The sequence below is a fragment of the Loxodonta africana genome, chromosome 13 (genome assembly GCF_030014295.1).
Source record: "Loxodonta africana isolate mLoxAfr1 chromosome 13, mLoxAfr1.hap2, whole genome shotgun sequence".
NCBI classification, from domain to species: Eukaryota; Metazoa; Chordata; class Mammalia; order Proboscidea; family Elephantidae; genus Loxodonta; species Loxodonta africana.
Window position 1 is genome coordinate 50,589,691 of NC_087354.1, and position 56,986 is coordinate 50,646,676.

The following is a 56,986-nucleotide window of genomic DNA, read 5'->3' on the forward strand; positions in this document are numbered from 1 at the left end:
AGAAAAAAAAAAAAATCCAACCCATTACTGTGGAGTCAATTCCGACTCATAGTGACCCTGTAGGACAGGGTAGAACTGCCCCATAGGGTTTCCAAAGCTGTAATCTTTACGGAAGCAGACTGCCACGTCTTTCTCCCCTTGAGCAGCTTCCTGGTGGGTTCAAACCACCGGCCTTTCAGTTAGCAGCGGAGGGCTTCCACCAGGAGGCGCCACCGGGGCTCCTTTATTAGATACACTCCTAATACAGTTTTTGTGGCTAGCATAGATTTCTTAAATGACAGTTTAGAATTGCTGGTGTCTATTTTTTTTTTTTTTTAGTAAGGCAGTTGAGTTTTGTTTGTTGCTCTTCGATTCAGCATTCTTAAACTCTTTACTTCTAATAGGTAGACAAACATACCAGCAGATAGCGACAACGTTGTTTCTTCCTTTCCAACTCTTGTACTTTTTTTTAAATTTCTTTTTCTTGTTTTACTTTGTTGGCTGGGAACTCTGGTAGAGAGACTCAGAACTGAAGCAGTGATAGTGGGTATCTTTGTTCTGGTTCTGATAAAAAAAAAAAAATTTTTTTTATAGCTTTCATTAAATGTGAAGTTCCCTGTATACTTGGGGCCAGCTTCCTCGCCACATGGCCTGTGCGCTCACAAGGCTTTGGGGCCAGAGGCCTGGCTCTTGGTTTAGTGCTCTGCTCTTGTCTTCTTGAAATTCCTAATCATTTTTGGACAAGAGGCCCTGCAGTTTCATTTTCACTGGGCCTTGAAAGGCTTCTGGTAGAAATTCTGATTAAGCCAGTTCTGCTCTATTCCTGGTTTGCTGAATAGTATGTATGGGTGTTGAGATTAATCCATTAATGTTGAAAATTGCATTAAGAGATCTTCTGTGATCAATTATCCCTGCATTTATCACCTAAACCCAATTTGGTAATGATGTATTATTTTTAAAAATAAACTTTTATTTTTTTAAGAATAGTTTTAAATGTACAGAAAAATTGAGAAGATATAGAGAGTCCCCACATCTTCCACCAGTTACCCTTGTTATTAACAGGTTACATTAAACCCGTTGCCAAACCTGTTGCTGTCCAGTTGATTCCAACTGATAGCGACCCTATAGGACAGAGTAGAACTGCCCCAAAGGGTTTCCAAGGAACAGCTGGTAGATTCGAACTGCCCACCTCTCGGTTAGCAGCCGAGCTTTTAACCTCTGCACCACCAGGGCTCCAACATGTTATATTAGCATGGTATATTTGTCACAATTCATGAACCAACATTGACTGATACAGTATTATTAACTAAAGTCCATGGCTTATTCAGATTTCCTTAGTTGTTTTCCGATTCTAGGATCCTATCTAGGAAATCATGTTATATTTAATCGTCTTGTCTCCTTAGGCTCCTCTGGGCTAATAGTAAAATTGACTTTTTGGTGCATCCTTCTATGATTTCCAACACGTGTACAGGTAGATTTGCATAACCACCACCAGGGTTTGTAATCAGGGCACAGAACAGCCCCGTCATCCCCAAACCCCTCCTCATGCCTCCCCTTTGTAGTCCCACCGTCTGTTCTCCATCACTGTGATTCTGCCTTTTTCAGACTGTCATAAAAATGGTTACAGTATGTACACGTTTGAATGTGGTTCCTTTCACTCAACATTAACGCCTTTGAGATTTGTCCTGTCGTTGCAGGTATCAGTATTTCATTCCTTTGGAGTTCTGAATAGCTTTTCACTGTGTGGATGGATGTACCACAGTTTGTTTATCCATTCACTTATTTACTGTTTTTAGTGATTGTTACTAATAGAGTGGATATAAGCACATTCATATATACGATTTTGTATAAATGTAAGTTCTCATTTTCCTAAGGTAGATACCTAGAAGTGGGATTGTTGGGCCATATGGTAAGTGGATGTTTAGCTTTATAAGAAACTGCCGAAGTGTTTTCCAAAGTACCTGTACCAGTTTGCATTCCCACCAAGCAACAGATGAAAATCCCAGTTGCTTGTCGTCTCTCCAGCATATGGTGTTGTCAGGTTGTTTTTTTTTTTCATTTAAGCCATCCTGACGGATGCGTAGTGGTATCTCATTGTGGTTTTAATTTGCATTTTCCTAATAACTAATGATGTTGAATATCTTTTCAAGTGCTTATTTATAAACCATATATTTTCTTTGGGGAAGTATCTATTCAAGTCTTTTGCCCTTTGTAAAAAAATTTTTTTTCTTGCTGTTGAGTTTTAAGAGTTCTTTATATATTCTGGTTATTAAAAGTCTTTTATTGCACATTATATCATATGCTCTATGATAAAAAGTATATACCTAGATCAAAATTAAATTTGTTTTTTATTTCCTATTGCCACAAGTCTCTATATATTAAAAATATTTCTTTTAGACTGAGTTGTTATTCTTAGTAGTAGTACATACTTGATAAATACATATATTTTTCAAACTTTGATTATTATTAAGCATAAAAAGTAAACTTTTACTGGAAGTGAAACTCTTAATGACATGCCTGCATCCATGAACAAATATGCTTATTGTCATGATGAGACAGGATTCAGCATCTCTTCCATTTCTGTTTTTCGTTTTTATAGATGTTAAGTGCTAAGAATTCTTGTTCCTATAAATGAGTAGATGGGAATGGAAGAAGTTATGGCAATAACATTGCAATTCATTACTGAGTTGTATGCCATATAATATTCAACTGAATTAGATTCCAAAGCATTTCACTTGCAAAAGGATTTACTTCCCAGTTAGTAGAGCCTTGTACTTCAACACCAATATTTTGCATTGTCTCTCTGGAGCCCTGGGAGTTTTATACCCTGGGCCAGTGCTCCACAGTGTGATTTGTGGCTGTTCTTTTGAGAAGTGGAAGAAGGGCCATTGTGTGAAAGGGTAAGTGGGACAGAATTCCCCCAAGGATCCATTTTAACAATTAGTCCATGAGGAGGTCAAAGAACTGGATTCCTTAAAATGACTGTCTGCTTACCTCTTGGGCAATCTTTGCACACCCCACTTGAAGTCCTTGGTGTTAAAATAAGACTTCACTAAATTCTTGAAGGTATTAAAAGGAAATAAACACAGGGAGGGGGACTTCTGGCATGACAGCTTGAGAAGTTCCACCAACCCACTCCCCAGAGAAACTGGTGAAAATTATTTGAAAAACAATCATTCAGTGTTTCTAGAAATGGCCTAAGGACATACAGCAAATGAAGAAATGTTTATTTAAGAAAATTTACTAAAATTTGGTAAGAACAATGAGTCTATACTATTTTAACTGAGATACACCCACTTCCTCTTCTTTCCCAGCTCAATGAGATAGAAACTTTACTCCAGACTGGAGCAGCCAAGAACACAGGGCCTCCTCTCCCCTCAACTCACAGTCAGAGGACTATTTTTTCAGGAAGAACAGGGCATCAGCATTTCTCATCTTGCCCTCAGGTACCTGTTGCTAAGGCTAGGTTCCCAATGAGTGTAGCTGAGAGGTGGGGGCACCCTTCTTCTACCCAGCTCCCACTCATGGGATGGAGGCGCTACCCTGGGCCCTTGAGCTACTGAGAGTACTAGGGCCTCCATTGCCCTTGTCCCAGCCAGGAAAGGCAAGTCAGGAACATCTGAGGCTACCACTTCCCCTCTACTCAGCTCCTAAAGTGGGAGTGTCACTCAGAGAGAAGCTGGCATTTGTCCCCACCACAGCTCCAGAGCCAAGGCTCAGAGATTTTTCCTGGGGGGAGAAGCAGACCATAAAATAGACAACATCTGATCTCTTACCAAAAGAACTGATATCATTTACAACAGAGCATAGAGAAATTCAAGTCTACAGGTCCTCACACAAACAGTGTGGAGGATGTGGGAAGGGCAATTAGAAGAATGGTAGATTCACTGGTTATATAAGCTAAACTACAGGTTGGCTAGAGAATAAGGGAGGCAGCTGGGGGAGCCAACCTAGGGTCACAACAAATCTCAAACACAGACCTTGGGAACTATCCCGTCAAAGGAGCCTAAATTTGGTTGGTTTGATCTGTGGAGCAATTAATGCTCCAGGGCACTTATAAATGATAGAGTAATTAGCCCATAGTTAGCAGGTGAACAGCTAAATGTGGTCAGGGAAAGAGACAGTCAAAGAGAGCCCTGTGAAAACCACTATCATCCCAGGGTGACTGTGGGAATATCCACAGTTGTAGCTCCTCCTTGAAAACCCTATAGGATAGTTCTGCTCTGTCCTATAGGGTCGCTATGAGTCTGAATCGACTTGATGGCAATGGGTTTGTTTCTGTTTTTTGTACCCCATTAAGAACATCAGACACTTAACACTGCGGGGTGGGGAGGGGCAGGGTGGGTAGACTCCACTAAAATAATAAAGCCAGTCACTAAACAAATAAGCGAACAAATAACAAAAGACCTGGAGTGGGAGAACAGTATCAAGATTTGCTACAATATATTATATAAAATGTCCAGTTTCCAACAACAAAAAATGAGATATGCAAAGAAATACGAAAGTATGATCCATACACCACAAAGAAAGCAGGCAACAGAAACTATCTGTGATGATGGCCAGATGTCAGATTTAACAAACAAAATCTTCAAAGTAACCACTCTAAATATGTTTGAGAAACCATGGTTAAAGAAGTAAAGGAAGGTATGATGACAATGTCACATCAAATAGAGAATGTCAATAAAGAGATAGAAAATATGAAAAAGAACCAAATGGGATAGCTAAAGTTGACAAGTACAACAACTAAAATGAAAAATTCACTAGAGGGACTCAGCAGTACATTTGAACTGGTTGAAGAAATAATCAGTGAACTTGAAGACAGATCAATAGAGATACAATCTGAAGAAAAGAGAGAAAAAAGGAGGAAGAGAAATGAACAGAGCCTGAGACATGTGGGACACCATTAAACACACCAATGTATGTGAAATGGATAAACCAGAAGGACAGGAGAGAAAGAAAGGAGCAGAAAAAATACACAACATATCAAAATTTATGGAATGCAGCTAAAGCAGTGCTTAGAGGGAAATTTATAGCTATAAATGCCTAATGTTAATAAAGAAGAAAGATATCAAAATAATAACCTAAGTTTCCACTTTAAGACACTGGGATAAGAAGTGCAAACTAACCTAAAGTAACCAAAGGAAGGGAATAATAATACAGACAGGAGCAGAAATTAATGAAATAGAAGTAGCAAAACAATACAGAAAATGAAATCAAAAGCTGTTTCTTTGAAAAGAGCAACAGAATTGATAAACTTTTAGCTAGACTGACCAAGAAAAAAGGAAGATCAAATAACTAGAATCAGAAATAAAAGGGGGGATATTATTACCAACATTAAAAAAAAAAGTACTATAAATGAATACTATGAACAATTGTATGCCAATAAATTAGATTACTTAGGTGAAATAGACAAGTTTCTAGAAAGACACAAACTGCTGAAACTGACTCAAAAAGAAGTAGACAATCTAAATAGACCTATAACAAGTGAAGAGATTGAATTAGTAGTAATAACAATAATAATAAAAAGCTACTCACAAAGAAAAAACCCAGGCTCAGATAGCTCCACCAGTGAATTCCACCAAACATACAAAGAAGAATTAATACCAATTCTTCATAAACTTTTCAAAAACATAGAAGAGGAATGAACACTTTCCAGTTCATTCTGTGAGGCCACTATTACTTTGATATCAAGACCAGTTAAAGAAACCACAAGAAAACTACAGACCGATATCTCTTATAAATAGGGATGCAAAAGTCCCCAACAACATACTTGGAAAACAAATCCAGCAACATGTAAAAAGAATTACATACCTTGACAAAGTGAGATTTATTCCAGGATTTCAAATATCTGAAGATCAGTTAATATAATACATTGTATCAACAGAATAAAAAACAAAAAAAGCATGATCATCTCAACATTTGACAAAACCCAACACCGTTTCATGGCAAAAACACTCAACAAGCTAGAATAGAAGGGAACTTCCTCAACCTGGTAAAGGGCACCTATGAAAAGTCCACAGCCAACATCATACTTTAATATGAAAGACTGAATATTTTATCCCTAAGATCAGAAACAAGACAAGGATGTCCACTTCCACCACTTAGATTCAACATTGTAGTGGAGGTTCCAGCCAGGGCAATTAGGCAAAAAATAAATATAAATAAACAAATAAAAGGCATCCAAGGAAGAAGTAAAACTATTCACAGATGACATGATTACATATATAGAAAAATCCTGAAGAATATGCTAAAAAATTATTAGAACTAATGAACGAGTTCAGCAAGCTGCAAAATACAAGACCAATGTATAAAACTCAATTTTATTTCTGTATACTTGCAATGAACAATCTGAAAATGAAATTAAGGAAAATAATTCCATTTACAATAACATCAAAAAGAATAATTTAGGAATAAACCAAAACCAAAAACCAAACCCAGTGCCGTCGAGTAGCGACCCTAGAGGACAGGGTAGACCGCCCCATAGAGTTTCCAAGGAGCACCTGGCAGATTCGAACTGCCGAGCCTTTGGTTAGCAGCCCGTAGCACTTAACCACTACGCCACCAGGGTTTCCAATTTAGGAAGAAACTTTAAAAAAGTGAAAAACTTACTCTCAGAAAACTATAGAATGTTGTTGAAAGAAATAAAAGATAATCTAAATAATGGAAAAAATCCCATGTTCACGGATTGGAGGAAACCCTGGTGGCCCAGTGGTTAAGTGCTACGGCTGCTAACCAAACGGTCAGCAGTTTGAATCTGCCAGGCACTCCTTGGAAACTCTATGGGGCAGTTCTACTCTGTCCTATAGGGTCACTATGAATCGGAATCGACTCAACGGCCCTGGGTTTGGTTTTGTTTTGGTCGTGGATTGGAGGACTTAAAATTGTTAAGATGGCAATACTCTCCAGTTGATCTTCGGATTCAATATAATCCTATCGGAATCCCAGCTAAGTCTTTGTAGAAATTGACAGGCTGATTCTAAAATTTATATGGAATTACAAGGGACCCAGAATAGCCAAAACAATCCCGCAAAAGAACAAAGTAGGAGGACTTACATGTTCCAATTTCAAAGCTTACTACAAAGCTACACTAATCAAGACAGTGTGGTACTAGTGTAAGATAGACATATAGATCAATGGATTAGGATTGAGAATCCAGAAATAAAACCATGTGTCTAAGGTCAACTGATTTTTGACAAGAGTGGCAAGTCCATTCAACAGAGAAAATACAGTCTTTTCAACAAATGGTGCTGAGGAGACAAGTGGATAGCCAAACGCAAAAGAATAAAGATGGACCCGGCTCATGTTGTTAGGTACCAGCCAGTCGATTCCGATCCAAAGGGACCCCATATGACAGAGCGGAGCTGCCCCATAGGGTTTTCTTGGCTGTAGTGTTCACAGAAGCAGGTCACCAGGTGTTCTGAGTATGGGGAGGGTTTGGGAGTGTAGTCCTTTCCTTCCTGGAGCCTTAGGTCAGAGCTCCTCTTCCTCCTTCCCCATTGCCCCATCCCCAGGTTCCCTGTCAGAGGGAGCCCCAAAGGAGGATCTTGGGAAATCTGCAAGGCCAGCGACTTTGGCAAGTCAGAGGATTCTGATGGCTGAAAAGCAGAAGAAAGGCCTTTTGGCTTTCGGAAGACCTAGGTGGGAGCTCCAGTTTCACCCTCCTGGCTGTGGGGCCTTAGGCAAGCATTGCACCATTCTGAGCCTCAGTTTTCCCATGTGTTAAATGGTAAGATCAAAGACCACATCCTTCAGTATGGATTACACCTCGACATAAAGAAAACAAAAATCCTCACAACTGGACCAATGTGCAACATCATGATAAATGGAGAAAAGATTGAAGTTGTCAAGGATTTCATTTTACTTGGATCCACAATCAACAGCCATGGAAGCAGCAGTCAAGAAATCAAAAGACGCATTGCATTGGGCAAATCTGCCGCAAAGGACCTCTTCAAAGTGTTGAAGAGCAAAGATGTCACCCTGAAGACTAAGGTGCACCTGACCCAAGCCATGGTATTTTCAATCGCATCATATGCATGTGAAAGCTGGACAATGAATAAGGAAGACCAAAGAAGAGCTGACGCCTTCAAATTGTGGTGTTGGCCAAGAATATTGAATATACCATGGACTGACAAAAGAACAAACAAATCTGTCTTAGAAGAAGTACAACCAGAATGCTCCTTAGAAGTAAGGATGGTGAGACTGCGTCTTACATACTTTGGACATGTTGTCAGGAGGGATCAGTCCCTGGAGAAGGACATCAGGCTTGGCAGAGTACAGAGAGTCAGCGGAAAAGATGAAGACCCTCAACGAGGTGGATTGACACAGTGGCTGCAACAATGAGCCCAAGCATAACAGCAATTGTAAGGATGGCGCAGGACCGGGCAATGTTTCGTCCTGTTGTGCATAGGGTCGCTATGAGTCGGAACCGACTCGACGGCACCTAACAACAACAACAACAACAAATGGGTCAGAAGCTGCCGGAGTCTTGGATGGAAACGACTCGAGGGAGACAGCAGGTAGTAGCAATTTCCCAAGGCGAGAGAAGCAGGTTCAGTCCGCGCAGCTGGGACAAAGGTAAGTCCAGGGGCGGGTAAAGAGGGTGCCCAGAACAGTTCGTGCTCCCGGCCGTGGCGAGGAAGACTTCACCTGGCAAACGCTGGTGGCCTCACGCATCACAGCTGGGAAGATCCTGGTCGGGAAGGGCGGGCTCATCCTGCGCTGGGCGGGGACGGGGGCGGGGTCTGGTACGGGAAGGGGCGGACCCTCGGCAGGCTGGGCGGGGCGCGGGCAGCTTGGGGAGCCGGCGGCCGGGTGGGGAGGTAGGCCCGGGCGCGCGCGGCAGGGCGCGGGGGGCCACCTGGTGGGCCGGGCAAGACGAGCGGACTGGCTGCACAGGCGGCGCCGAGGACAGCCGGGCGGGCACTGGGGCTTCGGTGGCGCCGGCCGGGGGCGGGACAGGAAGGCACGGGTGGCACCGCAGCCTGGCCCGGCGCGGGGAGAGGGCTCTGCCTGCCGTCTCCTCTGGGGAGCCCCGCACCCCAGAGCCCTGCAAGGGACACGTGTCAGCACGTTCCCGCCGTTGTCATCTCATCCCATGTCATAGCCCCTCCCCCAGGCCTGGGACCTCGGCCCCATTATGCTTGGGCCCACCCCCACGCGCTGACCCACAGTCCGGCCCAGACCCTCTCCTGTCACCATTGGCAGCGAGCGCCCAGGCTCGGACCCCCGCAGGAAGACACTCGTCAGCACGTTCTCACCGCTGTCATCCCCCTGCCTAGCTCCACCCTAGGCCTGGGAATTCCGGGCCCTCTGGCCCTTTGTCCCTGGGCCCGGCCCCGCGCTGTCCACAAGCTCGGTCTTCGCCCCTGACCGGCGCGTCTCCCCAGCGACACGCCCCAGCCTGAGATGCAGCCTTCTGGCTGGGCGGCAGCCAGGGAGGCGGCCGGCCGCGACGTGCTGGCCGCCGACCTCCGGTGCAGCCTCTTCGCCTCAGCCCTACAGAGCTACAAGCGCGACTCGGTGCTGCGGCCCTTCCCCGCCTCCTATGCCCGCCACGACTGCAAGGACTTTGAGGCTCTGGTGAGTGTGCTTTCCCCAGCGCTGCCCCCCGCGTCCCTGGCCACGTGGCCGGTGGAACCACAGGCAGAGGTGGCTCCACCCGTGTTAGTAAACATGCCGGCCACTAGACTTTCCATCGCCAGCCTGGCCTTGGAGAAGGTTTCTATGAGCTAAGTACACTCCTGACCCCTGATGCAGGCACTCCCGAGGCACTTCGTGGCTGCTTGCTCTTGTTAATGACAGGAGTTTCAACGTGAGTAATCTAATACATGTATAGCCCTCCACAAAAATTTCTTGCGTGGCCAGCAATAGGATGTTGATCTGATTCAGCTGGTCTGCTAAATAGGTATTTACCCATTCCTTTGCAAATAATTGGAGCCCTGGTGGCGCAGAGATTAAGAGCTTGGCTGCTAACCGAAAGGTGGGCAGTTCAAACTCACCAGCCGCCTCAGGGGAGAAAGATGTGGCAGTCTGCTTCTGTAAAGATTTACAGCCTTGGGAAACCCTGTGGGACAGTTCTACTCTGTCCTGCAGGGTCGCTATGAGTCGGAATTGACTCCATGGCGGTGGGTCGCATATAATAAGACATCAAAGCCACCCAGACTGTGGTCTTCAGGTGGGGGCCTGTTTGAGCTGCACATGTGGTGCCTTGGTCGGGAATTGAACCTGGGTCTCCCACATGGAAGATGACCATTCTGCCACTGAACCCCCACTGCCCCATTACCTCCTCAATAGGGGCAGACTGCCCCTAGTGTGGGGCTCATTGCTCTAGCTCCAGACAAGGCATCCTTTATCTCAAGGGCCACTGGAGAAACATGGACACCCAGAACGTTCTTACCATCCAGTTCTGTGGACACATTCCTCATTGGGCATTATTGTTAAAGGAAGTGGCCCAGGCTGCACGGATTTTGGCTGTCTGTGTGCAGTTTCCCAGGAGAAGACCACTCACCAGGATCTCTGTGTGACGTGCATATGTTTTTAAACACACTTTAGATTTCATTTTGCCACATTACATGAGTTTCTGAAGTGAAACAGGTAATTTGGTCTCTGGACCTGTATCTGACTCAAAGGCTGCGTTTCAAAAGAAAGGGAATCAGCCTGGGCTTGACCTGTGAAAAGAAGGTATGGAGTGGTTAAAAAGTCTTTCGCTTCTACTTGTTTAGCTAAAAGCACTTGAAGTAATGTTTAAACAAGTGTCTTTTTCAGCCATTTTAAATTAATTTTCCCCACACTGTGAGGTGTCATTACAAACTATCACACATGTGTGGCAGCTTCCAAAATTATAGCTATGGCTGAATTACTTTATTGTTTCTTTCCTGAGAATGCCCTCTTGGGAAACCAAACTCTTGGCTAAGGTACAGCGTTGGGTGGATCCTTCCACAGTCCCCAGAATTCCAAGTCATCTCTTCAGGGCCTTGTTCTGGGAACATTTCTATGCGGAGTTCTTGCTTCAATCCTACACTGGGAACTCTTTGTATCCCGGGCCTGGGAGATGCTTACTGAAGGTTTGAGGAATCAAAATCAGAGAACCTGTGGCATTCTTGGGATAGCCTGTAGCTCTTGACCTTTGAACCTTAAACTTTAGAGTTGCACTTTCCAGTACATGGTTCACACTCCTGAGTCACTTGATATGGTATCGTGCCAGTGGTGTCAACAGCTGTAAAGTTGTTTTTTTTTCCCCTGGAAAATAACATACCCTGGGAGTCCCTGGCTGGTGCAGATGGTTAAGTGCTTGGCTGTTAACCAAAAGGTTCAGGTCCACTCAGAGGGGGCTCAGAAGAAAGGTGCCTCCAAAAATCAGCTGCTGAAGACCCTGTGGAGCACAGCTCTACTCGGACACACATGGGGTTGCCATGAGTCAGAATCAACTCAATGGCAATTTTTTTTTCTAAATAATACTGTATTTTTGGTAAAAGTTTGCACAGCAAATTAGGTTCCCATTTAACAGTTTTACTGGTTTGGTTTTTTGGTTTTAGTTCTCCATCAGCTTGCAGGTTCTTTCTGGTGGGTGGAAATGGATACTTCGCGTTAACTCCTGTCCCTCACTGCTCAGAGCCTGGGCAGTGGCCAGCAGTGCCATATCACCCGGGAGCTTACTAGAGAGGCGGGATCTTGAGGGTGAGAATGATTGTACAGCTCAAAGAATGTAGTCATTATCACTGAATTGTACATGTAGGAATGGTTGAATTGGTGTATGTTTTGCTGTGTTTAGTCTCCTTAACAACAGCAAAATTAACAAAAACTCAGAATCTCAGGCCCACCCTAGACCTCTGGAATCAGGGTTTTATCGCGATCCTGGGTGATTTCCTGCACGCAGTGTTACTTGGGAGGCACTTATCTAACTTACCCTGTTCTCATCTAGGGTTTAGGGGCCTGAACTGCTCTCGAGGAATCTCCTGGTACTGGAGGAATAAGGATCCACCCTGTTTTCTCTTCTTTCTGGTCTCTGGCTTACACTGTCTAGACAAGATGACCCCTGTCCCACTCCATCCCATTGCCATCAAGTCGATTCCAACATGAGTAGAACTGCCCCATAGGGTTTCCAAGGCTATAAATCTTTATGGAAGCAGACTGCCCCATCTTTCTCCCGTGGAGCACCTGGTGGGTTCAACCACTGACCTTTCAGTTCACAGCCCAGTGCTTAACCACTGTGCCACTCCTCCCCACCCAATGTCTGCGTTAAAACATGGAATAATCTCCTCTCCGTCCTGATGGTAGTGTGTGCCTGCCTTCCTGGTGCCTCCCCTCCTTTGTTTCAGCAAAAACCCCTCCTGTCACTCCCCCAGCAGTTAGGACTTTGTCTTCTGGGTTCCTTCATGCATTTTCTTTGCTATTATAAATAATGCTATGCTAAACATGTTTGTATATTAATCATTATTCGTATCCCTGGTTATGTGCTTGAAGTGAATTCTCAGAGGTGAAATTGCTGGCTCAAAGGCTAACCTTTCTTAGGAACATTTTCGATACTTATTTCCAGATTGGAGATTGAATGTTGACATTTGGGGGAGATAGAGCACTCTTCACAAGGTTCTCAGTCTTGGCGACATTGGAATCATCTGGAAGCTTTAATAAACTACTGATGCCTGAGCTCCACCCCCAGAGATTCTGATTTAATTGGTCTGGGCTACAGCCTGGGCATAGAAATTTTCTGTGTCTTTGCAGAGAATATGTGCTGGTGGCCTGTCACCCACTTTCTCTCAGGCACTGGGGTCTTTCAAAGCTCCCAGGTGAGGCTAAGGCACAGCCAGGGCTGAGAGCCACTGTTCTACAGGGTCCTCATGATGACTCCTTTGTGAAGAGTGCTCTTGTAAAGTAGCCCCTCACCCCCAATCTGTTGTAGTAAAACATTTTCGTACCTTAGGTCTGTGCAAAGCAAGGTGTGACTGTGGTGTCCACCCTCCATCCTTCATCACTGTTCTCTCAAACCCCATATCTCAGTGTCGGGTTGGTGACCTTGGCTGTGCCTTTGATTCATTTCCTTCTGAGCACGTCCACCTACATACAGTCATCATGACCTCTGGCGTCTTCCTAGACAAGTGTTCTTTCAGATGTTCTTTCTTTCCTATTGCCGTACACCCTTCTAGGAGAACATTGCCTGACATTTAAACCTGAGTGTCTCTGACTTTCCGGATGATAAGCCTCACTTGTGACAACTTCTGCACAAATAGATTCCTGGGCCCCTTCACCAGGAGATTTCGATCTAGGTGGTTGCGCAGTGTCTGCTGGGCTGCCCTGCCACCTCCTGACTCCGACAAGGAGGTTGCGTTGTCTCCTTCCAGTGCTACTGGGCCTCTCCCGCCTCTGCTTGCACCTGCTGGCTCCCTGCCCTTGTCACTGTCTTCTTTTCCCAAGAGACTGTCCTTTTCAAATCCCTGCGATGGCCCAACTCTGCCCACCCTTCAGGCCTCCCCCGGGCCCTCTAGCCACCTCTCTAGCTGCCTCCTTCCTGATTCTCCAAAGCAGTGGTTGCGTGTGTGTGGTCTGCGGGCTGACAGAGTTCTTGTGTCCTCTAGCCTTTTAGAAATTGGAAAACTAAAAAAAAAAAAAAATGCAGCTTGCTGACTTCTTCTGAAAAAACAGAGAGAACCCGAGGCTCTGCAGACTGGGTGGGTGTTGCCCTGCGAGTTGGTGGCTGGGCCCTTGGTCAGGCCAGTGGTTTCCAGTTCACAGCCCTCGCCACTCTTTCCCAGAGGGCCCCTTACTCATTTCCATCACCTCTCTGGCCCTTGAGGGCATTGAGGGCAGGGGCCCTTGTTTTGGGACAGGTGCTAGTTACTCCTCTCTGCCTTATTCTTTCCCACTGAGCATCCTCTCCACTCTGCCTCTCAAGTCCTCCCCCTCTCTGCAGGTTCCACTTCCATCCTACTGGCTTCCTCTGCCTTCAGCCCCAGCCCCCAGAAATGCCTTCCTTCCTCCCGAAAGCTTACTCTCCTGGACCCAACCCAACCCAATGCCGTCGAGTCGTCGATTCTGACTCATAGCGACCCTGTAGGACAGAGTAGAACTGTCTGGACCCAGCAGTTGGTAAATGCTGTCCTCTGTCCTGGACTCCTGCCCAGATCCATCAGCTCTCCTGGTTGCTCTGTTCCCCCATCAGGCAGCTGGCTCCTGGTTCTTTGCACAACGACGGGGTTGGCTGATGGCGTGCACAGTTACCATCAGTTCCTGGCCCTTGCACACGTACCATTTGCTGGCTGTCATCTTCTTTGCACTCCAGGGCAGGCTTGTTTTCAAGAGTTTTCTGTCACCCTTCCCCCCCACCAATAATATACATCAATACAGCTTTCTCCCAACCTTAGAGCTTAGGCAGCTAATAGTGGTCTTAGTTATATTATTTGGGAGGTGGGGGGAGCTCCAAACAGGTTAGCTTCCTGAGCAGCCTCTTAAAATTCTGCTGGAATTGCTCCTTAGGGCTAAACTATTCAGTCCATCACTAAATTCCTCCATTCTTTTGGTAGGAGAGCATCTTGGCTAAGACAGTGGCGTCAGGGTGCCTGGCTTCATATCCCTGCCACTGAATAGCAGCGAAACCCTAGGCAAGGTGCTTGACTTGTCAAGTCTCAGTTTCTTCCCCTATAAAATTGGTAGTTGTGGAATAAAATGCAACATTGCATATACAACATTTAGCCCAGCACCTAAACAAACAAACAAAAAAACCAAACCTGTTGCCTTCAAATCCATTCCGACTCATAGTGATCCTACAGGACAGACGAGAACCGCCCTTTAGGGTTTCTAAGGAGAGGCTGTTAGATTCAAACTGCTGACCTTTTGGTTAGCAGCCAAGCTCTTAACCACTGGCCCACCAGGGCTCCAGCACATGGTGAAGGCTCAATAGATAGCAGCTGTTACTGTCATTGCTCTGAACTCCATGCCAGGTTCCACGCTGGCACTGAGGCTTCAGGACAAGTAAGATGTGGCTTTCAGGGAGTGCTCAACCCAGTCAGATATGAGGTTCCCCCAGAGTGTCAAGTCACAAGATGGGGCTCTGTGGAGCACTGGGGGAGCTCAGAGATGGTGGGCGGCGTTGAAGGTTAAATGGAGCCCCTGGGTGGCACAAATGTTTAATCGCTCAGATACTAGCGTAAAGGTTGGTGATTCAAGTCCACCCAGAGGTGCTTTGGAAGAAAGGGCTGGCAATCTAGCTCCAAAAGATCCCAGCCATTGAAAACCCTATGGAACGCAGCTGTCCTCTGACACATTTGGGGTCAGCATGAGTCATAATTGACTTGACAGTAGCTGGTTTGGCTTGGTTTTGAAGGCTGAGTGGAATGTCTGCTAGGCAGCGAAGGAGGGAGTGCAGAGGCCTGGAGGAGGACAGACATAGGGCAGCTTGAGGAATAGCATGGGGGTGGAGGCTGAACTGGAATTGACTAGATGGCCACTGGTGGTGGTGGTGGTGGTGGGTGTGCTGGTGGCAGAAGGCACAATTGGGGAGGGAGGCCAGACCAGGTTCCCAGGGCCTCGTTAAGTGTAGGGTTGCCAGATTTAGCAAATAAAAATACAGGCCATCCAGCTAAATTTGAATTTCAGATAAGCAACAAACAATTTTTTAGCGTAAGTATGCCTCAAATATTGTGTGGGACATACTTATACTAGAAATTTATTTGTTGTTTATCTGAGATTCAAGTTTAACTGGGTAGCCTGTGTTTTATTTGGCAATCCTACCTGTGTGCCTGATCAGATGCAGGCAGGTTTCGGTCTTGAGAGAAGAATCCCATTAACTGGTTGGAGGAGATTTATTTTCAGAGTAGTTTGAAAAGTGATATGGACCATAACGGAGGTTATTTGAGGGGTTAAAGAGTGTGAGCAGAATGAGGGAGGGCAAGGAAGCCAGTCCGTCGGGACACAGCAGGGGCTCTATCTGGGCAGGTGGCTGCTGTGAGAGGCCTGAGCCCTGCAGGAGGCTCAGGGGAGGCCTGGCTTCAGCTCACCTGGGAGGGATCTCTCTCAGTTCCCCAGACAGAGCCCATGAAGGGGGCCTGGCGTAGTTGACCGTCCTTTTGTGGGCTCCCTGCACCCAGGTCTGGACTGTTGGCAAGAGCTGTGGCTCACAAGTGGGCTTTGAGAACAGGAGTGGCGGGGACAGTAATTGTGGGAGAGAAGGCAACTGGGCTCTGGGGTAACAAGTTGGACCAGGAGTAGAAAAGAAAGAAGGGGAGGCTGAGATGATGCAAGGGCTGCTGGGTGTCCTCTGGACTGTGCAGGCAGCAGGCCAGCTGGGCGACCACTGAGGGCATGTCATTTAGGTCACATCCTCAGGAACTCTCAAACAAACAAAAAACACCAAAACAGCTGCCATCAAGTCAATTCTGACTTGTGGCAACCCATGTGTTTTAGAGTAGAACTGCACTCCATAGGGTTTTCAATGGATTTGATCTTTCAGAAGTAGATTGCCAGGCCTTCCAGGCACCTCGAGGTGCATTTGAACCACCAATCTTACAGTTAGTAGCTGAGTGCTTAACCATTTGTACCTCCCAGGGACTCCTTAGGTACCCTCAGTGGCTCCCTATTGCTTACCAAACAAACCCAGAGTCCCCAAGTGGGGTACAAGGCCCTTCGTAGGCTGGTCTCAAGTCACCTTGCCACTCCTGTTCCTCATGGTGACCACCTCCAGCCACACAGAGCCACCTGCAGTTCATGATGATGACCTTCATGGAAATCACAGCTATGTCAAAGTACTTAGTACCATCCTTGAGTACTTAATACCGTCCTCATTGCTCTAAGCACATTACTTGCTTTAACTTGATTAACCTTCACAGAGATCCATGAAGTAGGTACTAATATCCCAATTATGTAGTTTAGGAAACCGAGGCACAGAGTGGCAAGCAGCCTACCCAAGGTCACACAGCTAGGAGGTTTGGCCCCAGCGGACTGGTGGGAGAGCCTGCACAATTAACCACGTCACCATCTACTTCTCTGACAACAATCTGCACTTTCACACTTCTGTGCCTAGGCACATCAAACCCAGGTCGCAGGGTACCTCCTCTGCCGAGCCTCTCCTGGGCACCCCCTTCCACCCAGCCCTAACCCAGCAAAAGTTGCCCCTTGTCCCTTTAGCAGTTTGTATCCACCTTCGTTATAATGAGGACTCCTGAGTCATAGTTATTTCCCTTTCCTTCTCCCCGCCGGACTGAGAGCCCCTTTTTCCGTCTCTAGCCCTGGTTCCCCTCCTCTCCCCCCAGCACAGGGTCTGGCTGAGTCAAAGGCTCAGTAAATGTTCCCTGAGTAAGTGCAAGGATCTGAGGCTGGGGTGCAGCTGGGGGCGGGGCGGGGGGTGAGCAGTAAACTAGACAAAGAGATGACACCAATGCTTATAGAACATTTTCACTTCCTCTCTCCTCACTGATGTCCTGTGAGGCATGTAACCTGTTGAAACCCGTTGTCGTCGAGTTGATTCCTACTCATAGCGGCCCTATAGAACAGAGGAGAAAACAGAGGAGAACTGCCCCCACAGCGCTTTCAAGGAGTTAATGGTGGATTCGAACCACTGACCTTTTGGTAGCAGCCGAGCTCTTAACCACTGTGCCACCAGGACTCCATGAGGCGTGTAGAGATAGTTTAATTAAAGTCTGAGGCTACTGAATTGAGTCTTTGGAAATAGAGACAGAGATAAATCAGCCCTGAAATCTTTCTTATTTCCAACTTCAGACCTAAGAAATAAAGCCCCTAAAAGTCAGCAACAGCCAGCTTTCTAGAAAAATGGAAAGGAACCACAGGTTTGTATTTATGAAGTGCCAGCTACGTCCCTAGCAAAGCTGCGGGAAAAGTGTGGGGGGAGACGTGTGCAGGAGAAATATAGATGAGAAGTAAAAGAACAAGAGAGGTATAGACCAGGCCCTGAGAGTACATTCCCTTCTTTAATCTTCTTGACAACCCCATGTGGGAGGAATTAGCTGTGGTTGAGTTGGCCCTGACTCTTGGCGACCCCATGTGTTACAGAGTAGAACTGCTCCATAGGGTTTCCTTGGCTGTAATCTTTCCAGAAGCAAGTCACCAGGCCTTTCTTCCATGGAGCCACCAGTCGGGTTCAAATCGCCAATCTTTCAACTAGCAGCCAGTAGGAAACCACTTGCGCCACCAGGCTTCCGACAACCCCATGTGGAGGTAGTGGGGTTGCCACATTAGAGATGAGGAAAGAGAGGCTCAACCAGGTTCAGCCTTGCATAAGGAGCAGAGACTCAAGCTGACTCCAGAGTTCGTGCTCTTTCTTCTACGTTCAGGAAAGGGAAGAATTAGAGAAACACAGGGCAATCCTGGCCTCCAGGAGTTGGGCCAAACTGGGGAGAGAGTACTGGGGCTGAGTGCCTTAGGGGTTTAGAGGAATGGGGTGTCTTGGGTCAGGGGCCCCCTTGTTGGTAGGGGTGGGAGAAGGGGCGTTCCAGTTGTGGGGAGCTGATTGAGCAAAGGCTTGGAGGTCGTACAACCCAGGGTGTTCAGGGAGAGCCGCAGTCTGCTGGGGAGCAGAGTGGGAGAGGTGAGTGGTGTCTTACTTAGGTGCTGTGCTGGTGAGGTGCTGCCTCTAACCAGCCTAAATTTCTAAGCAGAAGTTAAGATACCTTGCCGCTGTCAGTCCAGGTCCCCAAGTTCTTATCAGAGATTCTGGTGCCAGATGCAGTCTGGAATTCAGATTTGTCCTGATTTTAGAAAGGGGGTAACGTGCAGTTAAGCTTGCAGACCTAGAAGCCTGTCACCGGCCACACTGGGGACCAGCATCATCAGAAGGCTCCAGGACAGGGCTGCATCGGGCCATCCTTTTTTTGCGGGAGTCCTTGCAAGCAGCTCATGCAGTGGCCCAAGAGCTAGTCACCCCACCCCCTCTCTCCCCGACAACTCAGATATGAGAAGACGAGACTCATCTGATGAGAATAGGTACTGCTGTGGCTTAAGCGAAGCCCCATGTCCCACAGAGGCTGGATATAGCTACCAGGTCCCTCCACAAAACCACCACACTCAGGAAAACCCAAAGCCATGGCTACCCTATTTTCAATTCCTCCCAGTCCAGATGCAGCTTACCACTCAGGGTCGTTTTTTTCCTGTAAACAGGGTTGCCATAATGTAGTTGCTGCGCTGTCTTTAGCAGGTCGCCAGGAGAACAGGTTAACGGGACTGAAGGTCATGTTCTCCTGCTAAAGGGAAAATGGTTTCTTACACTTTTACCCAAAATGCCACTAGTTGTCATAGAGTTGATTCCGACTCATGGTGACCCCCACATGTGTCAGAATAAAACTGCTCCATAGTATTTTCAGTGGCTGATTTTTCGGAAGTAAATCACCAGGCCTTTCTTCTGAGGCCCCTGTGGGTGGACTTGAACCTCCAACCTTTCAGTTAGCAGCCAAGTGTGTTAACCGCACCACCCAGGGACAACAACCCTATACCCTCACTTGCGTATACAAATGTATTCAGTAACACCTCCAATGGGGTAGCATCCCGTAATCAGACACATCGGAATTCCTGTAGCAAAATGCTACAGAAATGAACCTTTCATCGGTTCAGATCAGGTTTTGAATCAGATGAGTTACAAAAACACTTTGCATGCTCGGAGCTTTAGGGTTTGGGTATTATTTGGAAACGGGATTGCAGAACTATGCGTTTTCCCCCTCTAAGGAAATCCCTTAGGAGCTGTGGTGGCACAGAGGTAAAGCACTTGGCTGCTAACTGAAAGTTCGGTGGTTCAAACCCACCAGCCACCCCACAGGAGAAAGATGTGGCAACCTGCTCCGGTAAAGATTTACAGCCTTGGCCTGACAGGGAACACAACAGAGAGTCCCGGACAGAGCAGGAGAAAAATGTAGAACAGAACTCAAATTCACATAAAAAAACCAGACTTAATGGTCTGACAGAGACTGGAGCAACCTCCGAAACTATGGCCTCCCAGACGCACTGTTAACTCAGAACTAAAACCATTCCCGAAGCCCACTTTTCAGACAAAGATTAGACAGGACTATAAAACAAAAAGTAATACACGTGAAGAATGTGCTTCTTAGTTCAATCAGATATACAAGACCAAATGGGCAGCTCCTGTCCAAAAGGAGGATGAGAAGGCAGGAAGGGACAAGAACCGGTTGAATGGACACATGGAACCTGGGGAGGAAAGGGGGAGCGTGTTGTCACATTGCAGAAACTGCAACTAATGTCACAAAACAATATGGGTATACATTTTTGTACGAGAAATTAACTTGAGCTGTAAACTTTCACCTAAAGCACAGGCACAAAAAAAAGATTACAGCCTTGGAAACCCTGTGGGGCAGTTCTACTCTGTCCTATAGGGTTGCTAGGAAGTGGAATCGACTCCATGGCAACGGGTTTGGTTTAAAAATCCCTTGAAACAAGAAAGAAGTGAAAGTCACCAGCATCAACACTAGAGGGCCCTTGGTTATCATTTTGTCGGGATCCTTGCTCATAGAGGTTTTACCCCAACCACTTCAGCTTGCAGATGCCAGCACGTTACCTAACCTGAAGGAACTTCTCCAGTCATCCGGAGACAAAGACAAACGGGCCCAGGACCTGGTGAGCTGGATCTTATCTTCAAAGGTCCTGACGATCCACAGCGCAGGGAAGGCAGAGGTGAGACTTTGGTCTATAGCATCACAGATTCCTAGGGCCCAGGAGCTCCGGAACGGTGCCGGGTCCAGGGCCTCTGAGACCTCCTCGTGCACCGGAGTGACCTGGGCAGCTTGTTGAAAACGCAGGTTCCTGGGCTTTTCCTCTAGAGACTCTCGTTCTGGGTCTGGAGTGAGTGAGGCCCAGCATGCACACCAACCCTGCAAAGCTGGACTCTGCCTCTTAAACTAGCTGTGTGACCTTGAGTAGGTTACTGGATACCTTTTAGCACCTCAGTTTCCTCCTCTGTAAAATGGAGATTGTAGTACTATACTCCCATCAAGGAACTGGTTATGAGAATTCAATGAATTTTCGCACTTAGAACGATGCCTGACGTGTACTAAAAAAAAAAAAGGCGGGGGGGTCAGTAAATGCCAGGTATCACTTTATTTAACAAGCACCCCAGGTAATTCTGATGAGGGTGGGCCCTGAAAACACACCTTAAGAAACATTGCTTAATCCAGGTGTCAAGAACATAACCAAAAAACCTGTTGCTGTTGAGCTGGTTCCGACTCATAGTGACCCTGTAGGACAGAGCAGAACTGCCCCATAGGGCTTCCAGGGAGCAGCTGGTGGATTTGAACTGCCAACCTTTTGCTTTTAGTAGCCGAGCTCCTAACCATGGTGCCACCATTTCTCTATTAGGAAATGAGCAGAGCTCAAAAGAGTGGAATACCTCAGGCCCAGGGTTTAAATCCCGCTTCCATCCATTTTTGAGACTCTTTTTCCCCATTTCTAAATTGAGAATATTGATGGTTACCTCAGAGAAGGGGTCTGACAGAATATGTGTCACCCCTTGGCACAGTTTCTGACACAGGTCAGACACTCCATAATGGTGGTTCCCCCAGCTCAGTGTGACCTCCCAGGGGCAGGCTAGGATCTGACCCCTGACCTGGTGCACTTCCCTCTGACCGACAGCAGTGGCTTATCTGTACCGCTCTTCATCTAATTCATCAATTTTAAGAGCATCCAATTTTATAAGCTCCTGCTGAAGACAAAAATCTCCCTTAAGAATTTGGTATCTTGGAATTTAGTGTCTAAGGGACATCCTTCTGTGCTGGATGGTAAAGTAACATGAAGAGCCCAGAGTAGGAGTCAGGAGACCTGTATTCACATTCGGTCTGGGCTGTTAACTCTGGTATGATCTCTGGGTTTCGTTTTACTCATCTGCTCATTTGTAGTTCATTTATTTATTCCTCATATGGCCACCAAGCACCTAGTAGATGTCAGGCGCGGTAACTGAAGTGGATAAGGCAATGGCACCTTGGCTTTTTTGTTTTTGTTCCTTGGCTTTTGATTAAAGACCAGTTAAATTTCCACTAAAACATTGGGTGTTGGGACCCATGGTTGCCAGCTTTTTATTTTGCCCCAAGTCAAACCATTGGCCTACCATCTATCATAATTTTGTAAAAGGATATTTTAACATCAAAAAAGGATGATGGTCCTAATCTTAGAATAAAGGACATGTCTTCCAAAGAAAGGATCATGGCAACCTTACATCAACATAAATACATGCTATGTTCCTTTTATTTTTCTCATTTAATCATAGCCCAAAGACAGCTTGGCCACAGATTGCCTTTGGTCTGTGACTTCCTGTCTTGCATACCACTGAAATGATATAGTCTCCGCCCTGAAGAGATTTAGGAGGGAGGTTACCGTCCTGTATCAGTTAGTTTTTGCTGTGTAACAAACCATTCCCAGAACTTGCCTTCAAGCAACAAACATTGCTTGCTTCTCATGATTCTGTGTGTTGGTGATTCTTTTGGTCTGAGCTGGCTCAGCTGGGGCTGGTTGATCTAGGGTAGCCTCACTTCCTTTGGGATGGCTGTGAAGGTTGGGTCCTTCCTCTCTGAGGCTCTCATCCTCTAGGAGGCTAGTCTGGGGTTGTTCACATGGCAGTGAAAGGTGAAGGGTTCCCAGCAGCAAACGAGAAAACGGCAAGCCCTTTTCAAGTCTCTGCTTGCCATATGTATGCTAGGGTCCCATTGGCCAAAGCCATGGCCAAGTCTGGATTCAAAGGGTAGGGAACTAGATCCCACCTCTTGATGGAATCTTGGTGGAATTCCACCTACAAAGGCACCTTGCAGAAGGGTGCACAGATGGAGGGGAGGAAAAATATGTGGCTATTTTTGCAGTTTATCACACCTCCCCCGCTCATGGGAGTATCGTAAAGATAGAATGCAGGAAACCTGTGAAAGTGTTATGGAAATTAAAAGTTGACCTCTAGTTCGAAGGTACAGCTAATGCCACTCAGTTAGCATACCGTAAGGAAAAATGTTAATAGAGGAAAGCAGTCTTGAGCGATAAGCCCTGAGCCTGTTTATAAACTGATGTCTTTGTCCTCATGAGGAAAACCTGGTGGCGTTGTGGTTAAGAGCTATGGGTGCTAACCAAAAGGTTGGCAGTTCGAATCCCCCAGGCACCCCTTGGAAATCCTAGTTCTACCCTGTCCTATAAGGTCGCTATGAGTTGGAGTCAACTCGATGGCGATGGGTTTGGTTTTTTTGGTTTTATTCTTGTGAAATCAATTGTTCCTGTGAGCAGAACCCATGGGAGTTAAGGCCAAGCCTTTAAGAGGCATTTTTTGCAGCACATTTTCTGGCTTCCCAAATAAAAATGCCATTCCCTTCATGTTTTCAAGTTTGAAAAGATCCAAAAGCTGACAGGTGCCTCTCACACGCCTGTCCCCACGCCGGACTTCCTGTTTGAAATTGAGTATTCTGATCCAGCCAATGCCAAATTTTATGAGACCAAAGGAGAACGAGACCTAATCTACGCCTTCCACGGGAGCCGCCTAGAAAACTTCCATTCCATCATCCACAATGGCCTGCACTGTCACCTGAACAAGGTGGGGCCTGAGGGCACCCTGCTGACGCGGGGGTCGGAACCCTGGGAGTTTGCTGGTGGGGGCAGGTGGGCAGGTGCATTAGGGCCTTGTCTCTCAAAGCGTGGGCTACAAATCACAGCAGCACCTGGGAGCCTGTTAAAGGGGCCCCTCTGGGACCTTCTGAACCAGAACCTAGGTCTTAACAAGATCTCCAAGATTCCTATGCAGATTACAGTTACAGAAGTATCGATTTAAGGATGGGTCCCAGCCCAGGCTGCACGTTAGAATCACGAGGGGAGCCTGGCGGCATTTCAGACCAATTAGACTAGAATCTTTAGGGCTGGGGTCCCGGCATCAGGATTCTTTAAAAGCTCTCCAGAGGATCCGGATGTATGGCCTCTCCTTGCTACTCAGCCTGGTCCCTGGACCAATGGCATCACCTGGGAGCTAGCTGGAAGTGCTGAATCTCAGGCTAGAAAAGAGCCTGCACTTTCACAACACCCCAGGTGATCTGCGTGCACGTTGACATTTGGAAAGCCCTACACTCAGGGACACTCCAGCAGTGGAAACTGAGGGAAGTCTTCCTTTTTCCCTTCCTGCTTAAGTTCCTTTCCTCACTTTTTCGGGAGTTAAAATAGAGTCAACCACCCCTTCGCTGCTAGTACTTATTTTACCCTCTAGTGAAATGTAGGAAGAAGAGTACAGACAGACACTGGAGCCAAAAAGATATACTGACCAGCTCTGTGGCACTGGGCAAGTTTACGTAAACTCTCTGAGCCTCAGTTTTCTCAGCTGTAAAATAGGGATAACTGTTCTAACTGAAGGAGCCCCTGGTGGCGCAGTAGTTAAGAGTTCCGGCGAGCTACAGCTGCTAACCAAAAAAAGGCTGGCAGTTCCAATCCACCAGCCACTCCTTGGAAACCCTATGGGGGGTACTACTCTGTTCATAGGGTCGCTATGAGTCGGAATCGACTCGACGGCCACGGATTACTTTAACTGAAAGGTCAGCCGTTCAAACCCACCAGCAGAGTGGGAGAAAGATGTGGCAGTCTGCTCTCATAGAGATTACAGCCTTGAAAACCCTATGGGGCAGTTCTACTCTGTCCTTTAGGGTCGCTATGAGTTGGCATCGGCTTGATGGCAATGGGTTGGTTTGGCCTTACAACCCATGTTCAGGTATGCTGAGGAGATTGAAACATCCTGTATGAAAATTGTTCCACAAATAATAACCACTTAGGAAGGGGCAGCTGGTTTAATAGACTCTTGGAAAGGGTGTCTGGAGCTACAGGCCTTTCCCCTAGTTGTAGCAGCATCTGCCTTGTCTGGATCGTGAACCACTTACTCGGCTGTGGCTGACACAGCAGCCCAAGGCTAGAGTGACATTTTTTAACACTACTGAATGTGATTAGCATAGTTGGGTTTTGGAGAGGATAACAGGCTTATTTACACTGGTTCAGCTTAGTATTACGACCAGGCTACTGGAATCAAGGGGGCCTCTATATCACCCAAGAGCCAGCCTGGAGAAATTGCCTGCAGATGACATTCTTGTACAGCAAACCTTCATTTCAGTGCCCCAGGGAGTTAGCTGCTTAGAGACATCTGATGGAGAGTTCTTTGGTAAAGCAAATCCCCTTCTGGCCTCCTCCTCTTCTGGGTTTTCAGTGAAGGGCCTTGTCCTAGTCATCTAGTGCCATTATAACAGAAATACCACAAGTGGATGGCTTCAACAAACAGAAGTTGATTCTCTCACAGTCTAGGAGGCTAGAAGTCTGAATTCAGGGCATCGACTCCAGGGAAAGGCTTTTTATATCTGTTGGCTCTGGAGGAAGATCCTTGTCATCAATCTTCTCCTGGTCTAGGGGCTTCTCGGTGCAGGGACCCAGGGTCCAAAGGACCCTCTGCTCCTGGCGCTGCTCTCTTGGTGGTATGAGGTTCACCCCCCCCCCCGCCCCGCTTGATTCTCTGTTTTATATCTTGAAAGAGGTTGGCTTAAGACACAACCTAATCTTGTAGATTGAGTCCTGTTTCATTAACATCATAGAGATAGGACTTACAACACATAGGGAAATCACATCAGGTGACAAAATAGTGGACAGTCACACAATACTGGGAATCATGGCCTAGCCAAGTTGACACACCTTTTTGGGGGACACAATTCAATCCGTAACACCTCTTGGAGGGAGCCCACCTGCCAGTTGAAGCTGTGAGATTGCTTTTGTGGCAGAGGTACCTCAGGTTTCCCACCTTTGTGCAGCTGTGCTCCTGGCAGCCCTGCACAAGGTCCTTGAGTCTAGGGAAGGGTGCGTTCGTGGCATGTGTGAGCAGGAAAATGGGTGTCGAGTCAGATCAGAGGGCGTCCAGTCCTTGGAGGTCTATGTCAGCACTTGAGAGATGAGGACACTGCCTAACCTGGTAAGGGCTTCTCAGAGGCCAAGCAAAGGCTTGATTCATCTCTCCTAAGCTTTGCTTAACAGGTTTAAGGATTGTGGAAGCCTGACGCCATGGAATAGGACAGTTCTCATTTCCAGAGGATAGGGTGTTTTTCAGTGAGCTGTTCAAGTCCACTTATCATCTGGTGACATGGATACTGTGGCCCAGAGATAGCAAATGAGTTTCAACATGAATGTCAAATTCCATCCACTGGCTTCAGCTACCCAGGATGTTATGCTGAGAAAGAGTCTGAGTCTTCGCCTCAGCTCAGTGTGAATGAGTGCCATGATTGATATTTGTATGTTAGTCATCATGGTTGATTATCGGTGTCTGGCAAGGGCAAAGGATGTGTTTGCTCTCCCTGCTGTTGCCTCAGCTTGCAGGTTTCTCACCTGGAATCCTTACTGCTATCACCTAGCCTGCTTCCTTATGGAGAGCACTATCTTAAATACCTACCACCAGGGAGCTGCCTCCTAGAGTTTTGGCCATTTTCTTGGTTAACACCAAGCCAAATAGAGCAACATACCCTGCCCCATGTAGGCCTCCCTCATTCGGGTACAGTTTCTGGTCTGAGAGACTCATTTCTTTCCCAAGTAATGTCTTGGATTACCTTCCCGTTCAGTGCGCCTCCTTGCACATAAGGGCATGAGGTTATTTTCGCAAGCCCATCAATGTAACTATTCTAAATACATTCATGTAACAGAGGCATTATATATGCTCCAACACAGGAGCTTGTGATGGAGGACCCAAAACCAGCTGCTGTCAAGTTGACTCTGACTTATGGTGACCCCATGGGTGTCCGAGTAGAACTGTGCTCCATAGGGTTTTCAGTGGTTGATTTTTCAGAAGGAGATCACCAGACCTTTTCTTCTGAGGTGCCTCTGGGTGGATTCAAACCTACAACTTTTCTGTTAGCAGCCGAATGTGTTAACCATTTGCATCACCCAGGGACTCCATGGAGGACCCATGCCTCATGTATTTAGCACCTTTCGTGTGCCGGGTGTCCTGCTTGCCACTTTATGTACGTTGTCTCCTTCAGTCTTCACCCACAACCTTCTGAAGGAGGTACTGTTACCCCCATTCTGTAATGTAGAAACCGAGACCCAGAGAGTTTATATAACTTGCCAGCTTGGCGGGGCAGAGGCAAGATTCAAACTCAGGTCTGTCTGGACTCATAACTCTGCCTTTCCCATTGGAGCTTAACCACCAGAAACTGCTGGTTAGTTCAGTTAGACGGCTAATTCCGCAATTGAACTGTCATCAGTACGGAACGCGTTTAGTAATAACCGTATGATAATGTCCCAGGATTAGTTGATCCTGCCTCTTTTGCTGGGAAACAAAAAGGCTTGAAACTTTTGCATTTACAACTCTGTGTTGAATAAAGAGCCTTGGCATCTAACTGTGCCGACTCCCAGCTCTGTATTCACTTGGCTATGTTTCTTTTCTGCTGCCCTCTGCCATTCCAGACATCGTTGTTTGGGGAGGGGACCTACCTCACCAGCGACTTGAGCCTGGCCCTCATTTACAGCCCCCACGGCCACGGGTGGCAGCGCAGCCTCCTCGGACCCCTCCTCAGCTGTGTGGCCGTGTGCGAGGTTATTGATCACCCAGATGTCAAATGCCAAACCAAGAAAAAAGGTGAGTGAGTGCTTAGCCTGGACCTGGGTGTGGTATGCAGACTCTTGCTGTTGGCCCAGCTCTTGCGTGGAGCACGGTTTCCATGCCAAGGGATGGGCTGGGTCCACAGTGATGCAGGACAAGGGCCTGCCTTCAAGGAGTGACCAGTCAGTCTCTTTAGGGATTAGACACAAAATGGAAAATGGTAAGGGAGGGAGTATTAGGTGAGGAGCTGATTAGGGCCATGGGGGCAGCTCAGGGGAAGGGGCAGTCCTGGTGGGTCCCAGTGAAAGCTTCTGGGAGAAGGTAAGATTTTTGAATTTTATTTTATTGTGGTGAAAATATAGCAAAACATATGCCATCTTAAGAAGGTGAGATTTGATACATGAAGGTGGGTGTGAGGCAGAAGGTGGGCTCCTTGAGGATAAGAACTGAGACTCATTCATTTTTTTTTTTAATTGCATTTTTTTTCTTTTTAAATTGTGGTAAATATATATATATAACAAAGCAAAGCTGTTTGAATAATCTCACTCATTTTTGGGTGCCTGGTGTCAGCAGAGACCTGACCTGAAGCTAAAGACTCTGGTTCCAGACTGCCCCTCCAGGCTACTCGGGTGAGTGCAAGAGCCCAGAGATGATGTGAGGGACAGCCAAGGCCAGGGGCGAGAATCCATGGAGCTGACTCACCAGCTGTGCATCTCATAGCCACTCCCCCAAAGTGTCCCTTAGCTTATTCTCCATGTCTCCCGCCCCCAAAGTATTAGCCCACCTCGAAGATCGAAGAGGTCACAGAGCTGTCATCCAGTCTCCAGAACTGGCCCATGGTTCTGTTAGAAAAAGAGAATCCAGAAGACTGTTCCTGGCTGCTAATGTAAAACAACTGGAATCCTGGGGAACAGGCCCAGTTCTGACACCACCCTCCCAAACCAGATGGCATAAATATTTGCATTTATAACTCTTGGAAGTTTGCAAACCGTGACATTAAGCATCGAACAAAACCTTGTAACCTCTGCTGTCTCACAGCTTTGGAGTTTTTTCCCCCTTTTTTTCTTTCCCCCCATTTTATTTTTTGGTAAAAAAAATTTTTTTTTCCTTTAATAAGTCTTAGTGTGAAGAGTGGAAGATAAGCATTCTAAGGAGCTCGAATCCAGAATGGTTAATTTAAAATGCCTACTAAGAGGTTTGTCTCAGGTCAAGTCAGTTCCTAGTTGCTAGTCTCAGAGCCTCTTGTGTTTGCTTTTGGTACGAGTCTGCTTTTTCCCTCTACTTTGCCCACTCAGTTGAGTTCTTCTTTTCTTCCCTTTTATCCCCGAAGTTTTCCTACTCCTTTTTCCCTCCTCCTGTCTGTCTGTCTGCTGGATTCTCCCATGGTTTTAGTGCTGCATCAGCCTACTCAGGACCACTCCTCAGCCCACTGGGGCAGCTCTGCCTTCAGGTCCAGGAGGCTTGGCCCTGTTCCTGTTTATAATTTGCTTCTTTGCTTATTGTGTCTCTCCCCCCGACCCCAGTAAAGTTGTGCTTGTTGACTGGTCTCTCCTTATGTAGATTCCAAGGAGATAGATCGCAGAAGAGCAAGAATCAAACATAGTGAAGGAGGAGAAATCCCTCCAAAGTACTTTGTGGTCACCAATAACCAGCTCCTGCGAGTGAAGTACCTGCTGGTGTACTCGCAGAAGCAGCCCAAGAGGTAAGAAGGACGATCCCTGCGTGAGGTCCAGAAGAGCTTAATGGTTGTGTTCAAAGTATTGGATTTCTTAGTTATCAGTCTCTTCTGCCCACCATGGACTTTTGTTGTTGTTAGATGCTATCGAGTCGGTTCCAACTCATAGCAACGCTATGTACAACAGACTTGTTAGACCCCAGCTATGTATAAAGCACCATGAAAGATATGGTAAGGGGTTAATAAGATGGGGTCCTGGTCCGAAAAGGATTGTACATTCTAGTGGAGAAGGTAGAAAGGGATTTGTAAACATAAACAGCACGAGGAACAGTTGTTAGGTGCCATCAAGTTGGTTCTGACCACAGTGACCCAGTGTACAACAGAATGAAACACTGCCCGGTCCTGTGCCATCCTCACAATTGTTGCTGTTTGAGCCCATTGTTGCAGCCACTGTGCCAGTCCATCTCATGGAAGGTCTTCCTATTTTTTGCTGACCCTCAACTAGCAAAGCCAAATGGCCGCCCAAGCCTTGAGGCCCTTTAGCCACCTAGGCTCACAGATTGCAGTCTGAAACCCATTGGCTAGGTTAAGCCAAGAGGCAGGGTAGCAAGTGGGTGCTGGCTGGGGGTGTTTGCAGCCCACCTCAGCCACTTCCCACAGTAGTTACCGAACCCCTTCCTGCCCCTCTCTGGACCTCACATGTCTCCTCTTTATTTCTAAAATGAGGGTATTGAACCTAATAGCAGAGGGGGACCTTCTGCTCCTAAGCCCCAGGGCGGATGCCTCCTCTCACCCAGCAGAGTGGTAGTGGGATTACATGCGGGATGCTCTAGGGCCTGGGGTCACTTTGAGATCTTGTCACATTGTTGGGTTCTGTGGCCTCTCTGGGAGTCTGCAGCAGGTGAGCAGGTGAGATGGGGCAGGGGTGACTTTTATAATCTCTATTCCTGTGTGGCTTCAGGATTTCATAAACCAGTAAAACTTTCCCTCAAACTCTGGAAACCTGTGTAGGGTTGCGGAGCACAGGGAACTCTGTCCTTTGGTTTAAAATCATTGCGCTTTTTCTGTTTGAAAATTCCAGTCCTTTCCCACTTCTCCCTGGAGCCTCTAGCGCTCACTTGGATGATTCACGTCACCTCCCAGTGGGCCAAAGAGGATTTCCCCAGCTCAGATTGATACCTGTGGGTGTCTAAAAGTGAGAAGCCTTTAGCTGAGTACCCTTCTGCCCGCCTCCATCTGGACAGACACCTCAGGCTAGGCCCCTCTAGATACCAAAGCCTTGCTGAAGAACAGACGGGTTATAAAAGGTAAAAGGGGGAGCTAAAAAAGGGAAGATCAGGGTGAGCTCATTGCACAGCTGTCTTTGTACATTTAGAAACTGTTCTGTTGAAAAGCATGTCAGTGCCAAGGCAAACAGCTCCAGATTTCTCCAGCAAAGAACATGAAGAAGCTTTATTTCATGGCTCATGCGGAGGATGGAATTCATCATTTAGTCTGCTTTGAGCCAGAAGTTGTTGCATAGTTTTTTAAAAAAAAATGTTTTTCTCTCTTTGCCAACATCGCTCTTTCTCCCCCCTTCCACAGGGCTTCCAGCCAGCTGTCCTGGTTTTCCAGCCATTGGTTTATGGTGATGATCTCCCTGTACCTGCTGCTGCTCCTCGTAGTCAGTGCCATCAACTCCTCTGCTTTCCAGCACTTCTGGAATCGTGCGAAGAGATAATCTTCCTGGGCCTGGTGTGGGAGCCACACGTGCCTTATGATACATTGTTCTGTATCCGTGCACCTTGCGTCCAGCCAGGCTGAGCCTGGAGGCCACTTGGGGACCACGGGGCAATTTTTGTATGCCATAAATGTATCCATTGCCTTTGATGATGCTCCCAGCCACACTGGTCCATGGGGGACCACTGGTCCCTCACGTTTAGGTTTTGAGGGAGCCATCCTGTCTGCTCCTTCCCAATCCATCCTAGGGAGGTGGCTTTCCAGCCAGAGCCAAGGGAAAAGTCCTGCTGTGTTTAAAAACAAAGTGTCCAAGCTGTCAGGGGTGTGTTTACAATGCTCCTGGCAGAGGTCGGCAGTTTCTCTAATGCTTTCTGGAAGGCGGAAAATTCGTAGTGGGGGCCATAAATCACGAAGCGGTTGCCTTGTTTTGACTCGAGACACCCAAGAGGAACAGTTATGTTTTTCATAAAAATCAGTGGGATCGGTTTTGAATTCCATCAGCCTCTGAATGTGAGTGCAAAACATCTCAGTAGTTTTCTCAAATCAACAGAAACAACTTTCTGCTGCAGCTATGCCCCCAACCCCAAATCATGGCTGAGAAAGGAAGGAGCCAGAGGCCTCATAAAAAACACCAACGTAACAATGAGCAACTCAAGGCATCTTTTTCTAAAAATTACCAACTGCTGATTATAGCTGAAATGGAACCAAATGTTTGTTTTCTGATTTTTTTGTTTTTTTTTTGGAAAGCTATTTGACAAATTAGGCTTTGTGAGCTAAGGAAAAGGGGAAGTTTCTAAACTTAGAGCACTATTGGCCAGTGCCCATAGCCTGTTTCCTGGCTGTTTATAGAGAAAGGGACCTGAGCAGCAGGCTTGCCTCCTGTTCTCATTCTCATGAAGCTGCCTTGATTGCACCTGCCTGACCCCCGCAGGCATTCAGGGGGCTGCTGGCCTTTGAGACAGAGGCCTGCCACAGAGTGCCATGGTCTGAATGGGCTGAACCTCCCTCAGAGGGATGGCAGGTCTGTGGGGACTCAGCCTGGGCTTTAAATGTGGAGGAAAAGCCCTCTTTGCTGTATTCTTTTCATCTCCCTTCCTGCTGGGTTTCAGCCACAATGGAACCCTGTCTGATTCAAGGGAGAGATTTCTGTAAAGAAGGAGAAAAATCACTTTTTCTATTAATTTGTAAAGTTGTGAGAAAGCCGCTCTCATGGTTTTTCCATTGAATATTGGAACATTTCAAAAACAATAAAGGTACTTTCTAATGAGCAGCTCGCCTTGGTGACTGCTGGCTGCCTCGGTGTGAGCCTGCTGTGTGTGCCTCGTTAGTCGTGGACAGTCTTACCTCGCTTCCCTTCCTTGTTCAGGGCGGCTGGTTACTGGAGAGCGTGTCTTACCATCAGGAAGTCTAGTAGGTGCTGGATTCCTAGTCATCGAGGTAACAAATATGTGAGCATCTGTGTGCCAGGCACCAGAAACTTAAGCAAGATCAAGTTCAAAACTCCCCTGCCCTCATGGAGCTGACAGTCTAGCTAGGGCGGCAGATAGCAAACAATCCCAGGAGTGAGATTGGTATCATATGGTATTGTAAGGAGCCCTGGTGGCGCAGTGGTTAAAGCGATCAACTGCTAACCAGAAGGTCAACCACCAGCCGTTCCGTGGGATGAAGATATGGCTGTCTGCTTCCGTAGAGATTCACAGCCTTGAAAACCCACAGGGTCTTCCCTATGAGTCGGAGTTGACTGGACAGTGGTAGGAAGAGAGTTTTGGGGTCCTCAAGTGGCACAAACAGTTAAGCACTTGGCTGCTAATCAAAAGTTTCAAGTCCACCCCGAGGTGCCTCAGAGGAAAGGCCTGGTGGTGTACGTCTGAAGAATCGGCTGTTGAAAACCCTGTGCAGCACAGTTCTCCTCTGACGTGAAGCTGCCATGAGTCAGAAAATACTCGGAAGTGGTCTGGGGTCAGGAAACGTGGAGCTGACGCGTGAGACCCTGCCAGGCGGTTTACATGTCTGGATTTATTTAATCCTCACAGCCAGCCTGAGAGGTAGGTACAATTATTGTCTCCTTTACAGATAAGAAAACTGAAGTCCCAAACCCAAACCGAACCTGTTGCCGTCTAGCCAATCCTGACTCAAGGACCCTGTAGGACAGAGAGAACTGCCCCATAGATTTTCCAAGGCTGTAAATCTTTATGGAAGCAGACTGCCATGTCTTCTTCCTGCAGAGCAGCCTTTCGGCTACCAGCTGAGTGCTTTACCACTGAGCCACCAGGGCTTCTTACTGAAGTCCCAGAGGGTTTACTACCTTGCCCTAGGCTATATGGCCAGGCAGTGGTGGAGATGGGACTTGAACTAGCAGACTAGTTTCATTGTCAACACTCTTAATCACCACATTACCTGTACTCCCCTCCTGGGCTTCCCGGAAGGGTGGTATTCCACAGAAGCCTGGACGATGACATGGTGTTAGGCTCAGAGGTGAAGGAAGAGTGGGAACGGCACTTGCAAAGGCTCAGTGTTCTCGCTGGAGAAGCCCAAAGCAGAAGGGCTATAAAGGAAGAGGCTGGTGGTAAGAAAAAGGGCTGGAAAGGTAGGCAAGGGCCAGATCGTGGAAGGCTGTAAAAGCTGTGAGCAGGAACACTGATATGACTAGATTTGGTTTTCAGAAAAATCACTCTGTGTGGTGGTTGGAGAATGGATTCAGGATTGTTTTGAGGATTAAAAGAACTGATACAGTCGTGCCTAGCATGGAACAAAATGTGTCTGCTGCTATTATTATTACTTAAAAACTTTTTTTTACTGTGTTTTAGGTGAAAGTTGACAGTGCAAATTAGTTTTTCATTCAAAAATGTGTACGCAAATCGCTTTGTGACTTTGGTTGCTTATTATTTGCCTCTAATGGCCCCAAGGAGAAGATGGGCCTGCAAAGGAGGCAGCAGAGTGTCCAAGCAAGACAGCAAAGTACCATGGAAGCCGGAAAGGAGGGCTTGCTCAGCAGTGTCAAATGCTGCTGAGGAGTCAAGATTATGCTTGAAAAATATCTATTGGATTCACTGAGTTGCAGATCACTGGTGGACTGGGTGGGAGCAGTGTCCATGCGGTTCCGTGCAGCGGGTGTAGGCAGAGGCACACTGCAGATGGAGAAGGTGGTACACAGTTGCTAGGGGCCGCAGTTCCTGAGGCAGGCCCCACGTGCCAAGGGAAGAGCCCCTCCTTTAGCTTGAGTCTGCTGTCACCTTAGCCACTGTTGAAGAGCAGGGCTGAGAGGTGGGTCTCCTTCATTCAGGTAATATTTAACACGTTAAAACCAGTTGCCATTGAGCCAGTTCTAACTCATGCCGACCCCATGCATGTCAGAGTGGAACCGTGCTCCATAGTGTTTCCGATGGCTGTGATCTCTCAGAAGTTGATTGCCAGGACTTTCTTCTGAAGTGCCTCTGGGTGGACTCAAACCTCCAGCTTTTTAGTTAGCAGCTAAGCATATTGTTTGTGCCACCCAGGGACTCTATTGAAAATATAGCCCTTTTTTTTTTTTTTTTTTTTGGCTGATGTTACCTGATTAGGGTCTATGCCCTGGAGCAGTCGAGCCAATGAACATTCTCCGAGTCAGAAAGAGTAAGAAAGTTTATTAAGGGGATGTATACATAAAAAAAAAAAAAAAAAAATTATTTTTTATACATCACTGGGGGCCCAGCAGCAACACAGGCTGTCTCTATGGAGTCCCAAAGAGCAATTTAACATTAGAGCTTATATAGAATCTTACAAGGGTTAGAAGTGTCTTTGTAGTCTGCAGATAGCCTGGCCAGAGGAGGTATTCATTACAGGACAGTGACAAAAGATTTTATCAGGCTAAAGAGATACATATCAAGCACCTGGGCTCTGATTTTCCCGTGGGGGGTTGTAAGTCACAAGTTGTCAGGACAGAACAAAACAAAGTTATTTGCATCAGATTAAAACAAAGTTATTTGCATCAGATTAAAACAAAGAACAAAGTCATTTACAAAGGAATGCAAAGGAGGAGGCAGGCAGAAGAAGGAGAAAAACTTACAGGTTCATCAGGGCCTTAGTTATGTCAAGCTCTCAGTTGACCATTTTGAAAAAGGAGAAAACATGCTGGGTAGTATTAGGGTCACACTGAGATTTTTGCTTCCTCCCTGCCCATCCCCCAAAAGTGGATGATATGACTGGGGGGCAACCACTGAGCCTGGTGCTGGGGACATGAGGATCAGCGAGAGCTCTCAGGGTAGTGGGGTGACCTTGGACAAGTACATTTTGATATAGGGAAAGAAATGGCTGGAGCCTAGACGGTTGGAGTGGGCAGGAGGGAAGTGCTGCACACTTGGACCTTCATGGGCCCCTTCCCTCCATAAAAAAGTATTGAAAATTGTATCTACAACTGTGTTGGTATAAAGACAAAAATATATGTTAAAAAGTTTTCATGAATGCCCAGGAATAATGTGGGCCTCAGGTGCACTGTGTCTGCTGTGCCTGATGGTTGAGTTAGCCGTGGCCCAGGGTAATGGCGGGTAGTGTGAGGCTTCTGGGGACCTGGAATAAGAGGTGGGAGGAGACAAACCCCGAATGAGACACACAATTCTATTTAGCATTGATCCTGCATCTAAGGAAAATTCTCAAAAGCCAACTAGGTCCCAGAAAGGGCAAATTTGGGGTGCTGGGGTTGGGGGTTTGGGCACTCAGGAGGCTCATGCTGTGAGTCTTCTTTCCCCTCTGCTGGGGGAGGAAGAAGCAGTCTCCTTGCTGATGCACACCCAGTGGGCCCAGTTCACCAGGCAGCTGATGGCAGAGGAGACCAGACGGTGGTTCATCTGGAGCCACCTCACACCAGGGCCCCAGATGCCTTGGTCTTGTAAAAGCAGCCCTGTCTGCCCTCTGTCACTAATGCCACGGTCTAGGGGTACAGCTTTGGGAGGGGTGGCAAGTGGGCCTCCCATGGGCCAGGTACCTGCTTCCAGGATGTCAAGGGCCCCGTAAGCCGTGAGTTTCCAGCACAAAGGTAGGAGGTTTTACTCTGTGGGCCTATTGATAAGTACACGTGTGTGTATATGAGAGGTGGAGTAGGGGACATGGTTCCTTGTGGCTTCTGATTAATTCATTAAACATTGATTGCCTACAAAACCGGGAGCGGGTAGGGAGTTTGTGATCTGAAGAGCCCAATTCAGATTTTTCTTTAGACATGGCCCCCATCTGAGCCCATTCCCTCTGCTAAACCCGGGACGTTTGTGTTGGCTTGGAATCTGCTGTAAGCACCCTCTCTGTTGCCATGGTGATTCTTAGGCGGACCCTGAGGCTGGATTCAGCACTTCACACAAAAACAGGACTTGCCCCTCCCCAAGTCTCCCTCCAGCCCCCACTTGCTTGCTCTCCCCACTCCCCTTCTCCACCTCCTGAGTTTTCCATCTCTTGGCCTTTGTTTTTGCCTTTGTCAGTCTCCCTCCTCTGGACGGGTTTCTGTTTGTTTACAAACTGTCTGGGGCTACGCACCATGGAGACAGTGTCCCAGGCTGCCTCTAGCCCTGATCTGGTTAGAATAAGCCCCTCTCCTTCACATGCATCTCCAACATGACATTTGGAACATCCAAAATAAATCACGATGTTCTAAAGCAAGATACAAACCACCATCTCCACCCACTCCAACTGGCGCCTTGTCCACCTGGAAAGGGTTTTTAGAAAATTTCCAGTGTTCTATTGCAATGTCCCTATAGTGCAGCCCTGAGAAGGGGAAGCATAGTTTATTGAATACCTTCTGTATACCAGCCACTGGGCTAGGCTTTCCCGTGTTAAAAACCTGGTGATGAAGATGATGTTTCCTGCATTCAAACTCAACTGCAAGCTGCTTCAGGGCAGCACTCAGATCTTTTTTGAATACCCAAGTATCTAAGATATAGTGGGTGCTCAAGAAGTTTTTTGAGTGAAAAAATGGATGAAAGGATGCAAGAAACTTCTCTGCCATAGTTGAGGGTAATGATTGAATGGCAGCAACGGGGATTGAAGTTATTGCTAGGTGCCACTGAGGCAACTCTGACTCATGGCAACCCAGTGTGACAGAGTAGAACTGCCCCATAGGGACTGAGCTAGACTTGAGAAAAAAAAGTATTGGCAAGGCAGTGTGGGTGGGTGAGAGTTTCAGTGAAGGTCATGGACATTTGTTACTTGATCTCAGGAAACTCCATTTGTTCTCTGTCACCAAAAGTACCTTTTGGGGGTAATGGAGTGTGGGTAGGACACAGCCTTTTGTTTCTTTGGAAAGGATCAGACTTAAAGTCCTGAGAGGAGTCCTGATTTGATGCTTATTCATATACAGTGTAAATGACCGATTTAACTAAGACTTTCTTTCTTAAGAACAGTAATTGAGACAGGTAAGAGATCGGACTGGCTATAATTAAATAACCTGATTCAGTATTCTTGGAATCTAAACCTAAGTGCAGACCAACATATAACTTTTACTGCTAATAAAAATATAAATAAAAATTAAACTTTTACTGCTAGCACCCAAGAATTACTTGTGATTAACAAACTAGGTGCTCAGACAAGATAAGGGGCTACATTCTAAGGCCCTATGTGCTTGACCAGCTGTAAATTACATAGGCTCTGACTCAGTATTCTTGGAATTTAAACCCAAGTGCAGACCACCATGTAACTTCTACTGCTGGCACTTGAGGACTACCTGTGATTAACAAACTAGGTGCTTAGACAAGATAAGGGGCCATATTTCCTATCCCTACATGCTTGACCACCTGTAAATCACTGATAACCCTCCTGAGTTGTTTTTCAAGTCCCCCACCAGGTGCAGAGCATGCGCAGTAAAAATCGAGGTAACCCATGAATGACCTTCCACATGAGATAATCATGAACAGGAATCCCTTGCCGGGACTCGAACCAGGATCCAGAGACATTACGCATGTGCAACATCCCAGAATAAGTCCTGTTCGACACCCCAGCAGCCCGCGCGACAGGCTCCATTTTAGTTCTGACAACCTCTGCGAGGAAATCCATCTTGAATTTCAGTTGCGCGCTCATTTGATTTTCATAATCCCTCCCCTTCTCCTGGAGATCTCCACCCATGTAATGAATGAAGAAAACCTTTAATAAACCCCTGGAAATCCTTTGTTCAGGAGAGACTGGAGGCTAGCATAGGTGGGAACTCCTCTCCATCTTTCCCTCGCCAGCCTTTTTACCTTCTTTCTGTCCGTAATCTTCGTTCGTGTGGAACCTCTGAGCCTCTCCTGGTCATTCTTGGTCGGAAGAAGGTAAGAACCTAGGCAGGGCTTAGTCCCGAGCTGGGAAGCCTTGCCCTGTAACATAATGAGTTGGGGGTGGGGGGTCTGGGATAGGGTGGTGATGAGTGAATAGTAAGAAGTCACAGGAGATTTAAGGGCAAAAGGAGCTTTGACCGTGGTAGGGGGGTAAGAAGAAAAGGACGGCTGGGGGCACTGGAGTCAAGCTTTGCTCAATCCCCATTTGGCCAAGGGAGGACCCCAGAGAAAGCAGTGTGTGGTGCCGGCAGGCCCTTCCAGCCCTGCCGACCTTGGTCAGTCCAGCCAAACTGGGGCCGGAAAGAGACTAGGCCAGTCTGAATTACTGGGAAGTACGGATTGCAGACTGGCTTAAAGGTGCGGCTTTACTGTTTTTGAGCAAGTACCGGCTATCCCAGAAGGTCCCATAGCATTTTTCTGTCAGAGGTCTATAGGGTTTTAAAACTAGCAAATCAATTAAATTTTTAGAGGGCTTGACGGTGCTTGAAAAATATTTATAATCTTAGCTCTTTGACCACTGATTTCTCTCGGATAATAACATGTGTTGTTCTTGTCCCCAGTGGTCAGTAGCCCTCCTGGTACGGTGACCCAGCTTCTCCTTTTCCTGATCTCCGTTCATTGGACGCTGGTAAAGCTGACTGACTGCCCCCTCCACCCACACTCTACTGGTAGAGAGTGGCTTTGGCCCCAGCCAATCAGCAAGTTGCATTCCCCTGGCCTCGGTGATTGGCTCAGGTATGGACATGTGACCCAATCAGAGTCAAGAAGATGAACTAAGCTTTTTGCTGGGGGCCTTGGAAAAGAAAGTCTTGTGTTTCTGCTGGTCCTGAATGTGAGAGACTGGCCCTGCTGCAAACCATTTGTGTCACTCAGGGACATTTCCTTCTTATTTAAAAGGGTTCAAAATGGGTCTTGTGGGGAGTAAACAGGGGTTCCTGATTGATACCCTTTGCCAACCTGCGGCTTCATTATTCTTGATGTAAAGCCTTTATTAAAGATAGAAATATGTGAGTTCCAAATAAGAGTCTGAATTGATGAAGTTTGACTGTCCTAACCCCTGGACTGGTGGCATAGTGGTTAAGTGCTACGGCTGCTAACCAAAGGGTCGGCAGTTCAAATCCTCCAGGCGCTCCTTGGAAACTCTATGGGGCAGTTCTACTCTATCCTGTAGGGTCACTATGAGTCTGAATAGACTCGACGGCACTGGGTTTAACCCCTGGACTATCCTCATAAGGCACTCAAACCTGTGCAAAACGAGAGATTGGACAAAACACACAAAAACCCGCCATGCTTCAGGGCCTTCTGTAGCCTCCGCATCAAAGTGCCTCTTTGGGTCAACTTGAACTCTTCTCCAGAAGGGCTTCAGCCTAGGCAACCCAAGGGCACTCTGAGGTTTGGGAGCAGCAACAAGCAGATGTGAGCAGGGCTGGGATTATAAGCAACACTGGAGGGGTCTGTCCCTCAGGAAGCCCAGAGGTGGGTCTACAGCAGTGGGAGAAGGAAGGAGGTGAAAAGGGCACTACCATTTATGGCCTCCTGCATGATGGGCATACTGCAGGAATTATCTCAGTTAATCCTTACATTATCCTTGTGGCACAGATGCTGTTATCTTTACTTTTGTTCTTAGGTGCTGTTGAGTTGGTCCCTGGCTCATGGCACAACAGAACAAAATACTGCCAGGTCCTGTGCCATCTCCATGATGGGTTGCAGAGTGAACCATTGTGATCCATAGGGTTTTCACTGGCTGATTTTCAGAAATAGATTGCTAGGCCTTTCTTCCTAGTCTGTCTGAATCTGGAAGCTTCGCTGAGACCTGTTTAGCATCACAGCAACATGCAAGCTTCCACAGACAGATGAGTGGTGCCTGTGCATGAGGTGCATTAGCCAGGAATCGAACCTGAGTCTCCCGCATGGAAGGTGATAATTCTACCACTGAACCACCACTGCCCTCTGTTTTACAGGAGAGGAAACAGTCTTGTGACTTGCCCAAGATGAAACGGTCAGAAAGAGGCAGAGCCAGAGCTGAAACAAAGGTGGGGCAGGCACGTGAGGTTTCAGCCAGAGGGCTGCCTGAGCAAAAAGGATCTGGGCTGGTAGTGGTGGGGGCCGGCATGGGCAGTATCAGCCCCGGTGGATACAAAGTGAGATTCCTTCCTGGGCTAAGGCCGTTAGCTCTGCCCTGTCTTATAAGCAGGGGCACCCAGGATGCCAGAATGAGAAGACTATGGGAAGTCTCCCCTGATGCTGACATTAATATTAACAAGAGCTCTGAACTCGGCTCTGGCCACCTTTCTAGCCCTATCACTGCAGACCCTGGTGGTGAGCTCAGAGGTGCAAGGGCACTGAATGTGGGACAGGGAGGGAGGCCCCAGCCCCACTTCTTGCTCAGCTGGGACCATCAGTCTGCTCTGATTAACTTGAATTCTTCAAGACTTTACAGCCAGGGGCTGCCAGCAGCCAAATCCCCCTGATTGTCTGAGATGTTCCCGACATCAGAGAATAAACAGTCTCCCCTGTCTGGCCAGCTGTGCCGAGCAGCATTCCTGTCTCTGGGCCTGCCTGGCTGGGTGGGGCTGCAGCCCTGTATCCACCTCCAGCAGAGGCCTGGGGGACCTGGGAGCGGGTGGGAGGGAGAGGGGAGGTTGCTGTCTGTCTCCAGACTGGACAGGATATTCCCTCCCCTAGGTCCCTATTTTGTTCCAGCACCAGGAAGCCCAGCCTCAAGCCACTCCCGTCACAAGCTCTGTGCTGTTAATGACTGAGCTAAGAGGAGGCCCCCACGAGGCCACTGTGCCTGGGGCTGGAACCCCTTCACCTCTGCTCAGGGGCTGCCTGGGGAATTTGAGACTCCCGTAACATCCTAGCCAGATCCGAAATCATCACGCCTAATAACTTTACAGCTGTGGACACAGCTAAGTAGTGGCTGAACCAGGACTAGAACCCGGATCTTTAATTCCCATTCAGCTCCTGGGGGTGCTGTGCAAGCTGTGGCCAGAATGACGTTAGGGGCTGTGAGCAAGAGGGGAGGCCTGCGTTTTTAGAGAGGGGCAGGGGTGTTTTCATCCTAGGCCTGTTTTGAAGATCAGGCTTGCGGCCCAGCCGTTTCCTGAGGAACCAAAGCCTCTGGCAAAGCACTGTTCACCAGCCCTCCTAAATCATTTGTCAGAAGTACCGCTGGGGCAGCCAGACCTCAGTGGGGCTCTGCCACCATCCAGTGTCTAGCCTGGGTTTGGCCAGGCTACTGGAGGCAGCTGGGGCTTGAGGGCAGGGCACTTGGGAAGGGGAGCCCCTAACATAAACCAAATGCTTCCCTGGCCCTGTGACTCTGGCCTGGGACTGCGGGGGGAGGAGGGACAGCAGCCTTTCTCAGCATCTGCAGAAGGAATTCCTCTAGGAGCCCCTCTGGCAGCAGACAGGAGGGGAGGGAGGCAGACTGTGGGAGCCTGGCTGGCCGGGGCCTCTGTGGGCAGTGTCTCACTCCCTGTCAGTCTCGGGCCTATAGCTTTGCCTTCGTCTGGCTGAGTGGATCACTGTGGGTTTCTGTGACTGCTCCATGTCTATACTGGAGCTGGGTTCTTTGCGGGAAGTGCGTCCTTGTATACTTGCCTGCTTATATGTGAGTGCCCACATCTCTGTAAGCTCATGTATGTGGATATCGTTGAGAGAAGTGCAGGTCTCTTTGTCTTTGCATAGATGAGTGGGTCTTTGCCTGTTGTGTCCATGGGAGTATGTGTGGAGCATGTGGGTTACCCTGGTGTACACTGTGCTTGTTTTTCCAGATGCAGGTTCAGGCATGTGTGTCTCTGGGAGTGTGTGCTTATGTTTGTCAATATGTTGGCAAGTCTCTGAAAGCGCGTATGCCTGTTTAATTTGTGAGGAAGCGTTCATTCACTCACTTGACGATTCATTTGTAAAGGGATTTGATTGGCTCATTTTACTCAACAGACATCTTTAACGTGCCTGTTGTGGGATCAGCCCTGCACTGAGCGCTGGGGATTTTGAGAGGTGTCCAGGGCAGCTCCTAACACTTGTGGGTCTCAGGGCAAGAGTACAAGGAAGGCCCATGCCTGTCTGTCTAAATATTTTAAAGTTAAAAATCAAGCCAATAAACTGTTTACTAAAATATCCAGTTCAGCAACGGTGGTTCAGTGGTAGAATTCTAACCTTCAATTCCGAAGCCCTGGGCTCAGCCCCCGGCCAATACACCTCATGAGCAGCCACCAACCGTCTGTCAGTGGAGGCTTGCATGTTGTTATGATGCTGAACAGGTTTTAGTGGAGCTTCCAGACTAAGATGGACTAGGAAGAAAGGCCTGGTGACCTATTTCCAAAATCCAGTTAATTAAAAACCCTAATGATCACAACCATCTGATATACAACGAATCATGGGGATGGCGCAGGCTTCGACAGTGTTTTGTTCCATTGTGCGTGGAGTCACCACCCAGGGGCTGACTCGATGGCAGCTAAGAAGAACAACAGTAACCAGGAGGGTCAGGTTTGATTTTGAATTCTCAGCTTGGATTTCCATTCTGGAACACAGCAACAGGGAATGGCCCCAGCTCCTTCCTTCCCCACCCCAGCTGTGTCCTCAAGGGGCCTTGCACACATGTATGACTTCTCAGTCTACTCATATCCAGACTCTACCCACACACCCAAAAACAGCTGCCCTTGGCCACCCCTCAGGCCAGGAGTGCCCACACCATTGTCAAAGTCTGCTAGGTTGTGTAGACTTGGAAGCAGGCACAGGCTATTGGTGTAGGAAATAATGGGGTCCCGTGTGCCCAATTTGTCCTCTAGAAGGGGGTCTCTCGGTGGGCCTATCGAGTGCCTGAAGATGGGCTTCTCACTGTGTGGGGAGGGGTGTAGTCAGGGTAGAGCCAGAGCCTGGCCTTCTAAGGCTTGGGCCCAGGGCAAGGGCCCTTCTTGCCTGTTTCCTCATGGAACTTGCAACCTGGAAAGGAACTGCAGCAAGTACGGAGATAAGGCAATACAGTGCATCGGTTTAAATGGCCGTGTGTGTATGTGTGTGCACATGTGTGCTCTTAAGTACAATGAAACCCGTGAGAGCCGGAACTCAAAAGGGCTGCCTTGTTTTTCTGGGTTTCACAAGTTTTCCCCCTTTGATAGTGTGCAGTCTTAAACCACTTTTCTATCACTTCTCTTAGTGGAAAATATTTGAGTTTTCTTCTCTGATAGGTTTCTGCCTTATATAGGTTCCGGCTTTTGCAGATTTTACCGTATGTGTTTCTCTACTCATACTTGTCTGTCATAGCAATGGGGGAGAAAATCTGGACCTTTCTTCAGTGCCTTCTAAGAAGCTGCCAACTCATATCTGTGTGCCACTCCCGCACCCCATTCTTCAATGTGGACCCTTAACATTTTCTCAGTCTCATGTAAAGTACTGTGAAACTCAGGTTCAAAACCCCCTTCCAACCTGATTCTGTCCCTGAGCTCCTCCCTGGTGTGGGCTAGATGCTGAGCTCAGTAGGATCCAGCCACAGGGCAGAGCTGGGTCAGGTAAGGCCTCAGGCTCCCGGACATGTCCTGGCCTGCCTGACCCACCCCAGTGGTGGGCAGATACAGCCAGGCAGAGGGCACCTGTCCACCGTGATTGATACTCCTAGCATCTCCGGGCTCCTGGCAAAGGCAATCTCAGGGTTCTGGAGCATTAGGGAAGCTGAGGAGAGAACTCCATGACCCTTTCCCTTAAAGGACTCTAGAATAGCTGAATTACAGCAGGTACAACAAAAAGAGAATTGGGGGAGGGCGGGTAACAGTGCCTCTCAGCAGGACTGGTGGGCGTGACCATCCGGGAATCCCCTGGAGGAGGCTGTCAAAGCTGGCGGCTCTTGGGCTCTCCTGAAATATCCCCGGCCTGGGGAGAATGAGGGAGGGGTCTGGGGTCAGTCAGGGTTGCTGAGCTGGGAAATGCTGTGAATGTGAGCTGAGGGTGGGAGAGACTCTGAGGAGGCTGGGAAGAGTCTGCTCTTGAGGTCATGTTGGCCTTCCCTCTGACACACACACACACATACACAGATGCCTGAGAACTGGTTTGTGGTGTCTCAGCTCCTGGGATTACTGGGGAATTGGGAGCAATTTAAACTGGGAAAGACCCTCTCAGGATTCTTGTTACTGCTGTCCCCTACCACCTCTGGCCTGTTCTGTTTGGGGCCAGAACTGGGAATTTTCCTCTTGAAAAAAAGAAAAAACTGAGAGCAAGGCAGCAAGTAGTGGGTTGTGGCCAAAGTAATGTGTTTAAGGAAATTTGTGCTTCATGCTGGCCAGGACATGGAATGTCTGCTCAAAGACCTGCTGCTGGCCAGGGTCTCTGTGAGTAAACACCCTGCCTCTGATGGCTGCCCTGAGCTCATTTCCCTCAGCAGTGTGTGAGGGGGATGATGTCACCATGAGTGGGGCCTCCTAGTCATGGAGTTTGTCAGTGAGCAGGATGGAGGCTCCATGATCACCAGTGGTCTGGGCGCTGCTGCCTAGTTATTGGAAACAGCTGCTTCCCACACAGGCGGCTGATACCCTCCTATACATACATGTTTGTGATGGGGTTCCAGCCATATCCCTGACCCCACAGCTGGGGGTGTTCCTGGGGAAACCTGGGGTTAACTCCCAGCTTCCATGCAAAGCCTTTCCCTGAACCAGAGAGGCATGCCTCAGCCTGGTCTAGGAGAGAGACACCTAGGGTGGGCTCAGTTGCTAGAAGTAGCCCTTGAAAGTTCAGACCTGTACCAGGCCCTGTCCTGTACCAATGGAGAGCAGGCAGTGGCAACGTGTGCCACGGTCTGTCTCCTGAGGCCAAACAGCCAGGTCCAAGGGGGGAGTTTCCATGAGAAGAGAGCCCACGTCAGGGGAAGTTGGGGGTGCGGTAGGGGAGAAGTCACAAAGCCCTTTCTGTGCCGCTTCCACAGGCTCTCCCTGAGCATAGAAGTCCGCAGGGTGAGGCTTTTATGGAGTTTGAAAGCCCTGCAGCAAAGTTATTGCAGAGTAGCTGCCAGACTAGAGACTGGTTCTACAGCCCCTGCACTCCACCCCCCCACCTCCCCACCCCCACCCCCTGCTGTCCCATCCCTACTTCACCTCCTGGCCAGGGAATGGGGAGCAGTGAGCCTCTAATTGGAGAGTTGGGGATGGGCCTGGATCTTTCACTTCTTTGTCCCCCAGAATTCTGGGCTGCACCCACAGTGGGCTCAGCAGTCACACAGGCCCACCCCACAGAGTGACCGGCCCACTCAGTGTCTGCCTGCCCTACTCTAGGCTGATCAGAAATCTCAGCCTAATGGACAGGCCTACAGGGGATTCACTGCTGGCCTGATACACAGCCTGACTGACCAACAGGCAAACTTACTAACAGAGTCTACTTATTCCACAAATAGTAATTGAACACCTTGTTTGTACCAGGTCTTGTGCTGGGTGCAGGGCATACAGCCATGATAAAAACAGACAGTGTTCCTACTCTCAGAGAAAAAAATGAACAAACAAGACGATGACACAATGTGATATATAAATCCTAGAGAAAACAAACAGTATTCTGTGGGAGAGGGTATCCCTCAGGCCTTACCTTGGATATAGTGGTTAGGGAAGGCCTCTCTGATGTATAATCTGAGACCTGAAGTGTGAGATTGAGAAGCATGCAAAGAGCCTATGGAAGAGCTGTGGAAAAGCAATGCCAAGACCTTGGAGCATGGGGACATTTGTGGGTGGGAAGAACTTGGCATAATTTTGGAATAACCAGAAGGTCCATGTGACTGGAACATGGTAAGAGAGGGGAAGGTGGCATGAAGACAAGGTTGAGAGGAGGGCCAGGGCAGACCAGGTAGGGCCTTGTAAGCCACAGTAAGGACTTAGGTAGGTATAAGAAGAAGACCCTGAGGACTTTGAGCAAAAGTGTGACCCACATTCAAGAAGAAATAAATAACCCAAATAACCTTATATCCATTAAAGAAATTATAGTTAAAAACCTTTCCACAAAGAGAACTCCAGGCCCAGATGTCTTCACTGGTGAGTTCTCCCAAACATTTAAGGAAGAAATAATACCCGTTCTATACAAAATCTTCCAGAAAATTAAAAAAAAAAAAGGTGGGGGGAGGAATACTTTTCAACTCATTCTATGAGGGCAGCATTACCCTGAGAGCAAATCCGACAAAGGCATTCCAAGAAAATAAAACTACAAACGAATATCCTTCATGAACACAAGGGCAAAAATGCAAAAAGTTCTTATAAAAATTTTAGCAGAGCAAACTCAACAATGTATAAAAGGATAATTCATCATGATCCAGTGGGATTTACCTGGGAATGCCAGGTTGATTTAATGTTTGAAAAGCAATCAATGTAATTCACCACATTTAACTGAAAAAGATAAAAACATACGATCACCTCAATAGATGCTGAAAAATCATTTGACAAAATCCAGTATTCATTCCCGATAAAAACCCTAGAAAACTGGGAAAAGAAGAGAACTCTCTTTTGAGATTCATGGCATTTATGAAAAATCTACTGCTAACATCACACACATGGGGTCGCCATGAGTCAGAGGATCTAGAACACACAAAGTACATACACAACTCAACAAGGAAGCAACCAAATTTCTTAAAAAATGGGAAAAAATTTTGAACAGACACTTTACCAAACAAGATAGCCAAATGACAAATAAGCACTCAAATGCTCATTGGTTGTCAGGGAAATGCAAATTAAAACAATGAAATATCACTGTAGACCCACTACGCTAAAATTGAAAGACTGACCATATCAAGTGTTGGCAAGGATGTGGAACAACAATAACTTTTCTGCTTTGTTAGTGGGAATGTAAACTAGTACAGCTATTTTGGAAAACAGTTTGACAATTTCTTAAAAGTTAAATATACACCTACCACATGACTTAGCCATTCTACTCCACTCAAGAGAAAGGAGAGCATGTGTACACACAAAGACTTGAAACAACCCAAATCGCCATTATTAGGTGAATGGATAAACAAATGGTGGTCCATCCATACCATGAAATACTACTCAGCAATGAAAAGGAACATGGATGAATCTCAAAATCATTAAGCTATACAAAAAAGAGTTTATTCCATTTATATAAAATTCTAGAAAATACAAACTTATCTATAGTGACAGAAAACAGGTCAATGATTGCCTGGGGATGGGGAGTGGGAGAGGGAAGGTTGGATTATAAAGGAGCATGAGGAAACTTTTGGGGATGATAGATATGTTCATTATCTTTATTGTACTGGCGATTCTACAGGTGCATCCGTATGTTAAACTCATCAAATTCTACACTTTATTTATTTTAATAATTTTGTTTTTCTTTGTTTTTTAAATTGTGCTTTAGATGAAGGTTTACAGAGCAAATTAGTTTCTCATCAAACAATTAATACATATATTGTTTTGTGACATTGGTGATCAACCCCATGACATGTCAACGCTCTCCCCTTCTTGAATTTGGGTTCCCCATAACTAGCTTTCCTGTCTCCTCCTGCCTTCTCATCCTTGCCCCTAGGCTGGTGTGCCTATTTAAATTCTACACTTTAAATGTGCAGTTAATTGTATGTCAACTATACCTCAATAAAGCTGAAAAAGCAAACAAACAAAAAATCCCTGCAACATCATCTGATTTATTTGTTTAAAAACAACTCTCTGGCTTCTGTGAGAATGGACTGAGAGGGGATCAGAGCAGAAGCTGGGGGTCAAGTTAGGAGGCAGTTGTAGTTGTCTGGGTGAGATGCTGGTAGCTAGGACCAGGGTGGTGGCACTGGAAATGCAGGGGATCGGACAGATTTGAAGTATATTTTGAGACCTAAACAAGACTTGCTAGTATGAGGGAAGTGGAGAAATCCACCACATTTCCAGCTTGAGCACCAATTGGCTGGGGAAGCCTAGGTGAAGAACAAATTGGCATGTGGGGGTGGGTATGGATCAAGAGTTCTGTTTCATCTACCTGTGGAGATGGCTGAGGCTCCACGAATACGGTCTGGGTGGGAGATAAAAATTTGGGAGATATCAGAAAATAAATGACATTTTCAAGCCAAGGAAATGGATGTGATCATGTTGGCAGAGAGAATAGAGAAATTAAAGAAGTCTGAGAACTGGGCCTGAGGCCTTCCAACATTTAAAGGTCAACCGAAGGAGGATGAGCCAGTAAAGCTTACCAGGAAAGAACAGCTAGGGAGGCACTCAACTGACAGACTAATTGAATAATGCAAGATGGCAGGACTTCCTGTGTCTGGGAAGAGGGACTGAGGAGGTCAAGAGCCCAGTCGGGAGTCCCAGGCTACGTACAAGGTATAGGACCCAGGCAGCTGCTGGCTTAAGCATGTGTGTGGGAGGGTCTCACTGGGAGAGGAGGTGCTGCAGACAGTCTCAGCTCTCCCATCCCTGCCTGATTCAGCATCTGACAGGGGCTGAGGGGCCCCCTCTAAGCCAACCACACAGCTGCCAAAGTGATATTCAAAATTCAGATCTGCTCAAATCACTCTACAGTGTAAAACCCTTCAACAACTTCCCACAGCTTTTGACCAATAAACTCACTTGGCCTACAAAGCCCAGGGATGGGGCTGGCCCCAACCAATTCTGCACCTTGTCTCCCACCTGCCGCCCCTGCTTCTGCCTCTAGACACACTGGCTGCCTTTTAGGCCACAGTCCCTCCTGCCCTGGGGCCTTGGCTTGTTGCTTTTTTTGCATGGAAGACTTTCCTCCCACCTCCTTCACTGAGTTAACATCCACTAATTCTCCAGGTCTTAACTTAGATTCCCTTCTCTTCAGAGAATTCTTCCTTGGTTCCCTGGTCCCTGTCATACAAATTTGTGATGGCTGTCTGTACTCAACTTTCATAGAACTATTAAAGTTTGTCATTGTGCATATATTTGTAAGATTATTTTATTAATGTTTATCTCTACCACTAGACTGTAAGCTACCATAAAAGTAGGGTTTGTATTATTCACAACTCTATCCCAAGTGCCTTGACCAGTATTCAGCACATGGAAGGGGCATGTGGTGGTTTTAAAACATATCTGCAAATTCTTTGACACTCCTCCTATGAAGAGGTAGTAGAGTCTAATTGCCCTCCCTCCCTTTAAATATGTGTTGGCCTAATGACTTACATCTAATTAATAGAATGTGGTAGAAGTTATACTGTGTTACTTACAACAAAGTTTTTTGTGATAAAAAATATGTAATAAAAAATTTGCCATTTCAACCATTTTTCATGAGCTGTGTGACTTCTGAGGCTAGACCAAAAAATGAAAAAGGTAGTATGACCAAAAATATCCCCCGAAATCTTCTTAAAACAAAACAATAGTTTAGCTTAGCTAGTGAAAAATGTCTGCCTTGAGCATTGTGCTCTTTTAAGATCTATCTCTATGGAATCGAATTGACAACAGCAACTTGAAAGATTAGATGGGAATCTTAGTGGGCAGTGAGTTTATGTTAATAGGGAAGAACAACTTAGAAAAGGAGGGTGAAAATGGATGCACGACTCGAAGAATGTAATCACTGTCATTGTGGAATTTGTTGAATTGGTATATGTTCTGCTGTGTATATTCTCAACAACAACAGGAAAGTAATATGGGTTCCTCCTGGCTTGTTTCTTTTGGGATGCTCACTTTCAAAATCCAGCTGCTGTCCTGTGAGGAAGCCCAGGCCTCATGGAGAGGCCATGTGTAGATGTTCCAGCCAATGGCCCCCACTGAGATCTTATCCTACAGAAAACTGGTGACTGAGGAAGCCCTTGAAATGACTCCAGCCTCAACCACCATCAGACTGTAACCCCATGAGTGACCCTGAGTGAGCACCACCTAGCTGAGCCAAGTTACTTCTAGAACTGCAAGAGATAAAAATAAATGATTGACAACTACAATAACTAAAAAAAATGTGTGTGGTTACACAGGTAGATATGTATGCATATATGTGTATAGGTAAGCACACACGAGTATATGAGTATGAATGTATAGGTGTATCTGTAGGCATATGTATACACGTTTGTGTATGCTGCATACATATTCACGTATATCATAAACCGCATAGAAGGCGTAGTTATGGATACGTCCTAGATATAACCAAACACCTCACAGGATTGGTTTACCAGGTTTAAAGGCTTGGGACCATAGTCTCATGGGACAACTTGGTCAATTGGCATAACATAGTTCATAAAGATAATGTTCTACATCCTGGTTTCATGAGTAGTGACTGGGATCTTAAAAGCTTGCGAGTGGTCATCTAAGATACAACTATTGGTCTCTACTCATCTGGAACAAAAGAGAATGAAGGAAACCAAAGACTCAAAGTAGAAACTAGTCCATAGGACTAATAGGCCACATGAACTACGGTCTCATCTAGCCTGAGACCAGAAGAACGAGATGGCGTCTGGCTACCACCACTGACCCCACTATGAACTTTTCTGACCAGGGACACAATAGAAGGTCCTGGATAGAAAAGGAGGAAAATGTAGAACAAAACTTAAATTCCTAAAAAAAGGCCAGACTTACTGGACCGATAGAGACTAGAGGAGCCCTGAAGACAGTAATCCTAAAATACCTTTTCAACTTGGAACTGAAGCCACCCTAGTGGCCACCTTTCATCCAAATAATAGATTGGCTTATAAAATAAACAATATCACCTGTGAGTACTGTGCTCCCTTAAATAATCAGCTATATGAGACCAAACGGCCAATATTTACCCTAAAACAAAGATGAAAAGCTAAGGAAGGGCACCAAGCAGGATTAATGGAAACAGAACAAACAGAATGGAAATAATGAGAATGTTGACACGTTGTGAAAAATGTAACCAATACCATGGAACAATTTGTATAAAACTTGTTAAATGGGAACCTAAGTGCTGTGTAAAATTTCACCCAAAACACAATAAAGTATTTAACAAAATAAATGATTGTTATTATCACGGACACTAAGATATGGTATGTCAACATAGATGTTAAAACACAAAGCATTGTGAGAGATAAAAGCATCCTTTCATCATGATAAAAAGGTCTAATTCATCAGAAATACAGAATAATCATTAAAAAATTTATGTACACCTAATAACATAACTTCAAAATATATAAAGCAAAAGGAAAACGCAAAGAAAGCAAGGGCAAAGATAGACACATTCTGGAGATATTAACAGTGGGAGATATTAACACACTTCTGTCGGTAACTGTAGGTCAAACAAACAATCAGTAAGGATTAGGAAACTGAGGTCCATAGAGGGGAAGTAGCATACCTTCCTTCATCTTTCCACGAACACATTGAATGCCTGCCACATCCCAGATACTACATTTCTATGTTTTGTCATTTGATCCTAAGAGAGAAAAACACTTTTACCTTCATGGGTAGGAATTAATAGTCCCGTTTTGGTTAAGGTGCTCTTCCTCAGAAATTGTAAGTGTCAAATCCCACTCCCTAACACAGCTTGTACCTTCCCACTCTTGGACAACCTTAATCCCCCTATACCTCTTCCTTGACCTCCTTGACCACCTGGAGACTTATCAGTCTTCCCACTCCCTCCTGTCACTCTTCCTTCCTTCCACAGCCTGGAGCCCAGAAAGGTCATTTGAACACCTCCCTTCCCAGCCCCCTTAAGTTTTTGCACACCTGTCGTCCTGGGCCCAGCTCACTCCCATAACACCCATCTAATCTGCCTTTCCTCTTCCTGAGATTGACCTCCTGCTGAGCCCTGCTGGAGAAAATCACCAGTTTCTACAGACTCATTGTCTCACCTTGGCTCATCAGTCCTCCCTGTTCCCGGTCAGCTCATTCTCCCATCTCTGCTGCTTTTCCAAACCCGCAGCTCAGTTCCTGCCCCACAGTCTCAGAAAATGACTCAACCTCATACTTCACCGAGAACACTGAGCCCTCAACGTGAGCACTCCTCACTCTCCAAACTTTCCTACACCCATTTCTGCCCTCTTTCCCCAGGGCAAGTTGCCCCAGAATTCTCCTGGTCCCTGAATCCCATTCCCCCTTAGATTCTGGAAACTTTTTCCATCAGCCCCCACTCAGCCCCATATCTACAACTCTCTCTTGGCAACTTCTTCTCAGCCCAACAAGTTGTTGAAGGCTCTTCCATTCTAAAAAGGACCCTCACGTATCCTTTTTGGCCACTATAAGAAGACTTCATTCCCCTCACCAGCCACATTTCTCCAAAGAGCGGTCAACACCGTCTCCATTTCCTCACTTCCCATACCTTCATTCCTCACGCTTTTGCAGTCTGGCTTCAGCCCCCGCCATTCCACTGAAACTTCTCTTGCTAAAAACACCAAGAACCTACCAATTACCAAACCCAGCTGATATTTTTTTACAACCCAAGCTCCCCTAGACCTCAACGGTTTGGGCACACCAATAGAACTAAAAAGAACTACATGAAGAAAAATAAAATAAGCACCCAAATTCCACCTGTCCTTTGCATCCACCTGCTGAGGTGATGAGGAGCCCCTCCAGCCCCTGCAAAGCCCACTCACACATTTCTGAGAGTCCTAAGGGAATAGTTTGTACAGGCTCACAACCAGCCTGATCCAGCAGGGTATCTCTCCACGGCCCTATATTTCCTACCTTTGTTGAGACAGAGCACTTGAGAGGCCAACGTTGAGGGGAATACCATTATGTAAGGGAAATTGCTTCTCTCTGCTTTTAGAGTTTTCAAAGAAGACTTGCTTGTTCCTTGAAATCCTGGAGTTTTTCATTACGCTATCTCCATAGGGGTGTCCCTGGGTGGTGCAAACATTTAACCCACTCACTGCTAACCCACTCAGAGGGATCTCAGAAGAAGGCCTCGCTATCTACTTCCAAAAAATCAGCCATTGAAAACCATATGGAGCACAGTTCTACTCTGACATACATGGGGCCACCATGAGTCAGAATAGACTCGATGGCAACTGTTTTTTTTGTTTTTTTTTTTTATCTCCATAGGGCTCAGACATGAGTTCAGTGGGCCTGGACTCGGAGGTGAATCTGAATGCAGACTCAGAAGTGAGTTCAGATTCTTTCCTCCCCTCTTCTCACCTCCACCAACACTAAGGTACTCTCCTTGTGTCAAGTTCATAACACCTGAGTTTTCCCCTTAGTGAGTGAATCAGGGCCTGTTTGTTGGCCACCCAATGGTCGATGACTGCTGTGGAAGTACAGAAGCCCAGCTGCCTTGTCTGGAATAGGGACAAACTCAGAGGTGTAATTTATGCTCCTGAGCTTCATGGGATCAGGCTGAGTATGAGGTTTCACACAAAATCGCACCCTTCCCTGGCTTCTTCCCTTTTCCTACCTGCTTCCTCTACTCCCTTACTGGTTTCTCCTGAGAAAACTTCTTTAGTAAAACACTTACACATGAAACTTCAATGCAGGGTTTGCTTCTGGGACAACCTGACTTACAACATAGACTCCTTTGAGCATCTGGTGAACGTTCTGGACCCTGTCTCCAGAAAACTGTACGTACACACATTCAAAATGTTATGTATATATATATTTTTTACCCCTTTAAGGTCATCATAGAGACCTAGTGGCATAGTGGTTAAGGGCTCAGCTGCTAACCAAAAGGCTAGAAGTTCGAATCTACCAGCCATTCCTTAGAAACCCTATGGGGCAGTTCTCAGTTTTCTAGGGTCGCTATGAGTTGGAATCGACTCAACGGCAACAGGTTTAAAGTCATCATGGATCCAGGATTAAGAAGACCAGACAAAATGATCTCTGGGGTCCCCCAAGAAGCTAACTTTGCCATGATCTCTGTCCTGGGTGCAAAGTTTCTGTGAGTCTCCCCTTGGGTGGGTTTGAGGAGCTTAGATCTTTGAGTTTCTGAATTGGGCTTCTAGAAGCCTGGAATCCAAAATTCCTTTAAAAAAAAATTGTTGTAGTAAAATACATATGACATAAAATTTGCTATTTTAACCATACAATTTAGAAGGTTCAGAAAGTAAATTAGCATAGAATTTTAGCCTTGTAGGACTGGGCAGTGTTTCATTCTGTTGTACATAGTGTAGCTATGAGTCAGAACTGACTCCACGGCACCTAACAATGACAACGAGTATATTGATACACTTAATATGGGTTTATGAAAAAAAATTTTTTTTGGTATAACTAACTACAGGGCTATTTTATAAAAAATAATACTTTTCTGCTGAAACACTGCACAAAAATTTTATAGACAGTCATTTTGGTGTCACGCCCTCTGACAGTGTCACCCAGTGTGGTCCACACCCCCTGCACCTCCCCTAGTGAAGCCATTGACAAGGGCTGAGAGAAACCTCCAACAGATCTCCAAATCTCCAGAGAGCTCCAGCTTGTCTAAGGAAAAAACAGCTGCCTCTTCCCATGGGCCAAAGTCTGCCACTGGAGTCTCTAGCCCCCAGGCTTGTTGACCGCTCCATTGAAGATCCTTGGGCCTGGGGAATCGGTGGGCTCTGGCCCTCTGTTGGGGGGCCTGGACTTTGGATGAAGCTCTCCCAGGCTGGGGGCTGTGCTTTCCCCTGGAGAGAACCTGTTCTCCTTTCTCTAAGAGCATATAACTCTGGGATATGGTACCGGGGTCGGTGTGGACCCACTCATCGCTGTGAGAGGCTGAGCCTCTTTGGGCCAGCGGTGTTACTCTCTGCGACCTTCCCCAGTCTGTTTTCTTTCCTCAGCTGAGGAATCTTCTGCAGATCCTCTCTCCTCAGGATGAGGAAAACAGATGTTGGCTCTGCCCACCAGGGCCCCATTCTCTCCTTGCCCTGTATTGGGTAACTGGCTCTCTCCATGCTTTATTCTCCAGTGACTTCTGTCCTGTACCTCAGAGGGCAGAGAGGGAGGTGACAGGAACAGGGTGACATTGACCCCACAGTCCCACTCTCCAGGCTCCAGGCCTGGGTCTGGGTAGTGGAAGCTGTTGGGCAGCCATAGGGCTGGGTACCGTCAGAGGAGAACCTGGCCCACCCAGCAGGATGGTTACCAAGGCAGGTTTGTGGGGTCCTGGCCTGGGGCAGAGCTGGTAGCCGGTTTATGGGTAGGGCTGGCTTGGAAATTGTGACGTCACAGAATGCACCACCAGGATCCCTCACCTTCCTTTTTGAAATGCTTTGCCCTCTACATCATATCAGTGGAATTTCAGACATCCGTGGGCATCATATTTCTGAGAAAATACGGGTTATGGTGCTCTTGATAATCAAAACAGCAGCCAGCACCTGTAAAGAGAGTCACTGTAGAATGTACTTTTCCATCAGAGCACCCAGCTCTTAACACAGCTGTGAGTTAGAAGCACCTACAGAGCTTTTAAGAAGGACTGATATCTGTGCCCCATTCCACATCAAATAAACTGGAATCTCTGCAGGCAAGGCCTGGGCATGGGTATTTTTTAAAGCAGCTCAGGTGATTAGAAAGGGCAGCATTAGGACCTCACAATGACTTTGTAAGAAAGGCCCTATAGTTATCTCCATTGTACAGATGGGATGCTGGGGCTCAGAGAGATAAAGCCACATGGCCATGGTCAGGAAGGCAAGTGGAAGGGATGGGAATGGGATCCCGGATGGAAACTCCAGAGCAGCCTCCTACCGTCCGCGTAGATATAGGTTTCCTGTGGGACCTCGAGGCCTCAGGCCGGCCCACGAGCTTGGCTCCAGTCTGCTGGGAAGACATTTCTGCCACCTTCTCTCCCCAAATGGCTGGGCTGTGGCTCGTTCATGCCCCGGAATTCTCGGGTGGGTCGCCATGGCTCATCCAGACACACTGCCTCTTGCTGGCAAGACGTGCTTTTTGGTGAGGGAGAGGAAGCATTTTTGAGGTGAAATGTTGTATAACAGCTAGGAATGGAAAATATTAAAAGTCCACTGGTGCCAAAAAGGTTTGCACCAGGGCCAGAAAGAACAGAAAAGTGGAGGACCGCTCCCCGCAGTAGAGGGCTCCGGGGCGTGGTGGGGGTCAGCCAGAGGGCTACCCACTTCCTGTACCCTAACCTGCCTCCTTCTTCAGGGTTAGTGAAAGCTTCTAGGGCCACAGGAAGGTACAGGCATGGTGGCTCTCAAAGGAAAGTCCAGTTGGGTATACAGTAGTCCTTCGGTATCCACAGGGGATTGGTTCCAGGACCCCCCACAGATACCAAACCTCGAGGACGTGCAAGTCCCTAATATAAAATGGTGTAGTATTTGCATATAACTTACGCATATCCTCCTGTATACTTATAATACCTAATACAATGTAAATGCTATGTAAATAGTTGTTATTCTATATTGATTAGTGAATAATGACAAGAAAAAAAGTCTGTATGTGTTCAGTACAGACAACCATCACAGGCCTAACTACATAGAACACATCAGACCCAAGGTGAACTATGCTCAGACAAGGTGTGCTGGAGAGAGGCTGAGGATCCATGAAAGGGCAGGAAGCTACAGCAGGGAATGCCTACACGTCACTTCATTCTCATGGATTCTGCGTAGTGCTCAGCATGCGGCGAATTCAAGTTTTGCTTTTTGGAACTTTCTTTTTTTTATTCCAAATATTTTCAATCTGTGGTTGATTGAATCTGTGGATACAGAACCCGTGCATACGGAGGGCTGACTGTATGTACTAAGTTCATTTTAACCTGCACTCCAGGTGGGGGTGGTGGGCATGGAGGTGTGGGGCCATTGAGGGTGGAATATCCTACTGGGAGTGTCTGAGGTCAAGCCAGCCCAGTCCACACTGGGTTCTGTGTGTTCAAGGTGCTGGGACACTGAGGGGAGGGAGCTTCAATCCCTGCCCTCTAGGGGTTTCACCTGTAGAGATGGGGCAGGCAAGAAAGCAGACGATGTAGTGTAAGGTGATAAATGCTCCGCTGGACGAGGACACAGGGGCTGTAGAATGCAGAAGAGGGGCAGTTGGCTCA

General features: G+C 47.0%; 1 protein-coding gene and 1 long non-coding RNA gene across 4 annotated transcripts; one reads left to right on the top strand and one right to left on the bottom strand.

The window, feature by feature from the left end:
- Window positions 1-308: 308 nt before the first annotated feature.
- LOC135227271 (uncharacterized) lies at window positions 309-53,023 on the bottom strand. Its single transcript, XR_010317419.1, has 3 exons — window positions 51,882-53,023; window positions 51,386-51,463; window positions 309-543 (listed from the first exon to the last, which is right to left on the bottom strand). It is a non-coding gene; the product is annotated as an uncharacterized LOC135227271 (long non-coding RNA).
- On the top strand, window positions 8,880-32,195 carry PARP16 (poly(ADP-ribose) polymerase family member 16). 3 transcript variants are annotated; one of them, XM_010598044.3, is made up of 6 exons: window positions 8,886-9,558; window positions 20,464-20,601; window positions 23,279-23,485; window positions 27,361-27,532; window positions 29,057-29,198; window positions 30,756-32,195. In XM_010598044.3, the coding sequence occupies exons 1-6, from the start codon at window positions 9,385-9,387 to the stop codon at window positions 30,889-30,891; spliced, it is 969 nt and encodes a 322-aa protein (XP_010596346.1). In that variant the 5' UTR covers window positions 8,886-9,384; the 3' UTR covers window positions 30,892-32,195. The 3 variants fall into 3 exon arrangements, with proteins under 3 accessions (XP_064123461.1, XP_010596348.1, XP_010596346.1); XM_010598046.3 differs by lacking the exon at window positions 23,279-23,485 and having other exon boundaries at window positions 8,882-9,558; XM_064267391.1 differs by lacking the exons at window positions 20,464-20,601; window positions 23,279-23,485 and having other exon boundaries at window positions 8,880-9,558.
- Window positions 53,024-56,986: the final 3,963 nt, after the last annotated feature.

Bases quoted from the DNA above. Each gene is read 5' to 3' on its own strand.
- PARP16 (XM_010598044.3), top strand. From the start codon at position 9,385: ATGCAGCCTTCTGGCTGGGCGGCAGCCAGGGAGGCGGCCGGCCGCGAC. The intron at 20,602-23,278 runs GTGAGACTTTGG...CATGTTTTCAAG, and splicing joins ACAGCGCAGGGAAGGCAGAG to TTTGAAAAGATCCAAAAGCT. The intron at 27,533-29,056 runs GTGAGTGAGTGC...CTCCTTATGTAG, and splicing joins ATGCCAAACCAAGAAAAAAG to ATTCCAAGGAGATAGATCGC.